General features: G+C 37.4%; 2 protein-coding genes across 5 annotated transcripts; both read left to right on the top strand.

The window, feature by feature from the left end:
- Nucleotides 1–927: 927 nt before the first annotated feature.
- APRR2 (CheY-like two-component responsive regulator family protein) lies at nucleotides 928–8,187 on the top strand. 3 transcript variants are annotated; one of them, XM_089979992.1, is made up of 11 exons: nucleotides 928–1,007; nucleotides 1,505–1,737; nucleotides 2,555–2,631; nucleotides 2,878–2,944; nucleotides 3,223–3,269; nucleotides 3,381–3,458; nucleotides 3,579–4,163; nucleotides 4,639–4,779; nucleotides 5,200–5,514; nucleotides 5,611–5,676; nucleotides 7,764–8,187. In XM_089979992.1, exons 2-11 carry the CDS (start codon nucleotides 1,608–1,610, stop codon nucleotides 7,992–7,994), a joined length of 1,737 nt encoding a protein of 578 aa, XP_089836118.1. In that variant the 5' UTR covers nucleotides 928–1,007; nucleotides 1,505–1,607; the 3' UTR covers nucleotides 7,995–8,187. The 3 variants fall into 3 exon arrangements, with proteins under 3 accessions (XP_089836118.1, XP_089836117.1, XP_089836119.1); XM_089979991.1 differs by lacking the exon at nucleotides 928–1,007 and adding an exon at nucleotides 1,118–1,281; XM_089979993.1 differs by lacking the exons at nucleotides 928–1,007; nucleotides 4,639–4,779 and having other exon boundaries at nucleotides 1,118–1,737.
- Nucleotides 8,188–34,249: 26,062 nt separating this feature from the next.
- On the top strand, nucleotides 34,250–65,495 carry LOC149822001 (tobamovirus multiplication protein 2A-like). Of its 2 annotated transcripts, none has more exons than XM_089981549.1 (7): nucleotides 34,250–34,330; nucleotides 34,706–34,952; nucleotides 62,108–62,207; nucleotides 63,230–63,310; nucleotides 63,387–63,491; nucleotides 64,748–64,960; nucleotides 65,145–65,495. In XM_089981549.1, the coding sequence occupies exons 2-7, from the start codon at nucleotides 34,720–34,722 to the stop codon at nucleotides 65,250–65,252; spliced, it is 840 nt and encodes a 279-aa protein (XP_089837675.1). In that variant the 5' UTR covers nucleotides 34,250–34,330; nucleotides 34,706–34,719; the 3' UTR covers nucleotides 65,253–65,495. The 2 variants fall into 2 exon arrangements, with proteins under 2 accessions (XP_089837675.1, XP_089837676.1); XM_089981550.1 differs by having other exon boundaries at nucleotides 34,274–34,330; nucleotides 34,643–34,952.
- The last annotated feature ends 6,594 nt before the right edge of the window (nucleotides 65,496–72,089 follow it).

Below are 72,089 nucleotides of genomic sequence, written 5' to 3'. Positions count from 1 at the left end.
GCTGTGGATTCGAGAGAGGGTAATTGCTAAATCTTTCTAACACGGATAATTTTTTTTTTTAAATTGACAGACAAAAGAATTCTTTTCTTAAGATGCTTGAGACAGGTCTAACCAAGGAAAAAGATTCTATTCAGTTTGTTTCATATCCATTCTCCCTCTATTCCTTCAAAGCCTATCAATTCTTTCCAAACACCACCTCAGAAATGGACCCGTGCATATATTGATAAACGGATCTCCACCGGGTTAAGATTTTCACTTGGACAAGACAAGGGGCATTCCCGTAACTTTACTTACAACGAGATAATTAAAGGGTATTCTCGTCATTAAAATAAGCAACGTCCCATTTCTCGTGACCTCTCATTTACTCACCTGGTCAATGCTCGTTATCTACTTGGACCAAGATTGGTTAAAGAGACATGGAGTTGGCATAAATTACGAGCATGCCATGAATATTCTGTGGCCAATGTTTAACGGACAGCAACCGCTCCGAAAGCACAGCAGAGAGCGCACAACTTTATTTTTTCTGCATGTTTTCTCTTGACAATAAACTCCAAAAAAATAATAAACAAAAATTTGACAATAATTGAGAACAACTACCTTTTCTCTGTAATTATTTCTCCCCCCCTTTTCTTTTTTTCTAACATAGCCTTTTTTAATGTGCGAGAGAGTCCTGTCCTGTATCCAAAATGCGAGTCTATAAAGATGTTTTTTCCTTTGCGTCCTTTTTAGACTTTTAATTGGTATCATGGTCTCTCGGGTTCTGCTTGTAGAATCCTCGGGTTTTCTTGAGCGCCCACTTGCTTATTTTTGATATGAAGAGGTGTCTTGAGAGAGAGACATCTTTTCTAGGGGCTCTTCCTTTCACTTTCTGCATGCATGTGAATCCTTTTTCTCTTTAGGATATGGTTTAATGGTGTTTGGTGAAATGGGTGACCTTGTTTTTGACTTTTACTATGTCGCAGTGAATGACTTTTGTGTGGGAGCTTTAAATGGGTGTTTGTGATGAGGTTTGTGTTATTTTTCACTTGTTTCATTCTCTCTCTCTCTCTCTCTCTCTCTCTCTCTCTCTCTCTCTCTCTCTCTCTCTCTCTCCTTGTTTCTTGTCTTTGAAGTAGATGTTCATTGGAGTCACAGCCAGCATGGCCTAGTTAAGGTTGACGGGGTTGCTGGGGAGCTTGATTTATCGTGTTAGGAGTTAGGATCCCTGAGTCTCCCCATTGTGGAAATTTCACAAAGATTTGAGAGTTGTTATAATAGAAGTTTGTAGATGAGTTGAGAACGGTACCTTGCGTAAAATTGTGTTTTAGGCTTTTAGCCATTTTTCTACTAGTTTAAAGAAAGTTTCAAGGACTAGGAATGCTGGGATTATACTCTCTTGCGTTTACGGTTCTGTTTTACTAGCGATTCTTTGCTTGATGGTTTTATTGCTTTATTATTCAGTTAGTATATTATGTGTTCTTCAGTTTGAGTTGAGAAATCGCATGTTGGTCTAAAATTTTTCCAGTGGGGCATGAAAATCTTGGAGGGTTTTTTGTTTTCCAATGGATGAGGATGCCACAAGAGACACAATTTTTGGGGTTGTTGACCGTCAATGATCTGAACCAACTATGGTTCCCTCTGCGGATGACTTGTCTGGATGGAAGGATTTCCCTAAAGGTCTCAGGGTTCTGCTTTTGGAAGAGGACGCTCGTTCTGCTGCTGAGATCAGGTCTAAGCTAGAAGGAATGGATTATATTGGTAAATCTTGATATTCTACGTTCTGCTGAACTTTGTTTGAGTGTCATGTTCTATTATTTTGTGCTGGACTTTGTTTTTGTGATTTCCTATCTTTTAAGTTATGATGGCTATTATGTGGCTTCTAGATGATCCCTTAGACGTAAGCTTCCTGTAGTTTAGTCTATAAGGGACCAGCCACCGGTTAGTGGCTTTTGTGAGGACTTCTTGTTTCTTATCTGATTGCATCAATAATAGCATTAGTTCTTGAATAATCCTTTGGATCTGTCAAATTGGCTGCTGAGATCCAAGAGTTGGATAATTATTCTAATTTTTCGTTGTGGTAGCTGTACGAAGGCATGATCGGAGTTCCTGGTATATATAAAAAAATGAAATCAAATTAAAGGTTTCATGGTAGTCACTACCCGGTTTACAATGGAATTTCAAATAATGCCTTGGAGTAAACAAGCTTGTTTAATTTGCAAGTATTGAGCAATCAATAGTTCATGTTGGAGAACTTCATATTTCCCTTTTTCCTAATAGAGCACATGCCTTCTTTTGCTGAAATACCAACAATATCATTCATTTGGTTAATTCTCATCCGGTGTTGCTCATATTTCTGCACCTCTACTTAGAACAAAACTCTCCATATCACTTTGATTAAATGAATGAGATAACTTGTGGCATCAAAGCTGCCAAATTATTTCCTTATTTGTTTCTTGAGCTGAATGCCGCTGGTTTTCTCCATTCATTCTCTATCTTATCGGTATACTATTAGTTACTTGCCAAAATTGTATTTTATTTTAAACTCCATGTGATTTCTGACCTGCTTTCTGCACAGTTTCTACATTCTTTGAAGAGAATGAAGCTTTAGAAGCAGTGTGTGATGCCAACAGCTTCCATGTTGCCATTGTTGAGGTAAGAAGTTTCACATACTATGCCATCCATAAACATGCCCAATCTTTTGATTACAGTCACCCAAAAGCATCATAAAACATGCTAAAATGTAATATATTTCATAATCATTACCTCACAAGGCATCCTCTGTACTGAATCAAACCTATGAAGATGTGCTGACATGTTAACACAACTAAGAGTCAAAGTTTATGTATTTATCGTGGTTTTCCTGCGTTGCTTTATATCGCCAATCCTTTGATTTTACAGGTGAATGCTGTTAATAGCCAAGGATGTTTCAAATTCCTTGAGTCAGTTCGGGACCTACCCACGATAAGTGAGTATCAAAAGTTTCAAGTGCACCACATGCTCGATTTAGTATCAACTACCCTGCTTGTTGCTTTACTTCAGTGTTTTGTTTTAGCACTTAATATTTTATCAGACATTTTTCATCTCCTTTATATAAGCTTCCATGATCTTTCTTGTTCTTCTCATGTTTCCTGTGATAACATTTCAGCAGTCAATTACATCTGTAGACGATAATTCTAAGACCGAAGTATGCAGAGGTTTGTTTTTCAGATTCTTAGATTTATGCTTCCAAATTTCCTGTTGCAGTGATTTCAGATGTAGATTGCATAAGCACCATGATGAAATGTATAGCAGTGAGTTCTCTTCTTTTAGTGTCTCCTATGTCTAGCCACACATTCATGTGAATGAATGTGTGAAAGTGATGTTTGTGCATGTGGTTGATTTATTTTCTTTAAACATTTCAGCTTGGTGCAGCAGAATTCCTTCAAAAGCCATTGTCTGAAGACAAGCTTAAAAACATATGGCAGCATGTGGTTCATAAGGTGCCCCTACACATCTTCATCCATATTTTAGATGTAATTATGTATTCTTCCATCATTTCATGCGTATTAGAAAGCTAAGCTATAAATTGAAAAATTTCTAAGTCTATTAGCCCTGAGCAGGCCTTCAATGCAGGGGGAGGTGCCCTTTCTAAATCTCTGAAACCAATCAAGGAAGTGGCAGTATCTATGCTGCAGCTCCAACAGGACAGAACTGAATCAAATAATTATGACCAACCAAAACCAGAAAATTCTCCGCCGCCTTGGGAGGTTCCAACAGAACCAGAAAGTGAAAATGATCCTTCACTAACAAGTGAGAAGTTTGATGTGACTTCAACTCCTCAATTAGACATTCATGATCAACCCCACTGGTCAGTAAATGACGAGAAAGAGAATGATGGAATGCCCATTGAACTAAAGAACTTTAACTGCTCTGACTCTGAATCTGTTGACATTACTTGCAAGAGTTCAGTGTGTGAGCCTGCTTCTTGCATGGAGAATTCACCTCCAAGACTGGATTCTGCTAAGAATGACGACGAAGTAAATTCAACTGGTGATTGTAAGTTTGATGGAAGTAGTGATGTCATGCATGCTATTGTGAATTCTCAAAGTAAGGAGAACGTGGAGCATAAAACTGAGGATGCTAACACTAAAAAGGGAACTTCTCACAATGCCTCTATTGTGAAGGCCTCCAAGAAAAAAATGAAGGTGGATATACCTTAAATGAACTCTATTTCGTGTTTTTGACTAAAGAGTTTGATTTTATTTATTTTTTTCTATGCTTCAAATCCATCCTTTTCCCTTTTTTGAGTTGCAGTGTTAGTTTGAGGCAAAAGTAACTAAGATCAATTGGGGTGCTCTAATTCAGTTGCATCTAAATTTTTTTACAAAATTCAATCAAGTGTTCAATCTCATCAACTTGGGTGCGTAGCATGCTGGCCCAAGTTGCCAGTCTCTTGACCATATAGGCTGAGCTGAATACATGCTACTGATTCTGGTCCGGTTTTGACTTGTCAATGACTAAAACTTGGAGCCACATTAATCTGGGTCCATCTATGGCTTTCAGTGCTTGAAATACTCTCCCATTTTTTGAGCTTTTCTCCTCATCTATATTTGCAGTTACTTCAGTGTTTGACCAGCTCTCTTGGGTAGCAACTTACTTCAACTCTTTGGTTCTTTCAAGGTTGATTGGACACCAGAGTTGCATAGGCGCTTTGTTCAGGCTGTTGAGCAATTGGGAATAGAGCAAGCCATTCCTTCTAGGATACTTGAATTGATGAAAGCAGAGGGACTAACCAGACATAATGTCGCTAGCCATCTCCAGGTCAGTCTGACAAAAGGAGCACCAAATCTTTCTGAAATTTACAGAAACAACTTAAGCTTTCTTAGATAACTGGAGTTCTCTGCTACTCTTACTTTCTGCCAAGGTTGGCTGGTCAACTGTGCTATCAAATCTGTGGAAGTTGCCTTGTTTAAAAGATAAAGGAAAGATGTGTTAAAATCCTTAAATGTTACAGGACGCTAATAGAGATAAAAAGGGATGGGGTTTTACAATTTAATAACATGTAAACAAAGTCATGCATAGGGTTTTACTTGATGATTTAAGCACTGGAAATCACTATTGCATGAATATAGACATGCAAAGCATAGACACATGGAATTTCTTTGGCTTGTCAATCTTGCTCTGTATCTTCTTTTCAATGTGAGTATTGAAATTTTTCTTCATCTTGTATTTTTGTAACAGAAATACAGGATGCATAGGAGACATACTATGCATAAGGTAGATGAGGCTGCAACTAGACGGAACTGGCCGCAACATAGACAGGAAATGCAGAGGGTTCTCTACACTAATAGGCCAATCATGGCTTTTCCTCCATTGCATTCCAATTGTGGAATGCCAACTTATTACCGTGCTTGGGGCCATCCCCCTGCTCAGGCGTGGGCACACACTGGCTTTCCACCATTGTATGCACCAAAAAGTTGGCCATGGATGAACCATGTAGATGCATGGGGCTGCCCTGTTGTTCCCATCCAACCTTCATCCTCTTACTTCACTCAAGTGAGTACATTCTCTATTAGTAATTGACTGTGTGTGTGACATGTGTGCAATGCTAATTTTTTATGTGATGACTATGTCTTGTTGACTTTGGTGCAGAATGCATCAGTATATCCTGAGAAAAATAGTGATGAGTCATGGAGGAATTTTGTTGATCTCTACCCGGTATGTTTTTATTTTCCTCTATGTTTGCATTGCATAGATTTATTCTGTTGGGTAAGTGCATGCATTGTCACACCAAGAAGTAAGTCCGTGAACTGGGTGCATCACATTCATGGCATGTGAGCTAGTGGCATTTATAGATGAGAAACCTTGGTGATATTTATGTTGGCAAGTGCATTACTCATGTTGTTGTGCAGATGGTTATGTTACATTCATGCATGCTACTAATGGTCAATAGTGAACACATGCAAATTTACATGTACAATGCATGAGAGTGTTGATGTTGACGAACATATAATGTGCATGTTTACATGATGCATCTAATATGTCCTTGGGCACATGGACAAGCGCCTTTTGGAAGGGAGACAATTGTATGCGTGCAACAAGATATAGCTGGATCATTGACTAAATCTAAAGAAACATTTGATGCATACGATTTTTTATACTGCAGCTTGTCAAAATATTTAGTTTATTCTGCTATAGAAAAACCTCATTGATGTTGCTGTCAAAAAACTGTATAAAGGCCTACAGGTTGTGTCAAGAATTGACACGCCTCAATTGCATACTTTGGAGTTTAGTCAAATGGTTTAGCAAGCAAGCATTATTCTTATACCTGCCAACTGAGGATACTAACTTATTTGTAACACCAACTTCATGAATTAACATTTTGGATGTGCGATTTCTATATAGCTATGGATCTAACGGGAACAGATCCAAATGTGGATTGTTGAATTAATCCTCTTAACATTATATATATATAGGATAATACATCCGTGCTAAATATGGCACAGTAATAAAAATCATTTTATTGGATTTCCGGTGTTCTTTTCAAAATTCTGAACGTACAGATGTGTTCAACATGACTGATTCATGAAAAAAATGGTATTTGGAGTCTTAAAAAATTATGAAATTTGTAGGCCATTGATTTTTAAAACCTTATAAAGACCTATCCATGCATCAGAATCAAATGCTCCAAGAACTGATTCCTATATATGGTCAGAATTTGGAAAAACCCTGAAAATCCAATAGCATGTTTCATTTAGCACCGATATATATATATATAATTTTCTATCGGATAATGTTTTAGTAATGACGACATTACTTACAAACACCTCTAGATCTCCCATGCTCAGGTTATTTTGATCCAATATGACCTCATGGATGGATTCAGCATGTTGAAAATAGTCTTGTTTTATGAAAAAACATGATTTTATGAACTAGGAAAGTATCACACATTGTAGGCCATCGATTTTTTAAGCCTTATACAATCTTGCCTATGTGTCAAAATTGGATTATTCAATAGCCTATTCCCATAATGAAATATGTAGATCACATTTGTAAGGTTAGTTTCATGAAAAAACAAAACAAAACAAAGAAAAGAAAAGGTGTTGTAGATAAGGTAATGGCTACAGTAGCATATAAAGGCCCTTTTATACCCTTAGATCATGCATTTTCAACATAGCAATTTGATAGAGATCAACTCTTAGATCATGCATTTTCAACATAAAAATACCTTTTCTTAAGTCATGAAAATCTGGTGCATTTCTGGCCTTTGATTTTTGACTCAACAGAAAATCCTGTACACACACCAGATTCTGATGATTCAAAAGTTGTTCCCCACCAAACAAACAGACCATGTAGATCCTATTTGCAAGGTTGAATTCACTTAGAAAAACATGAGCAATAAGGTGCTCGTTACAACTCATTGATGCCGTATGCACATCTGCACCAGACACACACACATTAAACTCGACTATTTTTTTCAGTAATTTCTTCCCCGTGAATATTAACTGGTTTTAAGCTAAAGGGTGTTTTCCATTTGTTTGTGCGACAATCAAACAAGCAGGCGTGAGGCATGCATGGTGTACCATTCTATTTTCATGGTGGTTGCATGTGATGATATCAGTCATAACAGTCACCTAACATGGTTGCATGCCATTTTGGTTCACCCCTTACGTAAAAAGCACCCCATGCATCATGGGCTTCATGCCATTCACATGATTGCATGCCTATGTCCATCATACACTTGTCATATGCATCCATTCATGTTGTCAGATGTGATGTGTGCATCATGTGGTCATCTGCTGCAGACAGAGGAGGTGATAGACAAGGCGGTGAGGGAGGCCATCAGCAAGCCTTGGCTGCCCCTTCCCATTGGACTCAAGCCACCCTCCGTTGAGAGCGTCCTCTCGGAGCTCCACAGGCATGGCATCAGCCGCATCCCACCGTCCAATTCGCGACCGAAGAGCCCTCCATCGCACGGCTCCCATCCGCCCTTCTCTGTGGGTCCCACGGGTTCGTTTGGGGGGGTTTGCCTATAATGAAGCCTGCTAGTGCTCTCGCTGGGTCCCGGCCTCATCGTCTGACATGGCATCATATTATTATGTCCCAATCAGCTTCGGATTTTTTTTTTTTTCAGCCACTTCACCTGCTAATTGAAAATATGAAATGTCGTGTACATCCATGTATTACGGAAATAATACTCAATAAATGGATCGAATTCCATTGGATGAACAGTAGGCTCAAAGATCGTCCATCTTTGGAAAATCTCTCAAATTTATCATGAAACATGACATTTTCAAAATAGCATGTATTTTGACAATATCCCATTTTTTTATGATATTAGTATGTTATTAATATATATATATATATATATATATATATAAAATATTTTCAATGTTTTAATTATATATTTCAAAGATTTAAGTATACTTATGACAGAGGAGGAGGATCGAGAGATGAACACAAGGGTAGGAGAAATGGAGGTTTGGAAGGCGGTTTTTGAACTTGATCCTGATAATGAAACTATTTTTTCACAAATACTGGGATATCGTTGGAAGTGATATATGCAGCACAGGAAAATCCTTACTGTTCTTGTTCGAGCAATTAGATTTCGCCAGTTCAGACCAATCAGCTTATGCAACTTTGTATACAAGCTTATCACCAAAATTATTGTAAATAGGATGAGAGGACTCCTTGAAATAATCATAAGCAAGAATCAAATAGCCTTTTTGAAAGAGAGATCGATTCGAGATAACATCCTCCTAAGTCATGAGATAGTAGATTCTATGGCAATTAGGGATGCACAAGGAGCCGGGCTAGCTTGGCTCGGGCTCAACCAGTTTAAGTTCGGTTGGAGCTCGTTCAAAAAATAAATGAGCCGAGCTTGAACAAAGGTTTAGGCTCACTTTAAGAAGCCGAGCTTGAATAGGTAGTTCAGCTCGGTTAGGCTCGATAAACCCAATTAAGCTCGGTTCACATAGTTATATAAAGAAATTAGAGTTTATATATGTATATTATTTTTCTATACTTGAACACAAAAAGAGGTGTTACCATATTAGGTGAGTCTTTAGTCTCGTATCATGATATTAGTATGTTATTAATGTGAATATATATATATATATATATATATATATATATATATATATTCAATATTTTAATTATATATTTCAAAGATTAAACTTGTGACAGAGGAGGAGGATCGAGAGATGAACACAAGGGTAGGAGAAATTGAGGTTCGGACGGCGGTTTTTGAACTTGATGCTGATAGTGCTCCAGGACCTGATGGCTTCTCTGGCCTATTTTTCTACAAATACTGGGATATCATTGGGGGTGATGTATGGTGGACAATAATGAGCGTTTTAAATACAAGGAAAATCCTCAAACACATCAATTTCACAAATATTGCTTTTATTCCTAGAGTGGAGAGAGTGAGTAGATTCAGCCAGTTTATGCAATTTTGTATACAAGGTAATCACCAAGATGACTACTTGAAATGATCATAAGCAAGAATCAAATGACCTTTTTGAAAGGGAGATCAATTCAACATAACATCCTCCTAGCCATGAGATGGTAGACTCTATGACAATGGGGAAACAACAATGTGTGATGTCTAAAACTGATTTGGTGAAAGCATATAACATGATGAAATGACATTTTTGGGTCACTCTTAAGAAGTTTGGGTTTGGTTATAATTGGATTGAGGCTATAATGCAGTGCGTGAAATCTCCCCAATTTGCCATTGCCATTAATTGTGAAGCAAGTGAAATGTTTTGCAGGAACATCAGACAAGGGGACCCAATGTCATCTTACCTCTTCCTGTTGGTTATGAAAAGACTGGCCCACTATATGAATCAGACAGTAAAGAGGGGTCAAATAGTCCCATTAAAGGTGAGAAGATTCAAGTGACACCATAGTTTTTATGCAGATAATGCTTTATTTTTTATTAAGAACAAAAGACACTCTATACAACTTTTTATCTCCTTACTGGATAAATTTGAGCAACAATCTGACCTCCAGATCAGTATGCACAAGACCATTTTTGTTCCTTTTAATTTGTCTCATGCTCGAATCTCTCATACCCAACAATGGACGGGCTGAAAAACTCAATCCCTTCCTGTTTCCTACTTGGGTCTGCCACTTTTCTAGGCAAGGCTGAAAAAAGAAAACGCGTGGAAAGTTAATAAAGAAATTTTGGGCACAACTGGATTCATGACATGGTAGATTTCTGGCTTTGGCTGCCAGAATTGTTCTAATCCAATCAGTGCTTACCTCCTTTCAGATCTATTGGATGAGATCCCTTTGCCTTCTTACTTCCATCATTCAGGAAATGGAAAAGATCATAAGCAGCTTTCTTTGGCATGAGCATGACAATCACAGGCATCCCCATCTTATGAGTTGGGAGCAAGTCTGCAAACCCAAAATAGAAGGAAGTTTGGGGATAAGGGGCCTTGAAGAGACAAATAAAACGGCATTGACCAAGTTAGCTTGAAAAAATTTGCCATAATGCTAGTAGCCTTTGGGTCTCCTTATTGAGAGTCAAATACATGCACAGATAATCATTATGGGTTCAAAAGAAGCAATTGGTAGTGTCCCATGTAGGGGTGGCAAAACCTGACACAACCCGCCAACCCGCCTCTTAGGCGGGTTCGGGTTGGGCTTAAACTAACCCGTTTAATAAACGGGTTGACCCGCCTAACCCATTTATTAAACGGGTCGGGTTCGTGTTAGGGGTATGCCAACCCGGCTGACCCGTTTAATAAACGGGTTAGGCGGGCAGGTCGACCCACCAACCCCCCAACCCGTTTACCCGAACCAACCCGTTTATAAACGGGTTGGCAGGTCGTGTCGGGTTACCCGTTTAATAAATGGGTCGGGTTCGGATTGAGGTATGCTGACCCGTCAACCCGACAGGATTGACACCCCTAGTCCCATGAATGAAGGGGTGTCCGATGTTGAGCAGTGACTCTAGTTGAAGGAATTCAGTAGGAGGTAAGGGATGGTAAAGACACAGAGTTCTGGTTCGACCCATGAATGTTTTAGGGCCCTCTAATCCTTCAGCTACCTCTAAACTCTAAGCATATTTTGTACAAGGATTTGTGTCAGATCTATATAGGAGATATCGTTGATGAAAACTGTGCACAACTTATGAAACTGGTGGATATTAGGCTATGTTTGATGCGCTGTTCCCAGAGTGATTTGGACGAAAATCACGCAGGGAACGACGATTTTCAACAAACATTGGACGCGGTGGGCGGCGTTTCGCACGTCCGCCGCGTCCATAATTGTTTGTGATTTGCGATCCACCCCCTCCCCTGTTACAAAATGAACGGGAACGAAAGGGAAGAAAAAAAATGCATCGACGGGCGCGCAGTGCCCGTCGATGCGTCTCTCTCTCTGGTCGGTCTCTCACTCTTTTGTTACTGGTCTTCTCCGCCTTCGTGTTTACCAGGGCGAAGACGAGAGAGAGAGAGAGTAAACCCTAACCCTGAATTCCTCTCCTCCCCTGATCCCTCCTTCTCCCGATTCGCTCCCTCTTCGGCAGATCTACGAGGAAGTCTTCTCATTTTTCTCCGTGTAAGTCGAGCGTTTTCCTTCGTATCTTATTTTTTTTTTTTTTTGGGGGGGGGGGGGGGGGTGGGGGGGTCTTCGGTGGATTTTTTATGGTAGCATAAGGTTTGATTTCTTTATTGCTGGTTAAGTGGTTTCTGGGAATTATAGGGATTTAGGTCCAGATATTGATGAAGATGGGGTGTTCTTCGGTGGAATTTTGATGGTAGCATAAGGTTTGATTTCTTTATTGCTGGTTAAGTGGTTTCTGGGAATTATAGGGATTTAGGTCCAGATATTGATGAAGATGGATTGTGGCGGGTAAAATCGTTGAGAGAAAAGCGGGAAGGAGAGAAATTTTGTTATCGGTAAATGCTTTTTTTGCTCGATTGATGAATTTCTTCTGGTTACCTCTGTATCTTTTATGATTTTTTTCCTTAAGTAGATTTTTCTCGATTGATGAATCCTTGCGTTTGGTTTTGATCTTTTGGGGTTTCCGGTTTGGTAGTTACAAGCATTCAGTGAGAATCGAGGGTTTGATTGCACATTAATGAGTTCTTTTGGCTGTTTCTTTCCTCCTTATACTTTTCGTTTTTTGCCGAATTCTCTGAGAATCTTTCATAGTCTTTGGAATTCAGTTCAATGCTAGTGGAGAAAACCCGAGATGAGTCTACTAATGAGTTGGGGCTTTCTCCTTTTTTGTTGTTGGTGTTTAGTTGATTAGGCGTTCTCTTTTGGGGGTGTCTAAAAAAGGAAAACAGATGCTGAAAAGAAGCATTCTTTGATTTTTTTTCGGAGAAGAAAATAGAAGCAAGAATAGGAGAAGATGGTTGAGGGTTCCAAATTTGGGGGTATTGGAAACAATGAGAATTTCTTCAATTTTATTCCAGAGTACATCTGTCTCGGCGAGGGTTCACATAGGGGTGGCAAAACCTGACACGACCCGCCAACCCGCCTCTTAGGTGGGTTCGGGTTGGGCTTAAGCCAACCCGTTTAATAAACGGGTCGACCCGCCTAACCCGTTTATTAAACGGGTTCGGGTTGGGGGTATGCCAACCCGGCTGACCCGTTTAATAAACGGGTTAGGCAGGCGGGTCAACCCGCCAACCCGTCTGCCAACCTGCCAACCTGAGAACCCGTTTACCCGACCCAACCCATTTATTAAATGGGTTGGCGGGTCATGTCGGGTTACCCGTTTATTAAACGGGCCGGGTTCGTGTTTGCCACAACCGACCTGTTTATTTCGGGTTGAGGTATGCTGACCCGCCAACCCGTCGGGTCAACCCGCCAACCCGACACGATTGCCACCCCTAGGTTCACATATGTCGATTGATAGCATGGGCAGCTTGCAGATGGGCAATGTTGATGGATCGATTTCAATGTCCATGGCCGACAACAGTGTTGACTCGAACACCCCACTAGCACCTAACATAATGACTTACCCGAGTATTGGTACTGGTTACCAATGGGTCTGTTGGTCGAAGTGTATATAAGCCTGGTGTGGTCGGTCTCCCACACACTCGCTGAAGATGCATTGGCGCGAGCCTTGATGGACAATCGGTACCCGACCAACGGTCTGGAACAATATGATGAATGTACAATCGATTCGAATAGGCTTAGTATGGGTACTGCCTTTGCTCAAGGAGCATTCAGTAAGCTCTACAGGGGTACTTATAACGGTGGTACTTATAACGGTGAGGATGTGGCAATCAAGATATTGGAGAGGCCTGAGAATAACCCGGAGAAAGCACAGAACAACAGTTTACTCAGGAGGTGATGATGTTGGCGACTCTGAGGCACCCAAATATTGTGAGATTCATTGGCGACTCTGAGGCACACGGGTACCTCGCCAGAAGAAGGATCATATCCAGCATGATATGTCAATCCAAACACACCATATATCATGATTTTAGATATAATTCCAAAATTGAATCCTTATCCGGGCAAAAAACCATAATAAATTTGTTAAAACATGTAAAATGATGGACAATCCAAAATGAAGTAATTCGACCCATTATCCTTGATTGTCCAAGTTTGCACATCATCATCAAACAACGGACATTTGGAACATGGCATTTGAGTACGGTCCAAACAAGCATTGGACTTGAAACAATTATTACAGAATGAACAAAACCAATGTTGTGTTCCGTTCTTTTTGTTCATTTCGTCCAACCATGGACAAGCCATCAAACATGACCTTAGGGTACACCTATCTCAACAGGTCACCAAGTAGGTGGAAGAATAAACGTGGAATCTCGAGAACCGTGATGAAATCAAGTGGAAAGCAAAGGCAAGTCAAGGGCATCTACAATAAGGTGTGGCACAAAAAAGCTCCTTTGAGGGCGGTATCACTCTCAGATTGGCTATAGGGGATTAACTGCTTACTCAAAACTGTTTGAAGAAACTAGACTTTCAATTGGCCAGCAGATGTGAGTTGTGCAAAAAGGAGGAACAGTTAGAGGAATACCTATTTCTCAAGTGCACGGGGGTTACGCGGATTTGGGAAAGGGTGGCCATCTACTTTGGCAGAAGATGGCAGCATGTAGCAAGTGTGAGGAATTAGAGAGATGAGAAGAGCAAAAATTTAAAGAGAAAAAGGTTTAAGAAAGTTGAGTTATAGCCTTTCATGTTATAATATGTCCCATATACTTAAGGAAAGGAATGAAGCTATTTTTGGAGACAAGGCTAGCTCCCCACAATAATTAGTGAAGAACATTACCCATGAAGCGAGAGAGTACATTATGTTTATCCTTGAAAATTTCATAGATATGATAAGCATTGTTGTAGCGTAATTTAAACTTAGATACATGAAGCATACTTTCATCGATCATGATATGAGGTTATGATTAGAATGAATGCGATAACGAACTAGGTGAATGACACACCAAACCTACTTAGATACCTTGTAAATGATTACAAAATTGTTTAATCCGATATTTGACTAGGATGGATACGTTGACATACTAGTGAGAGAAACGTCATGCCTAGGTAGTCTTTTTATTGATAGCATTGTAAATCCAATATGCGAAAAAAATATTCTGAGCTATTCACGTAGTACTCATAACAAAATTTCGAGGACAAAATTCTTTTAAATGGGTAATGATGTAAGACCCATAATTTTTCAATATAAATTCAGAATAAAACTAAGAGGTATTTTATGAAAAATTATCGTATTGACTCAAAATACAAAATAAACAAATTTCAATGGGCCAATTATACTTAGGCCGTATATATCCTCGAAAATATATGCTCAAACAGTCAAAGAGCAATAATTCTTTTTCTAAAAAAAATTAGAAGATTTCAACGAGCCAACCCGCTTAGTCTTGTCGATACAAAGAAAATGGTGTATTCACATTTTTTTGCAAAAAAATATTTGCGAAACCTCAAAAATACATAGGCCCCACAAAAATATCTGACAAACCTCACAAAAATATCTTGTGAGGCCTCACATAAATATCCTATGGAATTATTAAGTGGGCCTCATAGGGACATAAATATCATTTAATTACTTTGCCACTAAGTTTGGATCTTGGATCAGTGGGTCATCTAGATCAGACCCAGACCCTATATGGATCCAAGATCCATATTTTTTCCTATAAATAAGATGAGACCCCCTCCCTTTAGAAAAAAAATTCAGCCTCCTCTCTCTCTTTCTCTCTTCTCTCTCTTGGTTCTAGCCTAGGTTAAGCTTAATTGTCTTAGACCAAGCCCACTTGCAATGAGCTTGGACCTGCCTAGCCTAGACTGAGCTCAGTTGGGTCAAGTCAACTTAACCTACCAGGTTAACCTTTCTCTCCCTTTCTTTATTTTGGTCTTAACTTAAGTTAAGCGCACTTGACTTAAACTTAGCCTACTTGAGGTAGTAAGCTTAGACCCACTTGACCTAGATCAAACTCAGTTGGGATAAATTCTCTTAGCTCTGACTGCTTGACCTCTTCTATGATTCCTTTGACTAGGTCCAACCCATCCGACCTAGCCTAGCCCAATTGAGGTAAGTTCAAACCCAGTTGGACCTAAACTATGTCTAATCAGGTTTTTTATATAGACCTCATCGTATCGTCGCTTCGTTGAGATCTATGAGTGACACTCTTGATTATGACTGTACTAGACGTAAAGGACATACCAACTACGACCTAGTAGTGCCTCAATTACCTTGTTGGAGCATCATCGCCTAGCATGGGTAGGTTTGTGCACCAAACAGTGCCAAAGTTCTAGTCTTCTTGATATATATGTATTTGCTTATATTTTTTATATTGTTGTCGCACCGAACGATGATAAGGCTCCTGCTTTTCACAATATATATGTATTTGTTTATGCTTTTAAAATTACCGTTGCGCTGAACGGTGCCAAAACTCCTGCTTTCTATAATATATATGTATTTGCTTATGCTTTTGAGATTGTCGTCATGCCAAACGGTGTCAAGGCTCATACTTTCTATAATATATATATATATATATATATATATATATATATATATATATATATATATATATATATATATATATGTGTGTGTGTGTGTGTGTTTTTAAAATTACCGTTGCGCTGAATGGTGCCAAAGCTCCTGCTTTCTATGATATATATGTATTTGCTTATGCTTTTGAGATTGTCGTCACGCCGAACGGTGTCAAGACTCCTACTTTCTGTAATATATATGTATTTGCTTATGCATTTGGGATTGTCGTCATGCTAAACGATGCAAAGGCTCCTACTTCCAGTAAATATATACGTATTTGCTTTCTTCAAGTTATTTAGTCTGATTTCATCAGCAGGATCGTACATATATTTTATTTACGCCGCAACGCTATATCGTACACAGACTCTTGCTTTTATTACATATAGTTATCATAAGTAAGCATACAAATGGAGATCTACACTTATCACCAAATGTGATTTTGTATACCCATCCTCGATCAAGACTTTGTTTGGTGAAAGAAACCCCTATTGAAAAGATTTTGATCTTTACACAAAATTGCTTTTACGTAAAAATCTAAGTCACTTGCATATGGCCTAACTAGGGTTTGAGTTTCCAACGAACCATGGTAGATGCAAAATATTCATAACATTGCGCATCTATCCCCGATTAAGCATAGTGTTTCCTTCATCAAAGAGAGAAAGTACTGGCGAATTTTCTAAAAAGATGTTCACCGAACTTAAAAGAGTGTAGCGTTTCCGTCGTCAAAGAAAGAAAATGCTACTGAATTTTATGAAAAGATATTCACTGAGCTTAAAAGAACATAACACTTTTTCTGTCAAAGAGATGAGGTGCTGCCAAATTTTCTGAAAGATGCTCACCGAGCTTAGAAAGAGCGTAGCGCTTTCTTCGTTAAATAGAGGAGGTTCTGCCAAAATTCTAATAAGTTACTTTCTATAGTAAAAAGGATCGTGACACTTCCTCCATCAAACAAAGGAAGTGTTGCCAAATTTTTTTAGCAAAATACATGTGTGAGCTAGTTTGAATGGCATGATGATGCCCCTATTGTTGGAAGCTTGCCTGAATGACTCGTTCAACTTCCACCTGCAGGAGCATCGTACTCGTAAGGGCCGATGCACCAGAGTAACCATTACACATTGACTAGGTCAGTGTTCATTGCGAATACATATGCCGAGCAGTCGATCTAAGGTGATCATTGTCTATGCATGCCCATGTGAAACACTATTATACAACAAGACTCGTAAGGGCTGTTATGCTAGAGTTGGTTGTCCACCCAAAAGGGGTGAAACGCTCGTAAAGGTCATAGATGCTGAGAGCGGGGTCTTGCATGCATATAAATAAAACATAACAGTAGTCCGTAGACCACACGGGTGACTCGTGTTTCAAAATATTGAATGGGGTTGGAATACATATTTTTCCTGCATTGGTTTGCCGGTGTGGTATTCAAAGTCCTATAAAAAAGATTACGTCGCTGAACCCTGTCAGGACTTATGCTCATCGTGGCAGATGGTGATGGTACAACCGTGAGTGACATGAATTATTTATGAACCAAAGAGTTCAAGGGACCTTTTGTTACTCAAGAGGTTTAAAGGTCAGGTTATCCTTAAGATCTAAGGATTAAATCTCACTACTGCAGTAGAAGGATGCATTCAAAACGGTCTTGTGGGGTTTATCCCAATATGAGTTACGACTATCGCCCTATCATGGACAAAGTCATCAGGCCTCTAGAATATATAAAATACATAGCATAATAAACCCACAGAACGTCACACTGATATTGAAGTTCATGCTTCTTCCACGTACCAGGGGTGAACGATTAATATCAAAACAATGCATTAGTTATAGGTTCAACAATGGATGAATATGTGTTGTTCTGATGGTTCATGCATAACCTTGTGAAAGATGTTGATATCGGTACACTACTGGACCGATAGGGCAAAGGACCCCTGTTGTATCTGCACGACTAAGCTAAGTTCGAGGAGCTCTTGCTTGAATTTATGGAATACCGATATGCTAAGTCATGAAGACTTAAGCGATGATGTTCCAACCGTGGCCCTGAAGAGGCTTTTATGATATATGCTAAGTCATGGAGACTTGAGCAACGTCATTCTAATTTGTGACCCTAAGTGGTTCTTTGTATTTTTACGGTTTATACTTGCTTTGAATGCTTTCCTACCAGACCAACGATGGTTCTGACTCCGTTTTATAGGAAATACATGTAATGAACCTGCAATGCGATATGCAAAGCAATGTGGCATAGAGTTTGAGGGTTTCTTCAGACAGTGTTGAACCTTTTCATTTATAAAATCAATTTCATAGAATATTGTTTTTTCAAGCAGTGATGTTTGTAATAAATAACTTGTTTTGATAAATTGAACATTTTTTATGGTCAATGAGTGTTTGACCACATATCTGTGACTTGCCCAACGTTTTCTAAAATCGATGACTCATTATCGTCTATTTTCACTGCTAAAAACTTTTTCTAAATTTTGCTACAAAGAAAAAAAATCATGAATTTTTGACCAAGTATCATTTTGAAAAATCTGAGTGTTACAGAGATGGATGACCAATCTTATATATGGATCCTCTTCCTAGTCTAACTAAGCTGTTACACAACAAAGTTTAGCCAAGATATCGTTGACCAACCATTTATGTGAGATGGAAGATGTTCGCACATTAGTGTGTTTGGCAACCCAACAACCATGACAAAGTTTATGAACTCCAGCAATTACAACATTTGGGATCATGGTTGGGGTGATCCAGATTATGAACTCCATTGCCTTTGGCGATGTGTCACAAGAATGTGCATAACTTCCAACTTTGTATTAGCATGACATGAAATAGACCTTGCTTGGTCATCTACCAATTTGAGATCTTAATTGGATCAATCCTTCAACAGATCCACCAGAGGGCACGTTCGAAAGTATGAAAATGCTAAGAAAAATGCAATTCAAAAAGGGAAAGTGGCAACTTTTCCATTCGTTCCAAACAATAGAAATTGTTTGAAAGGTGAACTTTTGTATTTTGCCTTGATTTTGACAAGAAAAAATCCTTCAACTCAGAAATAGAGAAATATTTCCTATAAAAAGTTCAGTTTTGAGGGTAGCATTCACCCTAATAAAAAAACTAACAATTTTCCAACCTGATTTTCTCATATTGCACGAACAAGATAAATAAAACTTTTCACAAACAAAAGCTTTCATATGAAAACTCCTCATACACAAACTTTTCTTTTCCTATGAGATTTAATTTCCTGCTTTTATGAAAATGTTTTATTTTTATGTGTGATATGAGAAAATTGGGTTGAGAAAATGTTAGTGATTTGATTAGTTTGAAGGCCGCCCTCAAAATCAAATTTTTTTGATAAGAAAAATGCCTCCATCTATGAGATGGACAATTTTTTCCTGTTAAAATCAAGGCAAAATTTTCCTCTTAAAATCAATATTGTTTGAAAATTTTACATATGCTGATATTTTCATGAGGTTTCCCTAAAAAGGTTCCTTCAGAATTTATTGAGATTTTTTTCTCGCCAAGAAAATCCCAAATACTAATATTTGTGACATTGGGATGGATGACCAATAGTATATATGGATCTTATTCCTGTTTTGACCAACCTGTAGCATATCAAAGTTCAGCTAAGATATCACCAAGGCACCATTTGTGTGAGATGAAAGATGTTGACTCATTAGTGCATTTGGCAACCCCCGCAACTATGATAAAGTTTATGAACTCCAGCAATTATAACATTTGGGATCATGGCTGAGATGATCTAGATCATGAACTCCATTGTCTTTGGCGATGTACCTAGCAATAATGCACAAAAATTGTAAGGTCGTGTAGCCATAAGATGACCTGTTGGGAGGCCATCCCAACAGTCACTTTCTCTCAAAGGTTACAATTGTTCAATGTAACAGTTAAATTATAAATATATTAAATATAAAATAATCAGATAATAAGACATGAAACACCAAGAGATGTGTCTCTTGGGGCAGAAGGGATTTCTCCCAGGGATGTGTCCCAAGCTTGAACCCCTTATAAATGTAGTATATGAGTATGGGAAAATATATTGAATTCAAATTCTCTGAATGTGATAGAATTATTGCAGCATAAGAGGGTTGAAAAGTGTGGACCTTCTCTAACAATTTCCAGCGTAACAGGGCATGCTTCAGCCCATCAAAATTTTGCATTTCTGCATTTGAAGTTTTCAACATTGGTATCAGAGCAAGACAATCTCTTCTTGTGGTTGTGATCGTGTGCACCCATCAGAATCAAGTGCGCTCGTAGTCATGGAAATCAGCCAACATAAAAAAAAGGGGGAATTTAACGAAAACGGTCAATAAGATATATATTGTTTTTCAGAAAATAAATTGTACCATGTTTCTGTTTGGGTGAACAACACCTTAAGGTGGCTCTCACCAGAAATAGAAAGAGAGATAGAGGGACTGTGTTGGGAGATCAGTGTGTCAAGGGTGGTTGAACCCCTTAACGGAAATTGTTGTCTGGCCAAGAGATGCTGAAAAGGGCAATGCCAGACGCTAGCGAGTAGTCATCGGATTCTATTGAATCATCATCGGCATGCAGACCCTTGTACAATGTAAATCAACAGGAAAAGGTGAGCGGAAGGTAGATAGGCCACCATTTTTTTTCGATGGTCCCCGCACACAATAAAAAAAAAGGGAAGAGGGTTCAGTTGTTGCCCTCTTCACTCTCTCGCCGGAGATCGATGGAAGAGGCATTTGATCGTCAGAAGAGGCACCCACCCTCTCGTCAGAGAACACATGCAGCAGCAAGGGGCGGGGGTTGAGTTGTTAAGACAAAAAAAAAGAAGCTTTTACCTTGCCAGTGGTGGCCCGATCCTCAAAGGGTCAAATGGAGCAGGTAGATGACACCTTCCATTTTCCATTTTTTTTTCAGAAAATTGAAAAGGGAAACCCGAAAGGGCTTCCTCTGTTCACGCTCTCCAAATCTCGTTGGATCTATCATCGGCGATGGCTAGTGGTGATGGGTCGGACGAAGCAGGCGAGCATCACCAGAGAGGCCGCCATCTGCCACCTTTGGTGAAGAGCGTCGCTGCCGGAATACCCATTCTTCAGAGCGGGGATGCATCGTCGAAGAGGAGAAATGAAAAAAAAAAAAAACAGATTATCTCTGAACAAAGAGGGGTTTCGGCAATCATCCCTTTCATTGACATTGGAGGCGACTGAAGGACGCTCAGTGGCATGGGGTTGCTCCGACGGGTCATCGTCGTGCAAGAGACTCATCCTCTCCGGTGAGTTGTTGCCGAAAAACCCTAGATGGCGACGACTTTTCTCTCAAACAAACGGAAAAGGGGCAAAGGTTAGGGTTTTGGAAGAAAAGGGTCGAGAACCCTCTTCTGATTTTTCTTTTCTTAAAAAAAATTTGTTTAAGTCCAATAATTCTTGTTAATTCCATTAAGAACTCCCAAAATAATTTTGCATAAAGGGTTTATTTTCTAAAAATTCCAAAAAGAGGCTTACTTACAGATTTTTTCCGAAAGAAGTTTGCTTATCATTTTTTGTAGAAACAAGCTTTTTGTTTTTCGAATGTATAAAAAGAGGGTTGAAACATTCTGTTTAACTCAGAAAGATTTAGTTTTGAGGTTTTTATTTTGTTTTTCTGCTTAGAGAGGCTTCTGCTTTTCTAGAATTATAGAAAAGTGGTTCTCCTTTTCTAATAAACTTAGATAATTTCAGACAACATTCTACTTTACTGAATATTTACAGAAAGGATATTGATCTTTTCTAAAATTATAAAAAGAGGGTCAAAACTTTTTGTTTAACTCAGAAAGTTGCAAAAACATGTTTCTGTGTTTTTGCTTACACAAAATCTCTTCTTTTATTTTTTGAAATTGCAGGAAGGTGGTCTTGAGTTTATGAAAACTACCTAATACTTATTTTTTGTCAATAGTGCTTAAAAATTTAACAATTTTGTGTATTTCTTGCATATTTAAAGACACTATTGCATGCTAAACTAGTTTAGAAGGATTGAAACTAGTTATATTCACAAATATTAGTTGAAATAGTTTTATTAATTCTAATATTTATTTATAATTAAGAAAATGACAAACCGAATAGTCATGGTTGAGTTATCTAAAATTGAAAAACTCAATAGGATGAATTTTGGAATGTGGTGGAGGAAGATGGAGTATTTATTAACACATGACAAGATCCTGCATGTATTGAATAATATGAAATCTTCACTAACTGATAAATCTAGTGAAGAAGAGAATAAAACTTATAATAAGTTTATCAAAGATGATCCACTTGCTCGAGCAACTCTTTTAACATTCATGCAAGATGAGCTCATCCGAGTATTTGAAGACTTTGACACCGCAAAAAAAATTATGGAAGAAGTAAAAAAGAAGTATGATATGACTTCAGAAACCCATATTCAACTTCTTCTAGAACAATACAACTCATAAAAGATGAAAGAGTCAAACAACGTAGTCGATCATGTGAATCAAATGTTGGTAATGGCTAAGAACTTAGCCATAACTGGAAATGATATTCTTGAGCGAATGCAAATCTTCACCATACTAAACAACCTTCCTCTAACTTGAAAGATGGTGTCAATTGCCATGAGATTAAACCAGAAAAGTCTTTCTCTAACTGAGCTTCCTCTGCAATTAGCTCATGAGCAAGAGCATATGTCAAAAGACAGGAAAGGAGAAATCATGAATACCCAAGAATCCTTCCCAACAACCTCTCATAGGTTCAAGCCTAAAAACACATTCTTTAAGAAGCTTAAGAAGAATAAATTCAACAGGAAGCGTCCAATGCAAACGAAAAACTCAAAGACTGTATCCAAGGGAGCATATTTTTCTTGTAGAAAAGTTGGGTATTTCAAGAATAATTGCTCAAATAGAACCAAGAAAGATAATCCAGGAAAACAAGTAACTGTAGAATGTGAAATAGTTTGCATTGTGTCTGAATCATTGATTGCAGATGGCGATCTCCCAGGATGGTAAATTGATTTAGGAGCGATGAGGCATGTATCTAAGTCAAAGAAAGGATTTTAGGGGATGGAGTTGAAGCTTGATCACAAGGTGTATATGAGAAATAACACCTAAAGTGATGTGATCGAGATAGGGACCTACAGGCTTCAAATAGAAATGACTAGTCTTCTACTGATAAATGTATTTTATATACCTTCTATGAGGAGAAATCTCTTAACAATAAGTGACTTTGCTAAAAGGGCTTCAAAATTCGTTTTCGGGGTGACAAGGTCACTATTGGGAAATATGAAAAAGTGAAGCTCATGAGTCACTATGATGCTGATCACAATTTCTTTCATTTAAATATAATTTCTTCAATAAATAATGCAATGAGTGTTTCTGGTTATATTGATTGTGCATTTAATGTTGATGCATATTTATGACACTTAAAGTTAAGACATATAAATGTTAATAAAATCAAAAGAATAATTTGTATGGGATTATTACATTATCTTAAAAATGTAGAATTTAAAAGATGTGAACCATGCATATCAAGTAAAATGACTAGAAACTCATTTTCTAAGGGTATTAGGGCATGTGACTTACTAGTTTTAGTATACATAGATATATGTGGACCCTTAACAGAAGAAACACATGAAAAAATTATATTTTATTATATTCATAGATGACTATTTAAGGTATGAATACATATACCTAATCTCTAAGAAATCTAAAGTCTTGAGAAAAGAGTTATAGAGAGTAGAGAGGTAGAATTCCTGGAAAACAAAGAAAGTAATTTTAGTCCTGAAGATGATGGTATCCTTCTAGATATCATAAATGATTTTGGGGTACCTACTCAAGAGTTAGAGTATAACGATCCAGTTGTGAATAATGAGCAAACTTTACAACCAATAGTTAGATAGAAAAGAATAAAAACTCATCTATCTTATTTAAATGATTATTATACATTCTTGAGTGAGAAATTATGTTATTCTATGAACTTGTATAAAATTCTTGACAACTTGAGTTTTGAGGATGCAATTACTTCTAATGAATCTGAACTATGGAAGGAAGCAATAAAAGATGAGTTGGTCTCCATAAAAAAAAATGTTGTTTGGAAACTAACCACATTGCCTAATGGATATAGGACAATTGATAGTAAATGAGTTCTCAAGAAAAAACTCAAGGCAGATGGATCTATTGATAAATTCAAGGTAAGATTAGTAGCAAAAGGTTATTCTCAACGGAAAAAAAATTGATTATGAAGAAACTTATTCTCCTGTAGCCAAACTGACATCTATTCGTATTATTTTGGCATTGATAGCTTATTTTGATCTTGACCTATATCAAATGGATGTGAAAATGATATTTTTAAATGGTGAACTAAATCAAATTATTTTTATACAACAACCAGATGGTTTTGAAATTGAAGGTCAAGAGGATAAAGTATACAAGTTGAATAAATCCTTGTATGGACTTAAGCAGTCACCAAGACAATGATATTTGAGTTTTTATAATGCTATAACCGAGTTGGGTTATGAGGCAAATATTCTAGACTACTGTGTATATGCCAAAAATAGTGGTATTAAGTTTACTATGTTATCTCTCTATGTTGATGACATATTAATTGCAGGCAAAGGGTACTTCTGTAATAAAAGGTCTAAAACTAAGTAAGAATGATTGTCTAAAAGATGGACAAGAAAAATTGAATGTTTTCTATGCTCAAGCAATTGGAAGCTTAATGTATGTAATGCTTTGCACTAGACCTTGTTTAAGTTTTGTTTTAAGTGTAGTGAGTAGATATCGAAGTAATTTTGTTGAGCTCTCTCATTGGGAAGCGGTGAAAATATTTTTTTGATATCTAAAGGAAACTAAAGAAATCAAACTATGCTATTGGAAGCTTGTAGGTTATTCAGGTGCTGACTTTATTGGTGATAGAGATGAAGCAAAATCCACCTTTGGTTATGTATTTATGTTAGGAGGTGGGGCAATTGTATGATCATGCAATAAACAAGGTATGTGACACAACATACCCAGGAAGCTAAGTATACTGCCTGAAACATGGTAGTCACTTTTGATGTACGGATAAATTGCTTTCTAAATGAGTTGAAATTGGATATTAAAAAAGATCTAGTTCAACTTTATTGTGACAATAAAGCTGCTATATGACTCATACAAATAGGAGTTGATAGCTATAAAAGTAAATATATTAAAGTTAAATATCGATATATTCATGATATGCTTATGAACAATAAAATAACAATGGTTTATATTCCTTCAAGTGACATGGTGGCAGTTCTGCTAACCAAGGCAGTCACTGAAGATGTTTTCACTAGACATGTGAGTCAGATGGGACTCAAGTATGTCTAAGTGGTGAGTGAATAAGTTCATATAGTTTAAGTGAATAAAATATCATTCATAAAGTGTGTATGCAAGGTTCTGGATGAGAACAAGCATAGAAACACAAGATATCCCTTATGGCCAGGTGAGAGATGTAAGGTCATGTGACCATAAGATGACTCTTGGGAGGTAATCCCAACACTCACTTTCTCTGAAAGGTTACAATTGATCATACATGTATCAGTTAAATTATAAACAAATAAAATATAAAAATAATCAGATAATAAGGCATACTTAAAATACAGTTACATGTATAAAACACCAAGCGATATGTCTCTTGGGACTGAAGGAATTTCTCCCAGGAATGTGTCTCAAGCTTGAACCCTTTATAAATGCAGCGTATGAGTACGAGAAAATATACTGAATTCAAATTCTCTTAATGTCAAAGAATTACTACAATGTAAGAGGGTTTTTGAGCGTAATAGGGCACGCTTCAGCCCACCAAAATTTATTTGAAGTTTTCAACATAAATTGCAGCCTTATTATGACATGAAACAAACCCTTGCTTGGTCATCTACCAATTTTTATCCTAATCGGATCAATCCTTCAACAGATCCACCTAAGGGCACATTGGGAAGCAGGAAAATGCTAAAAAAAGTGCTATTCAGGCAAGGAAAAGTAACAAATTTTCCATTCGTTCTAAACAATAAAACATTTTTTAAGGAGAAATTTTCTATTTTCCCTGATTTTGACAAGAAAATTTTTCTCCGTCCAAGTTTCCTATAAAAGATTTTTAGTTTTGACTTTTGAAGGTTCATAAAGAAAAAGCTCTCATATGAAAACTTGTCGTAGGCAAACTTTTCTTTTCTTATTAGATCTTTTGCTGCTTCCAAATGTGTCTTTTCCTAAAAGATTTCTTCATACTTCCAAATGTGAACACCACAGTTGGGTTACCTTTTGGACTAGCATTTTCCTACTTCCAAACGTTACATTTCAAAGTTTGGAAAGGTCCAAAACTTCACTGCCAATGCATCAATTACTTCCAAAGAAAGCCGCAAGAAGATGACATTCGTGAAGGGCTGCAAATGGGTCAGATTCAGGCTGGATCTTTCCCTAAAAAAAGTGCTTAAATATTAATAGTAGATTCGAATCTAAATCTAGATCTGAAACAGATCCGAGGAGGTAAGGTTGAATCTGGATCTAAGATTGTGATTTTTTTTAACAAAAACAAGCTATTTACATGTAAAAAATGTAATTGGGTCAGATTTTGAATCAGGATCAATTCTAGAACCGGTTTAAAATACTGATCTGAATCTGACCCAAATCCTAAAGTAATGATTGGACAGATCCGAATCTCATCCTAATGTATGTTTAGATCTTAAAAGATTCATACAAAAAAAAACATGTTGAACCTGGTTCGGATATTTGACCATATCCAATCCGTTTGCAGCCCTACTGAATAAGCAACATTCTAGTTTAAGTCAACTGATTTTCTGAATTCGATTCAGGACTTGAACCAATTCTGACAACACTGGATTGGCTATGGATCGTGCTCTAAGTTCTGACTTTTGAGGGCTGGTTTGAATCAATGTTTTCAGAATGGTATCTGACCTTAAATCCATTTTCAAAATGATTCAGAGAATCGGTTGATTCCGATTATAAACCAAATCAAGATGAATCGATCAATTTTTAACTAGAAAATGACACGTGTCAGAAAAATATAAAAATTTTAAATTTTAAAATTAAAAAATAAGTCGGTTCGGCTATCTACGGTACGACTCCGATTCGGGAGGATTTTCAACGATACTGAAAACATTGGGACTTTGAATGATACTTCCATTTGATAATTCAGCAGAGAACGAGTCATCTTTGAACGTCAGTTGCAGCATCCCTTCAACAACGACTATGTTTGTTCTCTCTTTTTTCCACTAATTTCAATATAGCAGCTACTTTTATGGAATTATTGTTTGTACATGCTTGGGAAAAGATGGACGGCAGAATCTGCACGATCTTTTTATCAGTACAAACCAATGTTGACAGTATCGGTGCGGGTGCGTATCGGCCAATACATATTGTATCGGCAAAAAATCGATATGATTCACTCATGAATCGGTTATTTTTTGATAAATGTAAAGAAAATACTTAAAATTGTTTTTAATATTGTATTAATAGCTTTAACATATGTCACATTCTGATTGACACCTAATATTTTTTAGCCGATTCACTTTACTATCAGTATCGACCGAACGATCCAGGATCGATACCGATACTGACAACATTGGTACAAACCCTTTACCCATACAAACATGAAGCAAAACATGATCAAAATCATGAACTCCAAATATTTTCACTTGGTCAACCCTTTTTATTAGCCCAAACTCTTGTATCGACATGAATTGTTCGGCCTAGCCTACGACTAGGGGTGGCAATCGGGTCGGGTTGGCGTGTCAGCATACCTCAACCCGAACTCGACCCGTTTATTAAACGGGTCAGCTGTGGCAAACACGAACCCGACCCGTTTAATAAACGGGTAACCCGACACGACCGGCCAACCCATTTAATAAATGGGTTGGGTCGGGTAAACGGGTTTTCAGGTTCGCGGGTCAGGTTGGCGGGTTGACGGATCGGGTTGGCAGGTAGGCAGGTTGGTGGGTCGGGTAGGCAGGTTGGTGGGTCGGGTTGGCGGGTCGGGTTGACGGGTTGGCGGGTTGGGCAGACGGGTTGGCGGGTCGGGTTGGCGGGTCGGGCAGACGGGTTGGCGGGTTGGCATACCCCCAACCCGAACCCGACCTGTTTAATAAACGGGTTACGCGGGTCGACCCGTTTATTAAACGGGTTGGCTTAAGCCCAACCCGAACCCGCCTAAGAGGCGGGTTGGCGGGTCGTGTCAGAAATTGCCACCCCTACCTACGACGGCCCCACTCATCCAGTAGAGGCCGCTTGTAAGCTTTATCAAGTTAAAAGGATGACACAAGTTTGAAACTCACAACAATGTATCTCTTGCCCGGCAAGTAAGGGCTCTTTTTAGGGCATTCCTTTCGGGAATTCCCTAAAAAGGGCTGCGTAAGGGCTCTTTGTTGGGCATTCCCCTTTCGAGAATTCCCAACAAAAGGTTGCACTATTAAAAAATTTGTTAAATTTTTTTTTTTAGGGGCTTAAGAGTATTTATCCCGATAAACTCACCGACAATGTGGTTCTATCCTATTATTCAAATAAAAATATGTTTGGGTGGCATATAAATGCATGTCCTAAGAAAATAAACTATATTATGGTGAACTTGTTAACCATAATTATGGTGGTGCACTTGATTTACATGGATCTGTTCTCCAAAAGCAAAACACTAACCCTTTGGATCATGTTTGACATGTTATATCTACTATATTCATGTGTTAGCATTGAATTGAACATGATGTTTTGGGTTATTATTTTCATGAATTGTGGGCTGTTGACATTTTACCATCTTGAAAATTAAATATTGTGGTATATTGGTGATTATCAAACCTACTAACACTGTAAATCAATTGTGTTAAACACATTTATAAGTTGAATTTAACATTTGGTGCTAAAATCACTCCCTACTGGTTGGGATCATGAGATATTGAAAATCACCAATTTGTTCAATAATCACCACACATCTCAGGATCCCCTTTGGGCTCCCTCAAGGCCATCTTGGTACCAGCGGGCATCTCGGTGGCATGGAGATGCCCTCCGTGCATGGTTGGGTGGTGGATATTGAAAAGCGCCACCGGTGGTGAAAAGATTTTCTATATCACCAGATCTGAACTTCTCCTTACTCACAGTTCGATGAAACTTGCAAAACTTAGTGGGTTTTTTTCCTTCAATTTTGTCATGCAAGCCTTTTAGCAATAACTCCATAAATTCAGTAAAGGATTTGATAAAACTGAATGAACTTGGAATCCTTTGTTCAATTTGGATTTCAGTTGGAGCTCTAAGGTTTGTATTGTTTTTGGAGTTTTTGCTAGTTCTGATTCTAAGATTTTGCTAGGGTTTACAATGCTGACCTGATTCTTGGGTTTTGATTTCTTTACCTATCTTTCATCTTTCACGCACGCCTGCACACACATGAGCACATGCGTTTTATTTATTTTAAAAAATATCATTATTTTTAAAGTTATTTTGATCATTTCAACAGGATGGAGTTAGGCAGACCCCTACCCGATAGCTCTTAAGCCCCACGTGGCGGAGGGATTCGAAACTGGGCCTTCAGCTTGGCAGAGGACCCTGCTTACCATGTGATACCATATGGGTGGTGACAATTTTCCTAACGTACACCTCTTTCTCTCTCTCTCATTAGTGCACACCTGTGACAAATGAGAGAAATTGCCTGAAAGTTTAAAACAGAAATTTCTCGTGAGATTTTAAAATATCGCGAGATTTATGAAAAAACATAAATACCGCAATTTAAACGTGACATTTATGTTTTAAATGGCTATTTATCGTAAAAACAAAGCCTATATTTTTATTTTTTATTTTTATTAATATTTTCTTATAAAAAATAAATTTTATATTTTTAAATTAATTTTTATTGTCAAGATTTTACCAAAAATGCAAGATTTATGGAATTTTTTCAATTTCTCTCAAGTTTTTTGAAAAACGAGAAATTGCCCATAAAAACTTTTGTCACTATGGTGCACACACGTAGTTTATTCATTTTTTAAAATGCCTTTGTTTTATGGGTTGTTTAGTCATTTCAATCATCCTAACTTACACCTACCCAGGCACATCCGCTGAAGTGATCAGTGAGGTTTACAAGGCTTTTGTGGTAGTTGGACCCAAACCTGGTCTTGGTATTAATTATAATATAGGACCACAACAAGATCCAAATCTTTGTATAGAAAATGTTCACCAAGAATGGGGGTGTTATATATATATATATATATATAGTTCTTAAGCATTCAAATTCGAAACTGAATCCGACCCATCTAATCCAAGGTTGATTGGACCTGATTGGGTGCGGATAAGTCTGACCCATCTAGTGTCCTAGGCCCAACCATTCTACTATGTTCAAATAAAGCATGTATGTGGCTCAAATATTTACCTGACGCTCGGAAATTTTCACTGATATTTGGGTGCGTTTGTTCATTTAGTACTATCTAACTATGCCCAAACCAAGTCCAGATCTTATCTTAGTCTAGTTAGACAGCCTAATACTGCTAATACAACTCCTAGATTATGCAGCCAAGTTCACGAACTCCAAAATCTTTGAACAGTGAAAACACTAGAATCAAGAACTTGGTCGCATTTCATATGATACAAAAGGTTCAAATGGAACTTCAGCGTTAAGATGCACGGTTCTTCTCACAATCAATACCTAGTCAAGTCCAACTAAAAAATCAAGAACTTAGAAGTTCACGAATTCGGTCAAGCATCAATGAGGGCAAACTTTCAGTTCAAAAGATTAGCGTATCTAGGATTGATTAGCTAATAACAGCCAAAAGGGACCCACTCATTACATTTAGCATGAACAGAGAGGGGAATGAAACGCATCCATGGGTCCCACATGTTAAATGGTGATGTGGGGCCCATTCATTACAATCGCAATCCCGATGTTTCTGCCAGTGTATGCAATAATAAACATATCACCAAACAGTGGCTTCGTTAGCTGAGCTGCCAAAGCCAAGCTCAAACAACACGATTGGCTGAATTCCGGTTCGCAAAGTGACTTGAGAGCGAGTCGACTCTCAGGTCTCGCCCACCTCCACTTGAGAAAAGGCCAACGGGTCGGACCTGGTTCAAACCAAGGAGGACTTGAACCCAAATCTGACTTTGAGATGCTGATACTAGGGGTGGCAATTTCTGACACGACCCGCCAACCCGCTTCTTAGGCGGGTTTGGGATCGGCTTAAACGGGTTCATGTCGTAAACGGGTCGACCCACCTAACCCGTTTATTAAACGGGTCGGGTTCGTGTTAGGGGTATGCCAACCCGTCAACCCGTCTGACCCGTTTAATAAACGGGTTAGGCGAGCGGGTCAACCCATTTACCCGAACCTGACCTGCTGACCCTTTTACCCATTTACCTTTGGGTCTTTTTTTTTTTTGAATACTTGATTAGGTATTTAGGGTTTCTCTCGGTGAACGGAGGCTAATCCAACGATGATCTTGCCTTCCTTGTGGGCACTCTTCGGCTTGATCGCCAGCGGCGTTCACTCCGTCACCACCACCACCGGTGGCGTCCTTTCCCCGACCGAGATTGTCGCTAAAGCACAACTCAAACTCATCAGAAAATCTGGTGGTAGAGAGGTCAGAGGGTTTCACGGCGATGGTGGCGGCGGCCTTCTTCTCATCTTCGCCTTGGCTCAGCTTCGTCCGCTCGTAGGGGGAGAGCCATTTGGCGCGCATGTACTCGGGCTTCCGCCAGGGTGGAAAGTGGAGCCCCTTCCTCTTCAGCGACTGCTTCGCGGCCTCAGAGACGATGGTGACGATCTGATGGAGCCGGTCAGCTTTCCCAACGAAGATGGACAGTAGGGATTGGAGTACTGTCCGATAGTGGCTCGTTGACCCGTTTACCCATTTACCCAAACCCGACCCGACTCACCAACCCACCTGCCAAGCCGTTTACCCGACCCCGACCCACCCGCCTGCCAACCAGTTTACCCGCTTACCCAAAACCAACCCGACAACCCGTGAACCTGTTTACCCGACCCGTTTATTAAACGGGTTAACCATGTCGTGTCGGGTTACCCATTTAATAAATGGGTTGGGTTTGTGTTTGCCACAGCCGACCCATTTAATAAACGGGTCAGGTTCGTGTTGAGGTATGCTGACCCGCCAACCCATCGTGTCGACCCGTCAACCCGACCCGATTGCCACCCCTAGCTGATACCAGGTCGATAGGGTTAACTATTAAAAAAACATACTCAGAATCCTATAAGAAATACATAAACCAGATCTGTCTCATACCCCCATCAAATTATATATATGGGGGTTTATATTTGGTACAATCTTGTTTGAAGCTCGCGATGCGAGTTTTTGTTACACAATTTAACCTCGTAAATGTGTTCAGCATGCTCAGTTTAGTAAGAAGAGACTCTTGGATCATGTTCTTTCAACAAAAAAAACATGTTTTATGAGTTGAGAAAAATCAATGTTTTTTTATAGCGATTGATTTTTGGATTGACAGAAAAACTTATATACACCTCAGATTCTGGCAATCTAAAAGCCTGTTCTTAATAAATAAAACATGTAGATTACATCTATGAGAACAAAAACTAGCAACAAGATTCTGCCCCCATTTGCTAGGTACATAGAGAGAGTAACCCATATCATCAAACAGTTACGTCAGACAAAATGCTGCCATTTTTTTGCAGGCGCGCGCAACGGCAATGCTTGCCATTTTTTTAGTTTTCGACCCTTTAGCGGCAATGGTGTTAAAGGTCATTTTTCTGCCCAAGGAATTACAGTCAAGAACTGCGGCTAATTCTTTTTTTTAACACTTGGACGATTGCGGGGACGCATTCGAGGAATGTCGATTCCACCTTATGGGTTTTCCTATATATATATATATATATATATATATATATATATATATATATATATATATATATATATATATATATATATAACATTGATCTTAATCACATATCAAGGTCAAGCCCAAGCCTGCTATGAAATTTCACAAACAATACCCAGCTCCATATACTAATTGGACCCTTTGGGTCTGACCCAAAATCTAATCAGGAATCCCAGGTAAGGACTAGGTCCGGGTCAAACTCAACCCATTGACAACCCCAAAGCGAGCTCAATATCTGATTTTTGCAACATGGTTGATGAGTGCACGCCACCATGTGTTCGGACATTGCAAGTTCAAAACCCAATGGTATGTTGTGTAACTGGTGGGATCAGACTAACTCCGGCTTGCCTTTCAAAAAAAAAAAAAACTTTATGACATTCAAAAGTTGCCCGTGTACTTATAATTCTCAAGTCACATATGTCAGGATTTGATTGTTTTGGAAACTCTTTGATTGTTTGAAGATTTTCCGTTTTTTTTTTTAAATATTGTGTGAGTTTTCCCCCCAACACAAGATTTTTTATGCCTTTCTCGGCCTTCTGGCTAAGACCAAGTGTATTAAAAGCCACATTTTTTTGGTGGCACACATACATGCTCTTAAAAGAATACATTCAAACGCTTCTCTGATTAGGTAGGACCGCCTGTGGATTTCTTCCCTTGTCATATATTTTGTGTAAAATTTGATGATGGTGATGGGTTGGGCGGTGATGATAATGATATGAGTGAGAGAGACAACAGATGAGGTGCAATCACATTGCTCTCTTTAGTGTGCTGCAGCATTGTAATCTGCCGTTTGTCTTTTGTTAGGCCCTACAGCTGAAAGGCTGTACGCCAAAGATGAAGGTCAGTCAGATACAGAAGTGTACAAGTGATTGCACCCTCTAAGTGAGAAGAGGCGGTGGGGATGAGTTATGAAAAAAGCTTCAATGATTTTCAGAAATGACTTAAATTTTTTTTTTTTACTAATAACATGAAGAAACCACTGTTATATATGGTTGAAATGTTCCGTTGTGAGCCAAGAGGAACCATGTTGTCCGTGACTGTTTTGGTGTTTACATTGTAAAACTTCACGAGTACTCTGTGTCCCGGGAGAACAATTTCCTGTTAGTTTCGACTTTGCAGCAAGGAACGCCACACGATGAATAACGAGCTCGCATTATCTTTCAACGTGAAGGCCTTAAGCCAACATACCTAGGTAGTAGGTCTGCCGTACCCTTGTGGACTATTTTTACGGATCCAGATCCAAACGAGTCAAACCCATCCTTTGGCGACTCTGCCGGGCCTGTTTTCCGAATCGGTCAAGTTCGTAGACCTTTTACCGGTTCGTTCTAACATAAGCCGTCTCAGCCGAGCCAAGATGTCAATTTTCCCGCCGAGCTCGTTTCCGAAGCGCGACACATGCGACTGCCAGCTCGTCACGTCCTCATCCCACGTGGTACACGATTATTGGATGGTTCAACGAGTGCAGAAAAACTCCGAAAATGCCATTCATATCCCTTCCTTTCTTATTCTTCCTCATCGTCTCCGTCTCCTTTTTCTCTCTGTTCCAACCCTCAGAAATCCATAAAGAGGTAAAAGAATTCCTCTCTCAAAAACCCTAGATTCGTAAAAAATAACATCGATGATTCAACGTTTTCATTTGTTCGATTACATGATTTAGAAATTAATCAGCAAAAGGAATTACCGATTCCTCCAATTTTTTTTTGCTATTTTTTGCACATTTTTTCTGTAATTTTCCGTCTAGAAATCACTCTTTATTTCTCCCAATCTTCTGTAAACCTATAATTACCATAAAAACTAGAAATACGAGTTCTATTCTTCATCAAATTCGCGGTGTTAGTTATTTTTCTTACTTTCTTCCGTTTCTGCTTGATTTTGTGTAGTGTTTGGTAGGTTAGGGTTTTGGGGAACCGGGAGACGTCTGAGATTGCTTTTTTGGATATCAGGATCCTCCCCAGAAATGGCGTGCCAGGGGTTTTGGGGGTGCTTGTTGAAGCTGCTGAATTTCTTGCTCACGCTTGCCGGGTTGGCGATGGTGGGGTATGGGATCTACTTGTTGGTTGAATGGACGAGGAGCTCAACGGATTCGAATCCTCCGTCGGGCGAGAGTTCGGTGATTATAACGTTAGGTCGGCCGCTATTGATGAGCGTTCCGGTCTCGACCAGCATCCTTGATAAACTTCCTAAAGCTTGGTAGGTGGTTTCTTGCTCTGATCGGATTGATCCAAGTAATTGGTGTCGGTTCTTGATTTGTTCTTGTTGCTGTATTAGGAATTAAGGCGGTTGCTGATAGTTTCATTGAGGTGTTTTTTTTTTTACTTTTTATGATGATATTGTTCCTTCTTTTTAATGACGAAGAACCTGCTTTGAAGCAGAGGTCACTTAATGTGCCTCTCCCCTCCTTAGATAGTAAACCTCGGGTGAGTGCCCTAGCCCGGAAAGAATACCCACCTGACAAGCCACCTGTCTGATCCCAGGGGGGATCGATCCTTCACAAGATGGGATTCCACCACCTATCCAAGAACCGCCCTAATGCATTCTGTCCTGACGGAATCGTGTGCATTTAGATTTCACCAAAATTGGTTTAACTCTTTTGGTGCAGTTTCGCATTTGGGAAACTGATTATGTTAACGAGTATTAAGGATAATCAAGATGTGGGCCCCTCCAAAGATCACGACCCTCCAGTCGTTAAGCAGAGTTCAAGAGGAGATCACGATCAGGTTGATCCAAATGGAAAAGCAGAATGATCCAAATGGAAAGCAGCTCAAATGTACTATAAGGGATCAACACAAAATAGCAGTTCAGAGTCTAGTTTAGAACATAGTCACAAATATCGGTATGGGCTATATCTCAGCGAGGTATAATATCGGGATATTATCGTGGTTTTCTAATAAATCTCGGAAAAAACTCGGGATTTAAAAAAAACTATTTTTTTTGAAAAAATAGGAAAAATAAGAAAAAATAAATGTAAAGCAAATGAGCCATAATATGACATAAATTCCTCTTTCTTCTTTCCTTCCTTCCCTTCCTCTTTCTTTCCTTCTCTCCCTTCCTCTTTCTTCTTTCCTTCCTTCCCTTCCTCTTTCTCTTATTTCTTTCTTTCCATGATCACGTTGACTAGAACTGGAGGAGACAAAGCAGGCTTGAACAAGGAGGCTGGAACTTGAGGAGAAGAAGCAGGCTGGAACGAGGAGGCTGGAATTCAAGGAGACAAAAGCTTCTTTTTCTTTCTTCCTCTTTCTTTATTAAAAAGTCAAAAAAGGTATAAACTTTATCCCCAAACTAACCTATTAGGAAACTTAGGAAAGATATACATATCACCTTTTTTAAAAATCCTAAAATACCCTTACACCAACTGTTTTAAAAAAAACACCATTGTTGTGTTGTGATCACTATACGTATAAATTTTTGATATTTTGAAAATATTGTGATATTTACCTTTAATATCGTTTTGCGATTGTACTGCATTAATATCATGATATTTTCAAAGTATCGGCGATATCTGTGACTATGGTTTAGAATGACTCCAAAATGTTAAGGTGTTCATCTCTAAAGATAAGAGAAATATTGTTAAATGCAATCTTGGAAACTGTATATCTATTATAAAGGAAAGTAACCTCTCATCTCAAAACACAGAACAGAGATAGAGAGAGAATTGGAACCATGGACGTAGGCCTGACCAGCCGAACCACATTAAATTGTTTCCCAGTGTATGTGTGCGTGCGTTCTCTCCCTCGCGTATGTGTTATTTGTTATGGTATCAAAGCCTATGTCCTATGATCAGAGGTGGTAGATCCGTGGTGCGTATAATCTTCATGGCAAACAACATCATTAGCATCAACACGTCCGGGAACAATACAATGATTGGTTCGAGTCTATGTCACATGGGTGCGGGTGCGGGGATTCGGCACTTCCAAAAAAACCCAGGTGTGGGGGTGCAGCAGGGGCAAAAATGTAATATATATAAGGGGGGTCCGGGGGTTCTCCAACGCACCCAAGGTCGGGTTGACCGCACCTGGTGCCGCACCCGCACCCGCGTCGACGCGGGTGAGGGTGCAGCACCCTGCTAGCCGAATCCCTGTTACATAGGTTCGAGTGGTATGATATGTTCCTTCCCTATTCTCCCTGCTTTGAATAATCTTTAATATTTCTTGTTCGTCAAACTTGAGGCAGATAACTACCTGTTGTGGGAATCACAATTCATCCCACTCTTGAAAAGTTACCGCACCTGGTGCCGCACCCGCACCCGCGTCGAGTCGCATCGACGCGGGTGCGGCACCCTGCTAGCCGAATCCCTGTTACATAGGTTCGAGTGGTATGATATGTTCCTTCCCTATTCTCCCTGCTTTGAATAATCTTTAATATTTCTTGTTCGTCAAACTTGAGGCAGATAACTACCTGTTGTGGGAATCACAATTCATCCCACTCTTGAAAAGTTACAATCTCATGGGCTATGTTGATGGAACTAATCTATGCCCTAATGAGTTTCTTCCTTTTGAACCAGTGAAGGACTTTGTTGTAAACCTAGCCTTTTTAGAATGGCAAATGATGAATCAACTTCTTCTAATTGGATCATGTCCTCTTTGATGGATAAGGTACATAGGCAGGTAGTAGGTCTGAGTTCGTCATTCAGTGTGTAGACTACACTTGAGAACATTTATGCAGCTTGCACACTTGAGAACACTTATGCAGCTCGCACTTGGGCACACATTCAACAATTGAAATCTCAACTTCACAACCTTCGCAAGGGTCCGTACACTATTACTCAAAAATGCCCAAGCTATTGCACGATGATGATGATCTCATAATAAGTATTCTTGATGGGCTTCCAATGAATGAGTATGGCCCCTTCATAAGGCTGCACACGAGTCGAGCTTGGGCTGTTCAAACTTGGCTCGCTTCATAATGCCCTTATTCAGACTCGACTCGGTTTCGAGCTCAAGCCGAGCTGAGCTTGAATGACATTCTAAAAAGGTAAAGGGCTTTGACAAGGTGGGATTCGAACCCCAACCTCTCTAAACACTGCACAAATGACACACCACTATGTCAAATCGTACCTTTTGTTTATTGTGATGCAGAAAAAGTTACAAATACTAAAAATCCCTCCTAGATGATCGTACAATGAAAAAAGGAAAGGCACATATTTGAACCCAACACCTATTGAAGAAGAGACTAATGCCCTACCCATTACAGTGACGTCTCTGTGCTTTAATTTTGTAAACCTATTATATATATACTTTTTGTGAGCTTAATCGAGCTTTTCGAGCTTAACCGAGTTCAGCAGCGTGATCAAGCTCTTTTACTCCCACCGAGCCTGGACTTGTATTCAAGCTCGACTCATTTATGTTCATGGATGAGCTCGAGCCGAGCTTAAACAAGCATGAGACTCCCATCACACTTGAGTCTTTGTTCAATATGTTGCTGGTTCAAGAATCACAACTCCAAGATCTTGATGGATCTAGCCTTGAGAATCTCATAGCTAATATTGCTCTCAAGCAGTCCAATCAAATCTGAACTATAGTGGCAATTAATATTTTGAAAATCAAAATAATAGAGGCAGTCAAAACCGGTTTTCCAATAGAGGAAGAAATAGTAGGTGGTTCCAAAATAAGAACAATGGGAATCATAACTTTAATCAACAGTGGGCAGGTTATTCATCCAGTAGTGCTACTTGTCATGCATATGGAAATCAGGGACATATGGCAGCCAAGTGTCGCACCACCTGCCAAGCTTGTTGGAATCTAGTTCATCGAGCTCTTCACTGCATGGTATATTGCTTTCACAAAGACATATCAGGGGCACCCGAGGCTTATAGTGTTGCAACCATTTCTCACATTGATGATAGGGGATGGCACCTTGATTCAGGAGCCACCCATCATGTCACTTCAGACTTTAACATGTCTATGCAATCATAATATCAAGAGAGTGATTACTTAAAGATTGGTAATGACATGGGTTTGAGAATTCATAATGTTGAAAATTCAGTTTTCAGTTCTTCTGGTTACACTTTTAATATGAATGATATTTTATGTGCCTACTATTTCACACAATTTACTCTTTGTTCACAAGTTTTCTCTGGTTAATGATGTGTTCTTTGAATTTTTCCCTGACTGATGTGTTGTGAAGGCATGCAAAATGGGGAAGATCATCTTGGAAGGAACAAGTGACAATGGATTATATTATACAAGGCGAATTTGAATAAGATAATGCAATCGAATAAGATCCATCATATTGCTGCTTGTGTTGGAGAGAGAGCCTCTGTTCATCAATGGCATGAGCGGTTGGGACACCCATCACTTAAGATAGTTAAATATGTTCTTAGCAAAAATGGTTTGCCTTTTTTTTTATATAAAATTCATAATAAAATATGTGTCTTGCCAACAGAGTAAGAGTCATTCTCTACCTTTTGATACATCATCTCACAAGGTGGAAGGACCTTTAGATTTGATTTTCTCTTATGTGTGGGGACCTGCTCCCATCTCAACTATGCATGGACACCATTATTACATTAATTTTGTGGATGCATTTTCTAGATTCACATGGATCTTTGTCATTAAGCATAAATCTACTTTCAGTTTTCCAAAACTTTCAAAGACTTATGAAAAATCAGTTTGGTAGACGTATTAAGTCTTTGCAAAGTGACTGGGAAGGTGAATATAAATCTGTCTTTGTTTATTTGAAAACGTGTGGTATTATCCATTGGGTCACGTGCCCACATACCCATGAACAAAATGGGTGTATGGAACGTAAACATAGACATATTGTAGAAACAAGACCGACTCTTTTAGCTCAATCTGGTATGCGTTACAAGTTTTGGGATTATGCTTTTATTACTGTTGTTTACTTGATTAATAGAATGTTGACACCTATTCTTCAAATGAAGTCTCCCTTTCAAAGATTGTTCAAAAATCTTGGTTACAAGTTTTTAAATTTTTTTGGGTGTGACTGCTATCCATGTTTGAGACCATACAATGTCCACAAGCTCCAGTTTCACAATAATAAATGTATCTTTTTAGGGTATAGTTGTCAACATAAAGGCTATATATGTGTTTATATTTCTAATGACAAGGTGATGATCATTAAAAATGTCATTTTTGATGTATAAAATGTCCCCTACAATCCCCTCTACTACGAAAACTTCTTTTCAACCGATCCCTATTTATTTTCCCACAACTGCATCCCTTCCTATGGACCCATCTCTGCCCACATACTCTCCTACCCGTGTCGCCTGCCCCTGCCGCTAACACCTCCCTTACCCTATCCATCCCCGATGTCTCCCCAATGTCTTCTAGTCTTGCCCACCCACCTTCTCTTGAATCCCTGCCTACTAAGTCTCACCATATGATTACCCATTCCCATACAGGCTCCCTGAAACCCAAAAGTCTTCTTCACCACCCATTACCCTATTCCTACAGTGCTACTTATTGAACTTGAACAACATCGGGAACCGTCCTGTTTCTCTCAAGACTTTAAGCATGGGCATTGACAACAAACCATAAATAATGAATTTTATATTCTCTTGAAAAATGGTACATGGACGTTAGTGCCTGGCCGGTAGTAAGTGGATTTTTAAAATCAAGAGAAAGGTTGATGGCAGCCTTGAGAGATACAAAGCCCATATTGTTGCTAAGGGATATACCCAAGAGGAAGGTATTGACTATTTTGACACGTTTAGCCCGGTGGTTAAACCTCCTACTGTTCATTCTGTATTGACCATTGTTGTCTCGGCAAGGTGGTCAATTCGCCAATTGGACGTACATAATGTTTTCCTTCATGGAAATCTCTCTGAAGATGTCTATATGGTTTAACTCTAAGGGTTTGTTGATCAGAAATATCCTCATTATGTGTTCAAACTGCACACGACCTTATATGGTCTTAAACAGGCTCCTCAGGCTTGGTTCCAACGACTTAGTTCTTTCCTTCTCTCTAATGGCTTTACTAGCTCTCGTGTGGATGCTGGGAAAGTATCTTCAACAAGATACTATGATCAAGACCTTAATATTCTTGATAACAAATATATGCACACATGCACAATAAGAACACTTAGAACACTTGTGCATAAAAGCACAAAATCACAAACTCTCACAAATGCACCAAAGGCATAAAAATAAATATTCGAACTTTATTAGAAGCTTGGGCTTTGACTCAAAGCCATGAGAATACAAGAGGGGAGAGGGCCCTATTTATAACCAAACAAGGAGCCAAATAGGGGGCTCCCAAGAGAGTCGTTGGGAGCCCCCAACGACTCTTTGGGGAGCCTCCCTATGTGGCACAAAATACAAAAGATAAAAAAGAAAGAAAGAAAAAGAAAAAGAAAAAGAAAAAGAAAAAGAAGAAAAACAAAAGAATTAAAAAGTTACAATCATATTCCAAAATGGAATATGCGTAAAATAAGTATTTACAGAAATACCCTTTTTGGGTGAACAATGAGACAAAAAAGAAATATATATATATATATATATTTATATATATATATATATATATATATATATTTATATATAGAGAGAGATACATATACATAGTACATAGTAATACATAATTTAACACCCCCCCTCAAACTTAGGGCATAATGACCGAAAGTTTGCCAAGAAGAAAGTTGAATCGAGATGCACATAAGGCTTTGGTGAAAAAGTCTGTCAACTGATATTCTGGAGTAACATAAGGTAGATCAATGACTCCTTTTAGATAGGCTTCACAAACATAGTGACAGTCCATTTCAATGTGCTTAGTCCGCTCGTGGAAAGTATGATTTTTGGCAATGTAAATTGCACTCTTGTTATCACAGCATAGCTTAGTGGGCCCTTCAATAGTGATCCCCATGTCTTCAAGCAGTTGATGGATCCATACAATGTCCATGATAGTAGTTGTCATGACACGATATTCGGCTTCAGTTGATTGATAGGGACACTTTTTGTTACTTTTTACATCTCCATGAAATCAGTGAGTCTCCTAAGAACACACAAAAACCAGTGGTGGAGTGACGGTTATTTGGGTCACCTCCCCAATCTGAGTTAGTGTAAGCAATTAAATTTAAATCAGAAGAAGATGATCTCTTTGCAATATACCCCTGTCTAGCATAACCCTTCTAGCATTTCATTTATCATAAGCTGCGTTGTTGCAATTCCTCTCACTGCTTCACCCCGTATCCCATCATTTATGTTACCTTTTACTTTATTTTCTTTATTTTTCTTTTTTTTTATCAGCATTGGATCTGGTCCATCCCCACACATTTACGTTGTTTTCAAGACAGAGTATGATTTTGTTGTATATCCTGTATTGCTTGCTTCTGGTATTGCGCATTTGTTAATATCCACAACAATGAACTGCATTCTCTTCCATATCTGTGATTTTTGGTTCAGCAGATTCGTTGTTTGAGAGACATCATATTTTTCTGATTAGTGCAGCCTGAATGTTAACATCGTTGGTGTACCCCTTGGTCGATTAGCACCATGACATCAATATGTTGTTCATTATTTTGTCCATCTGCATCTTCACCATTTTCATTAGTTACTTCCATGTATTTAAACCACGCCTCACAACATTCCACATGATAAACTTAAAAACTCTAGTGATGAATTCTCCAGGGCAGAATATTATGAAATGGTGATACCTAATGTACTTCGAGTGACTTGGATGAGATGGTTTCTCATCTCAATTTTCATTTTACTATTAACACTTTGTTCCTGTGCAAAGAGGTCGGTATTACAAAAAAAAAAATTTGTCCTGTGTCTGGCATTTTCCTCTTCTCAAAGAAACCGAAATTATGCAAATGGATCTTCATCTCGCTTATGGTAGAGTGGTCAAAAACCGAACTCGTCCCATCTAGCACAATTACATTTAGTAAAAGGGAGATCGTGGATGCCGAGAGTTATCAAGAAATGTGCTTCAAAATCATGCTTGACAGGTCAGTGCTTACAAATGACCATGTTGAACTGGGTAAGAAAGATTCCTCCACTGGAATCTGCTGGATGATATCTGCATCCTTTGAAATTTCATCCTAATTAGAGCATTGCTTTGTTTCTTTTTTTTTTTCTTTTCTTTTTCCTGTAGCTTAAACCTTACGTTTGTTCTAGTTGTTGCTTATATCTTTCTTGATTAGTTATAGCAATATGTTCAACCTGAAATCTGTATATCTGTGCAACCTTTCGCTTCATTCCCATGCATATTATATACTATATATATGCTATCATTTCTTAGCAGTGCTTATGCCTCTGTGTACTTATATTCAATACATCACAAATTACACCTTGAATGTCACACCTGTTGTCACTATTGTCGCACCTTCACTAGTTTCGTTTGCACCTGCAAATAGCACTATTCACACCCCCTTCACATGACAAAATGCAGCTTGCTGATATATGCCATTTGCAGCATACACCATCTTTTCAATTTCTTCCTTTGCCACTGCTGTATCACATAGCAGTGAGCCCCTTACCTACAGTCACTTACCTTCTACTTCCACCCCGATTCTTCACCCAACACACAGCCTTTTGCCCCGTTAACCCCACTGCAGTTATCTAATCTACCAAGCTGCACCTCTTGCAGCATCATTTTCCCCGGTACAGCAGCCCAATGGGTTGCGGTAGTCCCTCCACTCAGCACTGCTACCCCATGATGCATTCATACCCTTGAGTCCACCTGTTTTAAACCCGCACCATCTTCACTAGTACCTTCATTATACTACTAACCTGCTGCTGTGCATATTCACACAGCATTATTCCTTCATTTCCCTCATTACTTAGTATCTGTTAGGTACCTTCCCTGTCAGCTATACACTCCTTTAGGTACACCTCACTTTCACAAATGCACAGTACACCACTTTTCTTCACTTGCTGTCACCACCACTGGTTACAGCCCATTTCATTACCAGCTCCAGCATAACATTCGCTGTTACCTCATTGCAACACATCCTCCATTGCCACAATTATCCCCACACATTATTCTCACCTTCACTTCCCACATCATTGCACCCACCGGATACTTCTACCTTGTCACTACCTCCTTCCCACATTCATTACTATCATAGGTGCGCAGCACATTCTGCTGCACCTGTGTGCATCCACTGTCACCTGTACACTCCCATTCTTGCCAACACATGCACACTTTCTATTCCCTCACCTCATTGAGTTCACTGTCGTCTGTATTCCATCATCACCACTTACTGTTATACTTCCAACAACCCAGTCATACTTCTGATCGCACACCATGAACCTTCACTTCCAGCTTCAGCCTCCACATTTCATTAACAACATACAACACTTTTTCCACTACACTATTACAGCAACACTCTGCTGTAATTTCATTTCATCTTTTTCACATGTTTCCTCCACAGTCGTTTGCACCCAACTCTTAGCATCTGCTGTACCATTAACAGCTACCCTTCTTCACTGCATAACAATACAACCTTCCACTTCAGATCCACATCACCTCCAACCTTTACATTTTACCTACATTCATGAAAGCACTAAACTCCACATTTCCACTATTACCTACTTGATTCATTAAACCCATTATCTCTGCATTACTCCAATTCCGAATCATGCATATTATGTCATTGTCTTTTATATGCTAGTCTCCATATGCATTCTTTTTAATTGAGCATGAATATCCTATTTAGGCATGCACATCTCCTCACTAGTTCAATGCATTATACATCAATATCCATCCCCCCCTTATTTTAGAATGTTGGAAGATATTATATAGGCATCATCAATGAAGTGTGAGTATATGCATATACAAATTCCTTTTCACCAAAATATCCCACTTATGTATGTGCATATAGGCCCTTGATATGACATCTTTCATTACCTTGCATGTCTTTTACACTAACTCTGTTCCTGCAGGAAATACATAGGCTATGTTGGTCCCCTTTCTGGTTCTGGACTTCATTATTTCAACTTAATAATTGTAATAAGCTAGATGATAATGAGAATTCTTTATGTTTCAGTACTAGACTAGAATGTATGAGCATGTAAATCCCATAAATTTTGTGTTTCATCTTATTTTTATCTTATTTCTCAAAAAAACCCATGATGAAACACGAATGACACGTGCACCATTCTAATAAAAGGTAATTAATTCTAAGCAAATGATTCACATTGATGGTCATAGTCAAAATGTGAACAATGCTTAGGATTTTTATCTTTTATGGAATAACATTGGATCCACACTGGATCTCCTTAAAAAATCATCATATTTTTCTAAATATTTTCTTCATTTATCAGAGTTTAACTTAAAATTAACTTAAATATATATCAATGGCCATAGTCAAGATATATTGAGAGTTAATTTCATTTCAAACTCTATAAAGGCACCAAAATGTATTTTATTCTTCAAATGAATTTAAATATGATTATTACATAATACATTTTACGACCATAGTCAGAAGTGTATTATATCCTCAATCTTATTTCAATTCATGAAATATGCTTTTCAAATTCAATTTTCAAATTCTTTAATTCATTTCATCATTTTGGGATAAAATTACATCATATTTTCAAATTATTTCAAGTTTTTCTTCAAAAATTCAAGCGATTTTGAGATAATTCTTTAAATATCTTCTTCATTTCTTAAATCAAACTTCAATTCCTGTTCAAATTCATCTTTATATCCTCAAATTCTATCTCATTTTCAAATTCATGCTTCAATTCCAAAGTCCAATTCAACTTTAAAATTTTGAATTTATTTCTAGATTCAAAAATTCAATTTCCAAATCAAATTTCAAAGTTCAAGTCAACTTTGAAATTCCAAATTCATTTTCAGAATCAAGATTCAATTTCAAATTCGATTCGGTATTCAAAATCAAATTTTAAAGTTCAATTCAACTTTGAAATTTCCAGATTCGTCTCCTGATTTCAAAATTCAAGTTCGAAAATCAAGTTTCATTCTCTATCCTTCTTTCCAATTTCAAAAATCGATTTAGGATCTCTCAGATCCAATTTTAGGTTTTATCTGGATTTCCAAAATCCAATTCTATCTTCAAATTCCATTTGGATTTTTCAAATCCAATTTCAAATTCCATCTCTGATTCTAGATTTTTCAACCCAATTCCACATTGGATTCAGATTTTCAAAACCAATCCCATTTAGGATTCCAGATTTAAGATTCAAATTCGTCTTGGATTCCAGATTTCGGATCCAGTTCCGTCTAGGATTCCAGACTCTCAAACCCAGTTTAATTTCCAATTCTCATTTCCAAAGACAATTTCAAATCTATTTCTTAACTCTAAATTCAAATTCAAATCCTGTTTTAGGTTCTGAATTCAAAATTTCATTTTTCAAAATCAATTCTTAAAAATTGATCCAAAATCAAAGTCCATTCTGACTTTGAAAAATTCATTCTTATTCCAAGATTCCAATTCTAAATTCCTTTTCTCTTCATCTGAAGGTTTATCTTTCCAAATTTCGATTATTCAAAGGCTTAGAATTTCAAGTCTCTTTCCAGATCTATTTCAAGTTTTAAGTTAGATTCAAAATCTTCAAAAAAAAATAATTTCTTCATCACATTCTCAAAATTTTTTCAAGATCATTTGGAAAATCTCAAAATTTTTAAATCATTCTTCTCAAAAAGCATATATTTCTGCATTCGTATTTCACAAGCGTGATTCTTTGTGCATCTCTAGACTTAGAATAAATTCTTAGAAAATATTTTTAGCAAAGCAAAAGGCATAAATTCGGTCTTTGGTTCGATTACCCCTGGTAAAGGCGCTAGGAATGGTCGAACCTCGTACCGACGAGCGAATCCTGTCTCTCATTTTTTCCGTAAATATTTCAAAATGGAGGCGAGTACAAAAAAACTCCCTTATTTAGAGTACCCTTTATGTATCTTACGACTTGCAAGATGACACTCATGTGAACAGAAGTTGGTGCATGCTGAAACTGGCTTGCAGTATGGACTGCATGAGAGATATTTGGTCTGGTGATACTCAGATACATCAATGAACCAACAAGTTGTTTGTAGGGAGTAGGGTCTGAAAGGAGAACACCATCATCAATCTTTATTTTAGCTCTTACTATAGCAAGAGTTTCACAAACCTTTTCATCTGTAATACCTGATCTATCAATGATCTCAAAAGCAAGCTTAGTTTGAGATAAGAAATACCTTTTATGAGAGTATGCTACTTCAATACCCAAGTAATAAGTCAGAAAGCCCAGATCAGACATTTCAAATTTATCTTTCAACATTGATTTTATGTTCTTAACCCCTTTAGAATCACTACCAGTTATGAGCATGTCATCCACATACAACAGTAAGATGACAATACCTGCATTGGATTTTCTAACAAACAAAACAGTATCAGTAAAACAGGATGAAAAACCATTTTCTATCATTACGAAATTAAACCTATCATACCAAGCCTTGGGGGCTTGTTTCAAACTATAAAGTGCTTTTCGAAGGCGAAACACCTTTCCTTTAGGAGTCTTCATTCCAGGAGGAGCATCCATATACACTTCTTCAGTTAGATCTTCATTTAGAAATGCATTCTTAACATCCATTTGATAGATGTTTCATTTGTTGATTGAGGCAACAGTTATAAGACATCTGACAGTAACCATCCGAGCTACTAGAGCAAAGGTTTCCTCATAATCAATCCCATATTCTTGACTATACCCCTTTGCAACCAGTCGAGCCTTATATCTTTCGAGAGATCCAGCACTTTTAGTCTTAACCTTAAATATCTATCTACACCCTATTGTTTTCTTACCTCTAGGAAGGTCTTGAAATTCCCATGTCTTGGCTCTTCTCAGAGCTCCGAGTTCATTATCCATGGCGGCTATCCATTCAGGACATTTACGTGCTTCCTCGAAGTTTCTAGGTTCTATGTAAGAATGAATGACGCTTAGACAAGCTCTATGTTTAGGTGAGAAGGATTCATATGTCTTTCACTTTAAGGAGCAGTCCTACTAGCATCATCATATCTTTCAAGGGCACTTCTGAAGGTCTTTCTATCTCTATGAGTATAGGTGATGGGATCCCTAGGAGGTTCCTCGTCGATGTGTTGAGGAAATGGAGAGGAGACAAGACTGGTTTTCCTGGTTTCATTATCACTTGAGTCATTCTGATTTGACTCATCATCACTAGTATAATTACTTTTAGTTAACAGATCAAATAAAAAAGAATAATTTACGTTTTCGTCATTAGATTCAAGGTTTTCTAAACCACTAAGATTTTTCAAAAAACTTATATTTCTGGAAACATATAATTTGTCATTTTTAACATCATAACATCGAAAACCCTTTTGGGTTTCAGAATAACCAAGAAAGGCGCAAGGAATGGCCTTTGGGGAAAGTTTGTCGTTTTTATCAATAAGAACAAAACATTTACATCCAAAAACCCTTAACCTGCTATAATCAGGTTCTTTCTCATACAATTTTTCAAATGGAGAAATCTTGTTCAATTTTTTTGATGGAAGTCTATTTATGAGATAGACGGATGCGAGGGTCGCCTCAACCTAGAGTTTTTTTGGAATATTTTGCGAAATGAGCAAGGTTCTAGTTGTTTCAATGATATGCATATGCTTTCGTTCAGCTAACCCATTTTGTTGTGGGGTTTTAGGACAGGATTTTTGATGGAGGATACCATAGCTTTCAAGATAACTCTTGAATTCATTTGAAAGGTATTCACCACCAGAGCACATCTAAGAATTTTTAAACTTCCATTGAATTGGTTAAAAACCATCATATGAAAAGTTTTAAAAGTGGAAAACACTTCATGTTTATGCTTAAGAAAATATATCCAACAAAATCTAGTGTAATTGTCCACAAAAATCACATAGTATGAGAATCCTCCTTTAGATATCACAGGAGCCGGACCCCATACATCGGAATGAACAATTTCAAAGGGTTTTGTTGTAAACATGGATCTTTGTGAGAAAGGTATACTTTTCATTTTCCCAATAATGCATTCTTTACATACAAAATCCTCTTTACAAAGATGTTTAATAAAAGGTAAATAAGGGATTTTAACAATGTTGGGATGTCCCAATCTCTTATGACATACATGAATATCTTTGTTTTGAGCAACATTACAAAATTGATTTTTGGGAACTTGAAGAAAATCAACATAGTAGAGGTCTCCTCTTCTAGAGCCTTCCCCAATCAATCTCCCAGACCGGCGATCCTGTATCGAACATTTGTTAAAAGAAAATTTTATATCGCAACCATGGTTCGAGAGTTGAGAAAACGAAAGTAAATTTAAATTTAGTTTTGGTATAAGACGAATTTTTGGAATAAAGAAATCTTGTTTTTCAAAATTACCTATTCCTTTAATTTCAAGAGGTGTTCCATCCGCTGTTGAGACAAAAGATGGAAGAGAATTTTTAGAAAACTCGGAAAGAGAACAAACACTCGGGGTCATGTGAAAGGATGCATCGGAATCTAGAAGCCAAGATGTCTTACCGGCTATGTCACATGGGTGCGGGTGCGGGTGCGGGTGCGGGTGCGACACAGGTGCGGCACAATTTTAAAATTTTTGGACACGGGGACTCGGCAATATATATATATATAATTTTATTTTATTTTTAAAATGCCACAGCACAGTCCGTGTGACTGTGCACAGTCACACAGCACTGTGCACAGTGCACACAGTCACAGACTGTGCACTGTGCACACTGCACAGACTGTGCACAGTCTGTGACTGCAGCACAGTCACAGTCTGTGACTGCAGCACTGTCACTCTTTTTATATATATATTTTTAAATAAAAAATATAAAAAATTGTTTTTTTAGGGACATTTTTGGACTCGGTCAAAGTTGACCGAGTCCAAAATGTGGACGGACTCGGCCTGGACTCGTTGACCGAGTCCGACTCGGCGTTGACTGAGTCTGGGCCGAGTCCGAAGCCGCACCCGAGTCCGCACCCGTGTCGGGGCGTGTCGACTCGGGTGCGACACCTCCTTAGTCGAGTCCGTGTGACATAGCTTACCGGGTGGTGAGGAAGTAGACATAGCGGCTCCGGAAATCCCTCCTTTGAGAAGGGGTTGTAAAGCTTCTACAATTTGTTGAAAGGAAAGAGACCCATTTGACGATGAAGGTCGTTCCTCCGGTTGAGATGTTATAGCCATTGCAAGTAATTTCTTCTATTTTTGACAAATAGGTTTAATGTGCCCCGGCTCTTTACAAAAATGACATATAAGCTTGCTATAGTCCCTCTTTGCTCCTTGACCACTTGAGTTTTGATTCTTGAAGTGAGGGGGCTTGTAGGTCCTTAAATTGCTCCCCGGTCTTGAGACGACATTAACACATTTATTTTCTTCATTGTTGGAAGGTGTAGCAAGAACACTTGGGTTGCTCTTGCATATACCCATCCGAGTCTCTTCCCCACTAAGTTTAGTAATTACATCTTCAAGAGAGGGAAAAGTCAAAGCGGATAAAAGAGAAGATCGGATTTGTTCAAATTCGGGCCTAAGTCTATTCAAAAAGTTGAAAAATCTATCTTCTTCCAATTGTTTATGGCTGAGCTCTATGGCTTCACCACTCCACTTAGGTTCGAGCATAGCAAGCTCGTCCCAAATAGAAGAGAGCTCGGCAAAATACTCTTTTGTAGTCATCTCTTCTTGTTGAAGCGTTAGCGCCCTTTTTTGGAGATAGTACTTATGGGACAAATCCCTAGAGGTGTACATCTTCTCAAGATATTCCCATGCTTGAGAAGCCTTTTTGAACTTGATGATATTTGCATTAATTCTCGTTTCTACGGACGAAAACATCCAAGAGAGGATTTTAAAATTCCTCATTTCTCATTCTTCATGCTTTTTCGTATATTCTTCAAGAGCCTTGGTCCTTTCATCACCTTCAAGAATTTTTATCTCTCCTTTTTCTAGCAAGGTTATCTTGGGTTCCGGTTTGGGAATCGAGCCTTGGACATAGCCTAAAAGCTCTTTTCCTTTGATGTGAGCTTCCATATTTCTGGCCCAAACATGATAGTTGGACCCATTGAGTTTGAACCCAAGAGAGAAATGAGAGTCTTTTTCTCACCCATTACAGATGAGAGATGATGAAAAATAATACATACCTCAAGGGTTTCTCAAGTCTTTGTTGATAAAGGAGGCTTCTAAAATATTGCCCGAAGAAAATGATCCACTCCAAAAAACAATAGCTTGAAGGCACATTTTTTGAGGCACTCAAAAATGAATAAACGCACGATCCTTCTTCTTCAAACGAGACTCTGATACCATGTGAAAGTATTTTCAACAAGATACTATGATCAAGACCTTAATATTCTTGATAACAAATATGTGCACACATGCACGATAAGAACACTTAGAACAGTTGTGAATAAAAGCACAAAATCTCAAACTCTCACAAATGCACCAAAGGCATAAAAATAAATATTCAAACTTTATTAGAAGCTTGGGCTTTGACTCAAGGCCATGAGAATACAAGAGGGGAGAGGCCCCTATTTATAACCAAACAAGGAGCCAAATAGGGGGCTCCCAAGAGAGTCGTTGGGAGCCCCCAACTATGTGACTGTTGGGGGCTCCCCAACGACTCTTTGGAGAGCCTCCCTATGTGGCACAAAATACAAAAAATAAAAAAGAAAGAAAGAAAAAGAAAAAGAAGAAAAACAAAAGAATTAAAAAAGTTACAATTATATTCCAAAATGTAATATGCGTAAAATAAGTATTTACAACAATACCCTTTTCGGGTGAACAATGAGACAAAAAAGAAATATATATATTTATATATATAGAGATACATATACATAGTACATATGTATCTCTCTCTCTCTCTCTATATATATATATACACACACGAAATTACAAGGTTGATACATAATTTAACAGATGCCTCCTTGTTTATGTGCTTCTTGGGTTCTCACATGGTTTATTTGCTTATCTATGTTGATGATATCATTTTTATGGAAAACTCCTTGTCATTGGTTCATGATGTGATTCAGCATATGGGGCATGAGTTTTTTTATCAAAGATCTGGGTCCCTTGCACTACTTTCTTGGTATTGAGTCTTTAGTTGTTCCTGGGGAACTCTTGTTGACCTCACAGAAATACATGCTTGATCTTCTTGAACGGGCTCAAATGGTTGGGGCCCAACCCATTTCTACACCTCTTGCTTTGAATGAAAGCTTTCTTGCCAAGATGGAGATCTTCTTCCTAATCCCACTCAGTATCGACAAGTAATTGGAGCTTTACGGTACCTCACCCTCACTTGTCCCGATTTGGTGTTTTCTATCAATAAGGTGGGTCAGTTTATGCATGCTCCCACTATCACTCACTAGACGGCGGTCAAGTGTATCCTTCGCTATGTTAAGCATACGCTTCATCTTGGTCTCTTGCTTCGTCCCTCCAAGTCCGTTGCAGTCACTGCTTATACAGATGTTGACTTGGCATGTAACATTGATGACCACAAATCAATCGAAGGCTATGCTGTGTTTCTGGGCAATTCTCTTGTCTCATGGTTGACCTGAAAACAAAATATTGTGGCCAGGTCCAGAACTGTTACTTTAATGGTTTTAACATGTGTCATGTTATGATTGGCACATAATATTTTTCAATTGTTTTTTAGCCGATTCAAAATGATTCACTTGAGAATCGGTATTGGCCAATTCACCTGAATCGTTGGTCAAACGATTCGATAGCCAATACGATTTTGACAACATTATGTGTTTGTATGCACATTCAAAATTCTTAAAGCAGTAAACCGTAAATTTTTGGATATCAATTTTAGATCGCTATAATTATGAAAATTAATAGTAAATCCAAGTTGAAAAATGACATTAATTTGATTAATGACATTTTCAGAGAAAAATCTTGCAACTGAATTCAGAATCATGATCGTAAAAGAAATTGATGAAGATAGTGACACAGTGTAAACTGGGCCTATTACAAGCTTAAGCCTGTCTATTAATGTCACGGTGTGACCAGTGTCTTATCTGATATTGTGTTATGTGGCCACAGGGCTGTTAAAACATATGTAATAATACATCTATATATATATATAAATATATATAGATGTATTCACCATAATACCCAATAGGGGTATTATGGTCCTTTCACAAGTACCTAATAGGGGTACCTGTTTTATTTCTTTTTATTTTTCTTTTTTGATTTTTAGAATCTTTATTTGAGATACTAAAGGGGCCCCACAATGGAGTCGTTGGGGCCCCCAACGGTCACAATTTTGACCGTTGGGGGCTCCCGACGACTCTATTGGGAGCCCCCTTTAGTCTCCCTTTGCTTATAAATAAGGGGAACCCCCTTGTATCTTGTATTGCTTTTAGAGAGCTCCTCGCCAATAAAAGGGGTATTTATTTTATGTGTATAGCCTTGTTGTAAGACCTTTCGTATATCCCTTAGTGGATTTCATCTCTTATGCTTGTTTCTTTTGTCCGGTGTTGGACATTGTGAATGCATTGGCATTCTTGAGTTTTTCCACATACTTCATTACATGGTATCAGAGCCATACGATTCTCTAAGGTGAAATCTTGTCTCTCTCTACTTCCTTTCTATTTCACATCTTTATTTTGTAGCAATGAAAGTCAAGATCGACCTATCATTCAAGCTTAATGGAAAAAATTACATGATGTGGGCATCCGCAATTGAGAATGATCTCAAAGGCAAGAAGCTTTGGGGTTATGTAATGGGAACCGTTCTGGAACCCCAACTTAAGCTCACAAAGATGGAAGAAGATCAAGAAAATGCGCTTGAAGGTGATGCTCGTCTCAAGGCCATTGAGGATTATCATCACCAAATGGAAGATTGGGAGAGCAACCATGCAAAAATCCTAGCATGGTTTATGAATCACGTTGAACTTAAGGTATGTGCAAATATTGCAAAATTCCGCCAGACAAATGAAGCTTGGTTTTTTATGAAGGATATGTATACCCAAAAGGATCTTGCAAGAGCTTACTTTTTTCAAGAAAAAGTGAGAACCACAAAACAAGGCGACATGAGCATACAAGACTACTATAGTGCTCTAAATCCTTTGTGGGATGAATTGGCTCTTTTAGAGCCTAATTGGGTGGCTACGGAGGATGTGAAAGTAAGACAAAAGCAAATGGAACAAGATAGATTGTTTCAATTTTTTTTTGGGCTTCGTCCCGAATTTGAACAAGTTAGATCCTCACTCCTCCATAGATTTGTGTTTCCTCCTTTAGAGGAGGCTATTGACGAAATCACTCAAGAAGAGACTAGGCATAGCATGAGTAAAAGCATAGATGAAGTTCTTGTCGTATCTAAACCCGACAATCATGTTAAAACATACAAGCCACCTCATTTTGGTAAGCAAGGGAGTGGTGGAAGAAAAATGATTATATGTCATCATTGTTATGAGCTGGGACATATTAAACCCCTTTGCCCAAAGCTAAATGGGACATTCAAGCCAAAGGTCGCTTCCGTTGAGGAATCCTCCACCAAAGAAGATGAAGGCAAAAAACGGGGATCTCAAGGATACTCTTGGTCAAATTTCCATGGCTCTCCAACAAATTCTAAAGGCCACTTCTTCCACCTCCGGTGCCGCCATTGCCTCATCATCACCTCCCAGTACGTACTCTTGGATCTTAGATTCTCGAGCCTCTTTTCACATGACTTCTCATGAAAATGCATTAACCAACGTGAGCACCAATTCAAAAATATCTTGTGTCTCTACGGCCGATGGAACTTTTCTCAAAATAAATGGTATTGGAACTCTTGATTCTAAAAATATTCAAAATTTCTTTGTTCCAAAAGTAAGAATAGTTCCTAAACTAAATCTTAACCTTTTTTTCATTTCCCAAATTGCCGACCATGGATGTGAAATATTTTTCTCATCTCAAGGGTGCTTTGTGCATGATTTCCGGTTCGGGAAGCGGATTGGGCAAGGCCATAGGAAGGGAGATCTTTATTTTATGGATCACTTAACGCTTCCTAATACCTCTTTTTGTACTTATGTCTAAGATAAAAATATTGAAACTTGACATAAAAGGCTTGGACATCTAAGTTACTCTAAAATGTATCTTTTTTCTTTTGAAAACAAGTTTTGTAAAGAAAAAGATATCAATTGCAAAGATTGCATTTTTGGAAAAATGAAGTCTATTCCTTTTCCTATAAGAACCTTTGTGTCAACAAGACCTTTTGAATTGGTGCATTCTGATGTATGGGGACCATCTCTGGTCCTATCTAAAGGTGGTTATTCATATTATGTTACCTTTATTGATGATTATACTAGATATGTATGGATCTATTTTTTTAACCTTAAATCAGAAGTTTTTAACCTTTTCAAAGAATTTTATGCAAAAGTTTAAAATCAATTTCAAAGTCGCATATCCATTCTTAGATCCGATTCGGGTGGAGAATTCTTATCAAATGAGTTTCAATCATATTTAAAACAATATGACATTTGTCATAAAAAATCATGCCCAAGAACTCCTCAACAAAACGGTCTAGCGGAAAGAAAATATAGACATATTTTAGAAACCACTAGATCATTACTCATTTCTAAAAATATTCCTAAAAATTTTTGGGCCGAAGCCGTGTTAACCTCCACCTATTTAATCAATAGAATGTCATCTTCAAAATTGAACAATATCTCTCCTTATGAAAAGCTTTTTAATATAACACCCGATTACAATCGTCTTCGTATTTTTAGGTGTAAATGCTTTGTTCTTTTGCATAAAAGAGATAAATTGTCACCAAAAGCAATTGAATGCGTATTTTTAGGATATTGTGAAAATCAAAAGGGCTATAGATGCTTTGACTATAAAAACAATAAGTTATTTGATTCCAAAGATGTGACTTTTTTAAAAGATGAAAATGGTTTTGAAATATTAGAAAAACCAAATGAAATTGATTATATGTTTATCAATGATCTTTTAGAAGATTCAAATGATGACTCTTTAAGTCATTCAGAATTTTTAGAAAATACTCATAATAAGGATTCTCATGATATTGAGGTATCACCAACTAATGGTGACAATCTCCAAGTATACACTCGGCATGAGCAAGCACAACTTATTAGTGCTTTAGAAAAATTCTTGCGGCTTAATGAACCCCTAGAAGAAACCTCCCTTAGGCGATCTTCTAGAGAATCAATTCCACCTAATAGGTTTGTCTCTTATGAAACTCTCTCACCTAACTATAGAGCCCGTCTAATAGCTTTGCATTCTTACTATGAACCTTTTCATTATAATCAAGCAAAAAATATTCCTCATTAGGTTGAAGCAATGAAAGTTGAACTAGATGCTTTAAATAAGGCTAAAACTTGGGAAATAGTTCAACTTCCTCCAAATAAAAAAGCTATAGGATGTCGGTGGGTTTACAAAGTCAAAACAAAAAGTGATGGTTTCCTAGAATGATATAAAGCTAAGATTAGTTGCTAAGGGATACTCACAAGAATATGACATTGATTATGAGGAGATTTTTGCCCCCGTGGCTCGCATGACAAGTGTTAGAACTCTAATTGTTGTAGCTTCATCTAAGAAATGACCTATATTTCAATTAGATGTTAAAAATGTCTTCCTTAATGGTCAATTGAATGAAGAAGTATATTGTAAAGAAACGGCTTTGAATACATTAGGTTCAATAATGAACCAATACACATGCACATGAAGTGCGGATATACCCACTAAAGGGGAAAACACAAGCACATAATGTGCTAACACATAAACCCACAAAAGGGGCAAAAATGCCTATAAGACATAAGTTAATATTATTAAAGAGAAGAAGGGTGTAACACCCATTACAATGGAGCAAAAGCTCCTCCAAGAAGTGACAAATACATGAGGCAAAGCCCCTATTTATAAGTCTTTGAGGAGCCACATTGAGGGCTCCCAAAGGAGTCGTTGGGAGCCCCCAACGGTCACATTTGTGACCGTTGGGGGCTCCCCAACGACTCTTTGGGGAGCCCTCCAATGTGGCGCAAACCACAAAAAAATAAATTTAGAAAAAATAAAAGAGAAAATACAATCATATTCCAAAATGGAATATGCATAAAATGACTAAACTACCCCTATAGCTAATATAGGAAAATATATATTTTATATATATAAATAGGAAGATACATATACATATATAAAATATATCTAATTACAATAATTGATGAGTACATTTTAACACCCCCTCAAACTTTGCGTGGAAAAACGAAAAGATTGAAAAAGTCGCAAGACTCCAAGAGGCTTCGGTGAGGATGCCATTGAAATTTGCAAATGCCTTCCTTCAATTGTCTTCTAATGGTGAACACATTTCCCGATCTATCAAGGGTGCTTCTTTTTATCCCATCTCCAAGATCCTGTGGAATAACAACAAAAAAACAAGTAAAAAATATCTTTGCACTTTACTCAAATGGAGCATTCCTAACAAGATGAATTAATCAAAACCATATCGGATGACTCACCTACAAAACAATGGTGCAAAAATATAACTTATGCATAGTAATTTGAAGCACATGATAGGATAATTACTTTAGCATGAAAAGAAAATTTAGAAAACCAATATTTCAAAAACATATATCATGTTAAAGAGAGAGAGGAAACAAATTACAAGAATGCATAATGCTTTTACAAGCTCTAAAAATGGTCAAAACACAAACCCACAATGGGGAATAAAGCAATGGTCCGCCATGGGACCCCATAAGAAGCTCATAATGAAGTACCAAACAAGAGAGACGAAGTCTCCAAGAGTAAGCACAGAAGCACTCACATATACAAGAGGCCACTAATGGGCAAAATAGACCGCAAAAGTGGTCAAACACACAAGAGAGGTGGAAAAATATATTTCACTCATAAAAGGCTTCATAAGAAGCTTATAAAGAGGTATGAATTAATTCAATCATTTTGACGGAACCATATGCATTTTGCAATGCATAATCTATACATTTCTCTATTTTAGTAGGGAACCTTACACATTTAGGAACATATTACTCAAATGATAGTAATTATAAAAAATCATTTTGCATATTAAATACAAAGGTGGCCAAAACCATAAGCAGTTAATATGTAGATTAAATGCCAAAATATTAAATTGGTTTCCAAATATGCATATCAATGATATGATTCACTAGAATATCTTAAAACACAAGTTATGAATGAAATTTTGCAAATTTCAACAATAGTTCATTCACTACAAACAAGTACCTCATTAGTCCTCCAAAACCCATAAATCAAGTGTATGAGCTACTAGATCAAGAACATAAATATAATGCCTTTAAAGGTCAAAGACACACACAAAGGTGTGTAAAAGAACCTCTTGTCTACATGTAATAATACTTGAAATGAGTGCATCAACGACAAGAACAAGAGAATACACGCCAACATGGACCAAAAGCATCTCTTGTCTACGTAAAAAATACACTCAAGATCAAGTATGTTCAGCTACTAGAACAAGAGTATCAAGCCAATCATAGGCTAAAACACAATACATCTCTTGTCTACATAAAATGACACTTGAAATGAGTGAAAGAAGCCAACCATGGGCATACATCTCAGCGACTAGAACAAGGACACAAATGCCAATATGGACTAAAATCACACACCATGGTGTGAATCAACGTGCATTGTCTACATATAATAACACTCAAGACAAGTGTGTTCAGCTACTAGACCAAGAGAACAAAGCCAACAAAAGGCTACCAACACACAAAGGTGTAATAAAATTCTTGTCTACATATGATGACACTTAGATAAGAGGTATAAGAGGAGAAGACTTTTGATGCAATAAAACTTGTAATGACAAACATATAAATAAAACCTTGGACAATATTTTGAAAATAGATACGTGCACATACGCACAACAAGAACACTTGAAACACTTGTGCACAAAAAGCACAAAACACGAACTCACAAATGTGCAAATGCACTCATAAGATTCATAAGCAACAAAAGGTTGAGCAATAGTCCCCAAACCCTTGAATTTAATATACCTTAAAACATTTAAGGTTCCAAACACCATATATCCATCACATTTATGTATAGATAAGAGCATCCATAAGATCAATGGCCAAAAGAAAACGAGTGACACACTCATAATTAGATATTATATAACAAATCATTCTAGAGTCCCAAGGTGCCCATAACTCACCTCAACAACCATCTATAATATGGCAAGTGGACAATCTAAAATGACATAACACAAGGTGCCCATAACTCACCTCAACAATCATCTCTAATATAACAATAAGGTCATAAAAAAAGATTGATGCATCATATGACTTGTGATGGATAGAAGATAAATGCTATAAAAAGGCAATGAACTCTTAGGGAAATCATTTTCCAAATATGTGATTTTACAAAGAGGGTCGATTCAAAGGTCCAACATAATTAATCACAACAATATGCCTTATAACAATAATTTTGCATAAACACGAAATTATGTTTAATCATGATCATTATAAAAAAGACTTAATAAACACAACATGAAATATATAAGCAATGTTACATGTGAGAACGGATTTGGAATAATCCAATAATCAAATCAAGCCTTTATAGATTGCAATTATATGCATACCAAGATGTAGAATAGCAATAATCTTAAATGAGCAAATTTAGGACAACATGTAACAAGGTATTGCGGAAGCACTTATAACGATAAAAGAAACAATCTCACAAGTTCATTAAGGGACAAAAAACAAACCCTAAAGAAGGCAATATAAACATCTCTTTATTGAAAAGAGAGTACAACAACAACAACAACAACAACAACTACGCCTTCATCCCAAAACAATTGGGGTCAGCAATATGAACCAAAAAAGAAATTCATTTCGGGTCTTTATTGAAAAGAGAGTACCATGTGAAAATGTCTATGAAGAGACAATACGCATACAAGCATAAATACTTTATAAAAGAAGTGCATGAAGATACTCTAACAACACTTGAACAAAATACGCAAAAAGCGTAAAAAGTAGCAAACATGCACTAGTGCATGTATTTTATAAAAAGAGCAAATGCTTGAGTCTCTCAAGCTTTCATAAAGATGATAATATTTAAGAAGTCTCATAAAAACCAAGTGATATTCTTAATGTTAAAAATATGTTAAAACATAATTTTGATATGTCTGATTTGGGTTTTCTCAGGTATTTTCTTGGTATAGAAGTAGCGTACTCACCTCGAGGGTATATTTTGTCACAAATGAAGCTTGATGCAGACATATGTTCCAAATCTGGGATTTCAGCTGACAAAAAGGTGGAGACTCTCGAGGTTATCAATGCTAAACTACGATTGGAGGATGGAGTTCTGCTGAATGATCCTACGCCCTACAGGCAACTCATTGGCTCCCTCACCTATCTGACTATCACCAAGCCTGATATCGTTCATGTTGTGCACTCTGCAAGCCAATTTCAGCATGCCCTTACAACTGTGCATATGAGTATTGTGCTTCGGATCATTTGCTACATAAAACATACTTTAACTAAATGGCTATTCCTATCCTCACTCTCTTCCTTAAATTTACTTGCTTATACTGATGCTGACTGGGGAGGAAACCCAAATGATCGAGTCTCAACTACTGGCTTTTGTGTTTTTTTAGGAGATTCGCTAATTGCTTGGAGAGGCAAGAAACAACAGAAAGTCAGAAGCTGAGTACAGGGTCATGGCAACTACTACAATGAAACTTATGTGGCTTTGAAGTCTTCTTCAAGATATGGGAGTCGAAATTACCTGTGCTTTGAAGCTTTGTTGCGACAATAAAAGTGCGATCTATATTGCCAGCAACCACACATTTCATGAGAGGATTAAACATATTGAAATGGATTGTCACTATGTTCTTAATGAATATCTTCGTGGGACAGTTACACTGCCATATGTCACTTCGGAATATCAGCTTGCAGATTTCTTTACCAAAAGCATTTCATGCTCCTCGCTTCTTGTTTCTTCTTGGCAAACTTTCGGTCATCTCCCCGTAAAGTTTGAGGGGGGGTGTTAAAACATATGTAATAATACATATATATATATATATATATATATATATATATTCACCATAATACCTAATAGGGGTATTATGGTCTTTTCACAAGTACCCAATAGGGGCACTTGTTTTATTTCTTTTTATTTTTCTGTTTTTTATTTTTATTTTTTGTTTTTTAGAATCTTTATTTGAGATACTAAAGGGGCCCCACAATGGAGTCGTTGGGCCCCCCAACGGCTCTATTGGGAGCCTCCTTTAGTCTCCCTTTGCTTATAAATAGGGAGAACCCCCTTGTATCTTGTATTGCTTTTAGAGAGCTCCTCTACAATAAAAGGGGTATTTATTTTATGTGTGTAGCCTTGTTGTAAGGCCTTTCGAATATCCCTTAGTGAATTTCCTCTCTTATGCTTGTTTCTTTTGTTCGGTGTTGGACATAGTGAATGCATTGGCATTCTTGAATTCTTCCGCATACTTCATTACAAGGGCATGCGTGCTGAGTGAAGTGTCCATGTGTGATAGCTGATGGATCACCTAGGATGCCTGGTTAGTCTTGTTGTTGTTATGATTTGACCTAATCAAATGATAATGTCACTATCAAACATAAAAGGTCACATGACCAGGTTAGGGGTCATATGTCAGATCAGGCTTTGCCAATTTTATGTCCTACTTTTTGGCTATTGTATTGATCCAATTCTACAGGTTTGATTCATATCAGTTACAAATATCAGCAATATTTTGAATTTATCGTGAAAAAACTCAGGTAACCTCCAAAAAAAAAAGTGATTTAAAATAAAAAAACAGGTCGCCATGTATGAATTTGCATTATCACTTTTTTTGAAAATTTTGCAATAAAATCAGTAAGACATTTTAAGGCAAATTTGTATTTCATCCAACTTCATTTAAAAAAATTATACACTATTTTGTTGGAAAGCATTAAGTTTCTGCTTGCATTATGTGGGCAGCCCCTTTTTATGTGTTAACAATGGAGAGGAAGGTGGAGCGGCTGCCCTCCTTTCCTTTGTTATAGGATTATTCCCATAACCTCAAGCAGTACGAAAGCAACAATAAAAAATCCTTCTAGGGGTTTAATAGATTAGTTTTTCTATGCCCAATATTTTGAGTAATTGGTTGTCCCAACTTAGGACACATTAGTTAACTTCCAGCATTTTTATATTTTATTTTTATCTTGCTAAAATTTTCTGAGTTTTTTTTAAGGAAAAACATTTTTTATAAAATCTCTTGAGATATTCTCTTGCCTAAGAATATGCTGACGACGAGATTATGATATGGCTTTTATTTTACTTTTCTACTGGGCCTCTTCGAGATGTAGTTTCTAGCATACTTCTACTTTTCTACTGGACCTCTTTGAGATCTAGTTTCTATTATACTTGGTCGCATTATCCAGTTGCCTGGAGATCTGTCTTTTTTAACATGCAAATTTTTGCCACAAAAATTTCTTCTCAACACATTTTGAGCTACTTGTTTCAATGCAGAAACTGATAATATATTATGCATGTTTCTTGCAGGTTTATTTATTTATTTATTGGCATCGGAGTCATCCTCTTTATCATTTCTGTCTTTGGCTGTATTGGACTAGCAACAAGGCATGGTTGCTGTCTGTCTTGTGTATCCTGCTTCCTTGCCTAATTTTCTTTTGATTTTAGCCAGTAATATATCTTTTCTAAGTTGGAACCTTACTTATTGATGAGTGTTGCATAATACATATCATGTCTAAGATCAGAATTTTGAAATATGATTGAAACTTTCTCTAAAATTGGAAACAGAAAAATTCACTTTAACACTGCTACGAATTAACATGTGTGGAGTCTGTGGACACTATTGTCATGGGAAGGAAGTCATTCTTGTATGTTTTCTAAAGTTATAACTGTCAGAAGTTTCAGCTCATTTTAAAGGGTCTATCTCCTGATACTTTATTATCTGAAAAAAAAAGTATATAATGCCTTCTGGAAGAGTCTCTTTTTTGTCCTGGTCATTGGAAACAGCAAAGTACACTTCAACACTGCTAAGAATTAATGTACAATTTTCATGGAAAGGAAAGTCGTGTTTTTCTAAAGTGATAACTGTCAGAAGTTGCAAATCTTGCAAATTTTAAAGAGTATCTCCTGATGCTCTGCTATTCTCCTGAAAAAATGGTATATAATGTCTTCTAGAAGATTGTCTCTTTTTTGTCCTGATGTGATTTCATGTTTTTGTTAGAAATTCAACTAAATGCCAGCTCATAGTCTCTTTTTTCATCCTGGTGTGATTGGTCAACATTGAGTTGTTTTACCAGACACTGTATTCATGTTTTTGTAGGCATTCAACTCGATGTCAGTTCATAAGAAGTCAAAATCTTCTGATCTGCCATGCGTAACACTTTGCATATTGCATCTTAGAGAACCTGGGGTATTGTGGTTCGCTAGTGATGCCACTTGTTACTTTTAAGAACTGGGCATTTCAGGAACTTCTGAGATCTGATGCATTATACACATACAAAAAGATTTCATTGTTCATATGACATTTTGGTGGTCACTCCTTATAGTTTTTATCAATTCACAATAGATAATAAATTGACATCCATAAAGTTTGCTAGATAATTGCATCCTCCATTTTTTTTTTTAAGTGAGAAATATACTTAACACAAACAGTACTCTATTTTGGTGCTCTTGTTGATCTTGGTGGAGCTTGGATTTGCAGCTTTCATATTCTTTGACCACAGCTGGCAAGATGTGAGTGTTGCATATATGTATTTTCAGTTAATATCTTATTTTCCACAAATATACTGATGTTATGTATTGTTTATAGGTTATTCCGACAGACAGCACTGGAGATTTTGACATGATATATTATTTTCTAGAGGAACACTGGAAAATTTCCAAATGGGTTGCTCTTGGGGCTGTTATTTTGGAGGTATTTTACTTTTCATTTTATTCATAAGGATTTCAGTGTTGCCACTGATGGGTTGCATTTGCTTTGATCTGAATTTTGTAAAAGGAAATAGATAAAGAAACTTAGATATCTTTATGTTGAAGATTAAGTATTGCCAATGATTTGAAATTCAAATTGCATCTGCTCTAGTATTTTTCCTAACACGTGCAAGTTTGATGCTGTAAAAGATGTAGGGTCCTTTTAATTTTTGTGTTTATAATTTATTTCCTATACAAGGTTCAAAATCCATTTGTATGGGCATCATCAATTACCTTTTAGGATTGCATGGTACTGATGCAATATATCTCCTCTAATTGTTTCTTTTAAACAACACAAAAGGCAAAAAAAAGAAGCTTTGATGATAATATCATGATCACTGTGTCCCCTTCGTGTTTGTACATAGTTTGTTGGCAGTTCCTATATCCAGAAATGGCTAGGTCCTGATGCTCTGTCAATTGTTGTTTGTTGGTGGATGAGAAGACTGCAAAGTGCAGAGCACATACATTCACACTGTGCTTGCATGCTCATGCGCACATGCGTGTGATTCCCTTTAGGTTAACAGTAGCCAACTTATCATGATGTGCTGGTAAGGCTGAGTGTTGTCAAGGTAATTCAAAGCAGAACTCCAAGGTTTGGTTTGATTTGGTATTGATAAGTGGTCAAAGCTTAGCCAAGTTTCTGGAGCCTTCTGCTGCCAAATCATGTTCAAATTTCAGCTACTTCCTGATGTTGATTTGTGCTGGAAATTGGAGGACTTCTTTTTCAGTCCCTTGAATATATATCTATATATGCATCCACATGCAGGTGCACTAGGAGTGTAGGAGTGATGGAATGCAACTTGTTTGCCTTTTTACGTTAATAGATATAACTGCTTTGTTTCCCTAACTCCGCAGGGCATCATTGGAGAGTTGCTCACGTTCCTATTGGAGCATAAATTTGCATTACCTTTTCTGTACGTGTGCATGTACCTATGATAAGCATGTTTATGTGCATTTCTGCTTAAAAATGTGTATTCCCTATGGTGTTCTGTCAAAGGTCTAAGATTCATGTATCAGAATCTAATTGGACCTGTGAGGAGCTATTTGATCTGGGAGTGCTGCAGGCTGGAATCCTATTTGTGTTGCCTTGATTCACACTGTTTCTGTTGTCTCTGTTAATTGTGGGGTATATTCTTTGCATATATATGCCGTTGTCTGAAAACACAGAGGGACTGCTGCATTTAAAATTTCATGGTGCAGGCTTTGACATTCTTGTTAGCCCTTGTGGTCCGAGCAGCAAACAGTCGACCTGGAGAATATAATAGTGATGACGAGTATATTGCTCCAAGGTCTGGAATCAGGCAGCCATTGATAGGTAGACAGGCTGTTCCAACAACTGGAGTGCCTGTACCTGGTGCTCCTGATCAGCGCATTGGTAGGAATGATGCTTGGAGCACTAGAATGAGAGAAAAGGTACTGCATTGCTGTTTGAAATCACTAGCTTGTTCTTGTCTCATTTCTTTCTTAATGTCAAAGATTATCAACCTCTTTAAGGGCAGTTGATTGAGAAGGCAGTTTCTTGACTAAGCTCAAGTTGTTTTAGGCTCTCAATATCATAATTCGTTAGTGCTGATGTCCTTTTCTTTCTTCATTGCAGTATGGCCTGGACACATCAGAGTTCACCTACAACCCCTCAACGTCAAACCGGTATCAGCAACAGGCAGCTCCACCACCCGAGGAGAGGAGTCGCTGCACCATAATGTGATTGCTTGATGGTCATTCTGACCGCAAATAACTGCTTGGGAAATGGAAGACCGCGGAACTAGACGGATTTCTGTTAGTGAGGTGTGAAACACTTTGGTCTGTAGGACTACACAGGACTGGAGATGTGTAAATTTCACTGGCTTCTGTTTTGAATTTATCTGTTTCCCGTCATTCTTTGTCAAACGCTGGTCATCCCATCACATCCATCACCAGTTATAAGGCAAATTGACAAGCTGGTTTTTCAGTTGGGGTTTAAAGTTAACCTGATACATATAAGTGGTCAATGGTCATAATCCATTATACGCCATCTCAAACCACCGCAGTGGTTACCCACGTGGTCAGAGGGGCCTTGTGTCAAGCTGAAGGCACAGGATCGAATCCTGCTGGCGCATGGGGCTGCTGTTGCTTAATCACTATTGGGGCGCGCAAGGATGGGTGACCGTATCTTCAACCCGAAGTTTTACCTCAGCAGGGAGGCGGGTGCATTAAGTGGCCTGGTTTTAGGTGAGGTCATCATATAAATAAATATATATATAATGGGAATTGAAAATATGAGAACTAATTGTGAACTGTTATTTTCATGAATTGTCTTTTTCTCTTGAATCTAACCGTACGGTGTATGCTTGGATTTATAAGAACCTGCTTTTGAATAATCTCATTTTGATGCATAAACGAGTTTTTTAAGGTTTTCAAATCAATGGCTCATAATCTTCATAAATATTCAACCATTCAAAAATCACATTTTTCATCGAAAATACATGATCCAATGGTTGATTCTTAGCAAATTCACCATGCTAAGCACATCCACGTGGTTGGATTTCCAAAAAAAGTGTTGAAATGGACATATTTTTAGTTTTAGTTTTCTAGTTACTCACATATATATATATATATATATATATATATATATATATATATATATATATATATATATATATATATATGTGTGTGTGTGTGTGTGTGTGTGTGTGAGAGAGAACTAATGTGTGGACAATGATTTTCATGGATTTTTTTGTTCTTTTCTCTTGAATCTAATTGTACGAATGTGGTCTATTGGTTTTATAAGAATCTTATCTTGAATCATTCTATTTTGATGCATACATGAGATTTTTTTAAGGCTTTAAAATTCATAAATATTCAAGCATTCAAACATAGTATTTTTTCATAAAAAATACACGGTCCAATGGTTGATGCCTAGCAAATTCACCATGCCAAGCACATCCACATGGTTGGATTTGCACAAAAAAATATTGGAAATGATTGTTTTTAGTTCTCACAGGCACAAAGAGTGCATGCTCCCATACAGCATTGTCGTAGTTCTCACTCTTCAAAGTTGTGGTGGTCCTTCAATGATTTATGATAAGATTGAGGAGATAGCCACTTGATGCCTTTTGGTCTCTTATTGGTCTCTTTCTTTATCCTCAAGCTAAGTCTGGTGGTATGAAAGCTCATGGCTCACAAATGCAGAGTTCATACATCACTAGACATATATGATATTTATTAGTTCAGTCAAGGGTAAACCCTCTAATCACCGACTGCCCATTGGTAGGTCTCACCCTTGATGTCCCTCCTGCCTATGGGAAGTACCCAGCTTCAATGTTGCAGCACGGGACAGACCTAGGATTTCAAATCATAATTCCATTCATGTCAGGTGTCAAACCTCGGTCACACCCTAGCCAATAAGGCGGAGCCTGCCTTAAAAACTTCTCTCAAAGCCCATCCCAAGCTTAGATCCAATTAAAAAATATTTGGATTCAAAATCATGTGATGAGTTGAAACTCATTTTGTTGAATATTCTTAAACTCATCTTAGACCCTCGTATCCTCATGTCTGAAAACCTCATCATGAAACTAGAAATTAGACTTCAGATCATTTGATTCAATCCCAAAAAGAGTCATCACATGCATTACTTCTTATCCATATTTAAACCTCATTTATACCCACCTCATCTAAACCAAACTTGCTCCAAAACCTAAGCTTGTTTGGAGTGCATCATCTGCATCATGTGAAGCGCAGGATGATGAATCAAGAGATCCAGGTTTTCTCCTTGTGAACTTCTTCACACTAGATCAAATTGAAACTATACATATTTAATTCATTTGATTTAAATCAACAAAAAGATGCAATTGAAGACTATGAATGATTCGTGAAAAATGTTTTAGGCTTCCAGATACATATATATTGGAGCAGATCCTATTTGCTTGACACAGTTTCTTAAGTAGGAAAGCTATTCAATTTCATATTGTGAACCCATAACCCACAAAGTAGAATATGACTGAAAGAAGCGCAAACGAGATTTAGACTTGAGGACATGTCTTATTCAACATGGGGAGAATGATGTAGGAGCGGAGTGACAAAATTACGAGTCTACAAAGTTCATTTGGATCAGTTTTAGATTTTGGATCTTTTTCTTAAATCTCTTGTAATGGATATGAGTTCTAAATATTTGATTCATATTACAACTTAGTGGTTCATTAAAGATTAATAAGCTTCTTAATTGATGTTCATTAAAATTTAAATTGATATGCTGGATTTACTTAGATTATGATCATTTTTTTACAAAAATAGGGAAGGTCTAAGGGTTTATGAGATTAAAGCTGGATTCAAGATTTGTTGCTTTCCGGTTTATTTGGTTTATTTTGTGTTTTCATTAATTTCTTGCAATTTCTCATTACTTTTCAGTAAATTCCTTGAATTTTTTGTTATTTTTAGATTTATTTCTTGTTTTTTCTAGATAACTCGTAGTTGGGTAGAAATTCTTCGTAAATTGGGTTTCCACTTTACGTCAAAATGTTATGTGGATCTTATACCCAAATTTCTAACTAATGGATCAGATTCTGATTTAAGAACCAACAAATCTGATCCTTTTGCACCCTTCGAAATAAAAAAATTGCGACTAACAAAGATGTAAATGGGTCAGATTTGCTTCAATTGTTGTCATTATTGAATCCTACATAATCAGATATTTCCATAGCAGATCTGGAGTTTTGGATGAAAAAATGTACACGAAGTTAGTTGGATCTGCCTTTTGCAAGTAATAGAATTCAGGTATTAGTTGGATTACAATTCAGATTCCAATACATGTATAAAATAAATGAAATCCAAATCCAAGCCTAAATGTATTCAAATTCAGTCAGATATCCTATCCAAATCAGAACCATTGACAACAGAGATGGGGGAAATTCCCGAATAAGGTTGGTCAGAGAGCATGAAGTGTGCAAGCTTGGCTCATTTTTGTGGAGAGCCAAGCTGAATTCGAGCTAATAACCAACCAAGTTAAAGGAGCCGAGTTCAAACCGGATTGTTTATGGAAAAAATACATTGTCATATAGCTAGATGAAATAAAAATACAAAAAAAAGATACATATATCCAAAATATATTTCTTGTTACTTAACGAGCTTATACGAGCCGAGCTTAACCAAGTATCTATTGTTCATACTCAGCTTGGGGAGCCTTGTTTTACGAGTTTGAATGATCTCTTTATGAGCCAAGCGTATCAGATTGTTTCCCAGCCCTCAAACTAAAAATATTAAATGGCACCATCAAACATTGCAATGATGAAAATGCCCTTGCTATGGAAGCGACTTGAGGTGGGCAGCCGGGCTGATCGGGCCGGCACAGTGGACGGCTCGGACCTATTATATATTATATTATATTATACATAAAATATGATATATTTTATTATATATTGTGTATATTATTTTATACATGCACGGGCCAAGCCGGGCCGCGGGTCGGCCTGGCGGCCGGCCGGCCTGGTTTTGGAAGGGCCGAGCCAAAAGTTTGGTTCGGGCTGAGCTTGGGCCAAATTTATAGGCCCAAGCCCAGCCCATGGCGGGCTGCCTGGCCGATGCTCACCCCTAGAAGCGGCAATTTTCTTCTTCATTCCTGAGCACAAAAATGTTGTAGTTTTTTATTCAAATAAGCAAGAGATCCTTCTATCTCCAATCACCAATTTCTCAGTCTTCGCTTTCATTTTATTGATTTCGTTTTTATTTATCTTCTGTTTTCTAAATCGTATCTTTTTTATGCATCTGATGACCTTGAGATCATGCCCTAATTTCAATATCTTGATGCATCTGGGGTTTTTTAAAAAATCTAAATCTTGTTCTAATTCTCTCTCTTGCGCCCAAAAATCCTCCCATATCTTGATTTTCTCCTGTATTTTCTCTTTCGCATGCACATTGTTATCTGTGTTTTTTATTAATTTCATTCGCAGAATTAAAACCGTTAATTCTCTTTTGTGCATTCACATTTACCTCTAAATCTCAATCCTGAAATATCTAAACTGAATGGTGTTGTTGCTTTGGCTCAAAACTATTAGTGGAAACCAAGCACATTGGCCAAATAACTCTCTCTTTACCTAAGTTTTTTGAGAAATGGTTTTGGAGAAAAAGTTCACTTTATAAAATTTATTTAGTCTCACATTAATCATTTTTTAGAAACACAATGGGTTTAAAGTAAGTAGAGTTGATTTCGAGGGCAAGGCCTCTAGGGGCTTGTCAATTGAACTTTAAACTTTTTGAATTTGGATTCATATTTGACTTGGCCCAGCTTAGTTGGGTTCAATCTTTGTTTAACTTTGACCACTCTTTTTGAAACTTTTTGAACCTCATAAAACCTTTTTAAAGGATATTTAAAAACTAGCTTAAAAGATATTTAACACTAAAAATGGTTTGGAAGGTTGACCAACCGATCAAGGGACATTCCGGACTATAACTTAGTGTGCTACTTAGCCCAATAAGTTAGCCTAATGATCTGGACATTAGTGGGTGCATGCATGGTTTTAAGAGTCATTAATGGGTGTATGAAGGACTTTAAGAGTTATTATGGGATATGCTAAATGTTGTTGTCAATGGACCTTTGACAATTTGTAGACCAAATGTCTAACCCCAAGTGTATATATACTCTTGAAGGTGCCTTAATCTCCCTTCTTCTCCTTCCTTCTTTTTGCTCTTGTATTAAAGTTGTTTTCGTTTATTTGTGGGGTTTCTCAGGGTAATATGTGTCATGGTAGTCAATTTTCTTAGTGTGAAAGGTGATCGAGAAATGCACGAGAGGTGCGGGTTGTATTCTAGAAGTAAAGTTGCAGCAGAAAATGATTGTACTGAATTGCTAATTTGATGTGTTTTCTTAAAAACCTTACAATTTTTAATATTCTCTCCATGTCCAAAATCATAAATATTTAGGTTTAAAAAGACCTTTTTACCTTTTGCAAATGCGAACTTTCTCTTATATATGTAAACTTCCTCTCAAGTATGTAATTATTTTCTACAGAACAGTCTTTGTTCTCAGATTTGTATCTCTCTGATCCGATGTTGAAAACTTGTGTTTTTACAATCATTCAAAAAAATGAGATAGTCCTATAACTTTTATGTTTTCAATTAGAATCGAAAACCTCTTTTGGGTTCCCGTATATAAGTTCCAAAATTGGAATAGAAATATACTCTACTTACTAAAATAACTGAATATTTTATCTTTTAGGTGACGTTTCAACCTAGAAAATGAAAGATTATGGAAAAAAAAAACAATAAAACTAGACAAAAATATTTTTTAAAAGATACTTGATTCACTGAAAAATGATGAAAGAGTGTTGAGATACAACCTCGACAGCGTTCTTAGAACAGGAAATGAACAAGACTGGTTGCACATTTTTGTGTCTATTCTATGCTATATTTTTCTAGCCACCTGCACTGAAAATCCAAAAAAAAAATAGAAAAAAGAAATGAGATGGATCAGAACGTTATTCCATCGTCACCAAGATCACCTTGATCTGATGAGTGATTGGGGAGAAACATCTTCTAAAAGATATATTGTTCATCCTAAACATGTGAACAACGAACATAGGTGAGGATGAGAAAGTCTACATAAAATATATGTGGACTTGAAGAAGTCTGCATAAAATATAGGCGGACTTGAGGAAGTCCCACATAAAATATATATGAACTTCCTCAAGTCTATAAAACTTTATCAAATTTCTCATGTTAATGCTCAAAAGCTTGTTTAAGTTCATACAAGGATCAGTAAGTTTACACACTTTATGTTATTATCTTTTAAGTAGAAATCTTTCAAGTTGTTTCATGAAATTGTTTTCATCTAATTCACTATTAAGAAAAGTCATTTTAACATCCATTTGGTGAATTTTTTAAATTATATACTAAAGTAAGAACAATTAACGATCTAATTGTTATAATGTGGGTAATCGATGCATACATGTGAAAAAAATATATGCATTCATTTTGTTTATACCCTTTTAGAACTAATCTTGCTTTAAACATTTCAATAATTTGATCTCATTTAAAAAAAAGTTATTTACAAATTATAGGTTGAGTGCCAGGAGGTAAATCAACTAATTTTCATGTATTATTATGCACAACGGATTGTGTTTCATCATTAATAACTTCTTTCTAAAAGGATACATCATGTGATGACATAGCTTCTTGATAAGTCATAAGATCATTTTCAATTTAATATATCAAGAAATTGGGTCAAAAACTTTTCTTAGGTTTCACATATTCTTCATTGGTCATTTTTGTATTATGTGAAGTAGAAGCACCATCATTAGTGACAGTTTGTATATTATTCATTCTAGTTTTGAAAGTCATGGTATTTTTTTAAAATTCTACATGGATGGCTTCAAAATTTGTATTTGTCTCTAAATTAAGAAGTTATTAAGAGTATATCTTAAAAATATACTTGTAATAGACTTTAGGTCTCAACTTAGGTCTTAAATTATCAATTATTTTAGCTTCCACAAGGCAATCTCATACTCTAAAATAACTAAAGTTGTGCTTTTTATTTTTCTATAATTTATAGGGTGAAGTTTAATTCTTAAACCCA

The sequence above is a fragment of the Nuphar pumila genome, chromosome 11 (assembly GCF_984573655.1).
Source record: "Nuphar pumila chromosome 11, dmNupPumi1.hap1.1, whole genome shotgun sequence".
In the NCBI taxonomy this organism is placed as follows: domain Eukaryota; kingdom Viridiplantae; phylum Streptophyta; class Magnoliopsida; order Nymphaeales; family Nymphaeaceae; genus Nuphar; species Nuphar pumila.
Note: the sequence above shows the minus strand (reverse complement) of the source record. Positions and strands in the feature narration are given on the sequence as shown.

Bases quoted from the DNA above. Each gene is read 5' to 3' on its own strand.
- APRR2 (XM_089979992.1), top strand. From the start codon at position 1,608: ATGGTTCCCTCTGCGGATGACTTGTCTGGATGGAAGGATTTCCCTAAA. The intron at 2,632-2,877 runs GTAAGAAGTTTC...TTGATTTTACAG, and splicing joins TCCATGTTGCCATTGTTGAG to GTGAATGCTGTTAATAGCCA. The intron at 5,677-7,763 runs GTATGTTTTTAT...CATCTGCTGCAG, and splicing joins ATTTTGTTGATCTCTACCCG to ACAGAGGAGGTGATAGACAA.
- LOC149822001 (XM_089981549.1), top strand. From the start codon at position 34,720: ATGGCGTGCCAGGGGTTTTGGGGGTGCTTGTTGAAGCTGCTGAATTTC. The intron at 62,208-63,229 runs GTATCCTGCTTC...TAACACAAACAG, and splicing joins ATGGTTGCTGTCTGTCTTGT to TACTCTATTTTGGTGCTCTT. The intron at 63,492-64,747 runs GTATTTTACTTT...TTCATGGTGCAG, and splicing joins TTGGGGCTGTTATTTTGGAG to GCTTTGACATTCTTGTTAGC.